Source organism: Pavona decussata, unplaced genomic scaffold (assembly GCF_977016875.1).
Source record: "Pavona decussata unplaced genomic scaffold, jaPavDecu1.1 SCAFFOLD_91, whole genome shotgun sequence".
NCBI classification, from domain to species: Eukaryota; Metazoa; Cnidaria; class Anthozoa; order Scleractinia; family Agariciidae; genus Pavona; species Pavona decussata.
The window spans coordinates 3299939-3371744 of NW_028145508.1; the positions used below are offsets into that span (position 1 = coordinate 3299939).

The following is a 71806-nucleotide window of genomic DNA, read 5'->3' on the forward strand; positions in this document are numbered from 1 at the left end:
CGGCTGCATAATTTACATGAAGAACATGATTCTATTTGGCGTGGGTATACATCGCTGTAGAGAGAATATCAATGTTTCGCTTGTGTTTTGTTCTACGCTCGAACTTCGCGTTCCTTGAACAGGAATTTCTTCAAAACCTGCCCAACAGAATCTTCGGAAACATCTAAGCAAAGGAAATCTTGAATCTGAAAAGAAAGAAAGAACGAAGGATTGATGGCTAGTGGAACTGCGCACTTTATGGCGCTATTAATAAGCCTCAAGTGACATTAAACTCAATCAATTTTGTTTAATGAGCCAGTAGGTGGAAATTCACGGGGGCTTTAGTTGGTAGTTCCCCAAAGCACCTGCGCTGTGAGGAAGCGGCAAGAAATCAAACGATTTTAACAAAAACAGACTGGAAACCTGTATTTTTTCTTGTGTGAGCAAAAAGTGCATTACCATTGTAATCCTAGAAGTTATTGCCTTTTTTAACGGTGTGCGTTTTTTAACGTGAATTTAACACCGCGTCACAGATGAAAGGAAAGAGCCTTGCGCTGATTAATGGCCGGCCGGAAGACACGCGGACCGCGCACTAGAAAGCCTCTAACGCCTACTAAAGCGTATTCAAATAATTGAATGGCCTCGTTTATGCAGGAAGTGCGTGTCAAATCTTTCGCAGAGATTTCCGACAACACAACAAGATTCATGATAAATATCAGCCAGCTTGTTCTCAGCAGCGTCCATTCCAAAGTAGACGGCAGAGGCTTCTCTCGAGAAGCGACGTAAGCAGAGGGAGCTTTATTCATTTGAAACGAAGGTAAGGTTTCTCATTGGTAGCCTTTGATGTTATTTTGACACCAAACAGTGTCAACTGAACATTTTTCTTTTCAACAAGTTTCAAGTCGCACTGTGTTTTTCTTTGTGCAATTTATTTCCAATAATAAGAAAAGTTTTCTGCGGCGTTGGGGAAAACCACTCTTCGCATATCCGCCATTTTTGTTTTTCAAAAACCGTCTTTAAGTTTAGATGAAAAGGAGATTTCAATCTCACAATATCGATAGTGAAGTTTAGTTCTATTCAGTTTTCTACCGCCTTACATTTACATGAGCAACCGTAGGTACTATGAAGGCGGTGGCTCATTTCAAACTAGCCAGAACGTTGAAAATTGAATTGAGCCTTTAAAATGACGTTGAAAGCATATAAATTCTGTTCAAGCCTATTCCTGCTAATCTAACTTACTTCAATCAGTTTAAAAAGCTGCTAATCTCGTGCTATTCCTTTTGCGAGAAAATTGTCTTCTTTTTTTCATTTCAATACTGCATTTTATTTTATCGCATTTAACCTTATTATAATTACATAGATTTTTTCCTTTTTCGGTGAATATTCAACTTGAAGGCGCATTGTCTTCTTCATTTTATTAATCATTCATTCATTCATTCATTCATTCATTCATTCATTCATTCATTCATTCATTCACTCACTCACTCACTCACTCACTCACTCACTCACTCACTCCCTCCCTCCCTCCCTCCCTCCCTCCCTCCCTCACTCACTCACTCACTCACTCACTCACTCCCTCCCTCCCTCCCTCCCTCCCTCACTCACTCACTCACTCACTCACTCCCTCACTCACTCACTCACTCACTCACTCACTCACTCCCTCCCTCCCTCCCTCACTCACTCACTCACTCACTCACTCCCTCCCTCACTCACTCACTCACTCACTCACTCACTCACTCACTCACTCACTCCCTCCCTCACTCACTCACTCACTCACTCACTCACTCACTCACTCACTCTCACTCACTCACTCACTCACTCACTCACTCACTCACTCACTCACTCACTCACTCACTCACTCACTCACTCACTCACTCACTCACTCCCTCCCTCCCTCCCTCACTCACTCACTCACTCACTCACTCACTCACTCACTCACTCACTCACTCTCACTCACTCACTCACTCACTCACTCACTCACTCACTCACTCACTCACTCACTCCCTCCCTCCCTCCCTCCCTCCCTCACTCACTCACTCACTCACTCACTCACTCACTCACTCACTCACTCACTCTCACTCACTCACTCACTCACTCACTCACTCACTCACTCACTCACTCACTCACTCACTCACTCACTCACTCACTCACTCACTCACTCACTCGCTTCCTCTTAAAGTAACTTACGTACTTACAGTATCAGGAGCTCATGGGCCCCTCACAGTAAGAGCTGATATGCCGGACAAAATCTCGATTTGCTTAATTAAATACAATGGGTGGGCAAGGGACTATCGAGGTTCAAACACGACTATCGGGAGTTATGGTAAATATCTATATGGTGATTGGATAGCGATAATGAGCTATAATGAGTGCATGAAAGAGAGTGACAAATAGACCGTTTCCGAGTTGCTTTGAACCTCGTTATAAAAGCGAAGCTAAGTGCAAAGTGTTTGTTAAGAAAATTAGTTTTCATTCATATGCAAAGTTTTGCACTTAGCCTCGCTTTCATAGTGAGGTTCACAGCAACTCGGAAATGGCCTGTCAGACCAGTTAAAAATCCACAACGCGATGAAGAGAAGCTGCAAATACAACAGACAGGCTGACAACAGAGTTTTTCACCAATAAATTAATAAAGCTTGTACAAATAGACGTTCGAATATGTAGAGTGACCAGACAATCAATTCTGCCGAACAATAATGTTTTGATGCTTCTATCTGAACGTTCTCATAGCGGGACGCTGAAAGCCACTATATAATAATAATAATAATAATAATAATAATAATAATAATAATAATAATAATAATAATAATAATAATAAAACATTTGCGTTCGACGTAGAAAAAACGCACTCCTAAGTGCGTTTGGAGTCGAGATTGTATGGGACAATCAACGAATGAATGGATCTTGGTACGAGTATCGGGCATCCCCGCAAATATTGCAGGGCGGATGACATCATCACCAACTTGGCAACAACCTCGTTCCTAGGGCTTTTCCCTTGTAAATTGGGAGGAAACCTTGGGATCTAGGTGGACTTGGCAAAAGAGAGAGAGCCTGGGATTGAGATCATCGAACGCACTCCCTGATCTTTGATTATTACTAGTAAAAATAATAATAATAATAATAATAATAATAATAATAATAATAATACCATGGCAATGTGGTTAATGGAAGGTGGTCATAGGTACCATAGGAGCTATGGAGAAGCTAAACAGTGCAATCCTGATAAGAGTATTAACTAGTTGAACCGTTCTACAATTAATTTTTCTACAGGGAAGCGCGGTGACATGATGGCGAAGCCCTGCAGTTTCAGAACCTTCATATTTCTCACCTACGCATTTCTCTGTTTCCTACACTCAGGTAAAATTACATACGACATGCAGCGACAGTATAATTATAGATATCTTTTTAGATTCTTTAGGGTGTAATATTCATTTTAATCGTACAATTACAACAGTGATTAATTAATACGTTTGTTGTGTTTCCTCGGACGAGCCTGTAGGGCGACTCCAAGCACAGACAACGAGTTTGGGGCTCCCTAAACGGCAATTATTTTGTTTGTTTGTTTGTGTGTGCCTTTTTTTTTTAATTTGTTTGTTTCGTTACTATGTGGGGTGTTTAGTGCCTGGGCTGCTTGTTCGAGAATGCATGGAAGTAAATAATGATCTCAATGCCTTTTAATAGAGCGTTTTTCAATTGTGTCGAAAGAAATTTTGCATTTGTTTTGGTTTTGGTTTACTATCCTCTTTGATTTGTTAGCAAGATTCACGCCATTTTTTCAGTCAATGAGAAGCAAAACTAAAACCAATAGTGACTTGCTCGCACGCGTTTTAATTTCCCGCGCTTTGCACCGGTCACATGTATTTGCTTCAAATTCTGATTGGTTCATTGTGTTGCTTACGTCAATTGTGATTGGTCAAAGTAATTACTTTAATTTTACGACAGTCAACTGAAAACTGCTCTATTTACGGCAATGTGCTGCGCTCTTACACCTTTAAGTGGACTTGCGGTGGTTACTCAAGAACATCATTTTAATCCTTTCAACACTACGCTAACAGTGAAATGTTTTTCTGGGGCCGGTTGTTCGAAAGCCGATTAACGCTAATCCCCGATTAAAATTTAACCGAGGTTTTAATCTCGTTGTTTAAAAGTGTGTTAATAAGCTAAGTTAAAAATAATGGTAAAGAAAAGTTCAAGTTAAAACCTAGCGACAAAAACTTTTTGAAGAATTTTCATTAATTTGTAATTAAACTGAATCAAAGTTCACGTTAACCCAGGATTAGCTTAATCAGGCTTTGAACAACTGTGCCCTGATGTTCTAACTTTTTGAGCGTTTGGAAATGTTGGAATTTATTTTCGAAGGGTATTCTAACGTTTGAATCTGTGGATAAAAACCCTCCTGTGTGAAGTGTAAACAATACCGTCCCTTAAACTGGGCATGAGGAACTTGTCCGTGCTTTTTTGTCAGTTACCCCTTCATGTAATCTTGCTTTCAGTGACTCCGAAGGAAATGGCTGATGAACAAGAAAACGATTCCGTGCCTAGTGGGGAAGAAATGCAGTTGAAGAAATGCAGTGAAGATGATTTGGAGGGATGTATGGACACAGTCCGTGTGGGCCGCCGGGATACTGCATCCGAATCAGAGAGACGAGTGATTGGCTGCAGGAAAAAGAACAAGCCTGTGATCTGCACAGTGTTTCTTGGGAGAAAAAGGAGACTCAGTAGAGGTGCTTCCTCGTTTCCAGAAACTTTATCGCGTCGAGATGGTGTTGCCAATCCATTAATCCGAGCTCTCAGAAGAAAATTCTGTTCAGGGGGCAAACCCGACATTGCCATGTGTCGCGGTCCAACAGGTGGGAAGAAAAAATACTTGAGGGAGACAGCAGTTCCTGAATTGAAGTTATACACCAAGAGCGATGACCCAAGCAAGGAGAAATGCAGCCAATTAGATTTGACTTGCGTGGGCAAACGAACGGTAGGCTGACTGCTTACTTTATGTAGTAATGAACGCACCATCCACCCTCCCCTATCTCCTAGTTAGAGGAAGCAGGGATGGTGTAGTGATGAGAGCATTCACTTCCCATCAGTGTGGCCTGCCGGTTCGATTCCCGCACACGCCGTCATATCTTGGTTAAGCTTCTTCTTCGTCCCTTGTTCCGGGTAGCCTTCTGTTTTCCCCTCTCCTCCAATTTATAGTTCGATCTGGTGAGTTTCCGGAGTTAGCAAACAGGTCATAATAAATTTGTTCTAAAAGGACCCATCTTGCCTGTCCGGGGTAGGGAGGGTTATTGAAGACACCACCTATCTCATGTACATTACCAACATGTACAAGATTTTATTGGCTTTAAAACTTTTAAAGACATAGCAACATTATATTCAGCTAGCAAGGGTTAGCATTGTTACATAAACAAGAAAAGCGAGGTTTCAATCTCATTGTCATTTTTTACTGCTGAATAGAGGATCAGCTATCGATAAAGACACCGCCTAAGTTTGAGGTTTAGGAAGGGGAGTAAAGGCAGAGACCACCATTTTTTATATGGTTTGGTTGGTCGCGTTAGAGTATAGTAGTTTTGACCACTCCCTTAGTGATCTGCGCTAAATACACTGACACTTAAATAATGTGAATAGCAGGGATGGCGCAGTGGTGAGAGCACACGTGTCCCAACAATGTGTCCCAGGGTTGATTGGTTTGTTGTTGGTTCTCGTCCCTGCTCCGGGAGTTTTTCCCCGGGTACTCCGGTTTTCCTCTCTCCACGAAAGCCAACCAACATTTCCAAATTCAATTCGACCTGGAATATTTTTACATTTTTTTTTTTTAGTGTTTGAAATAAGGGCAAGTTTATTTTACTCCTTGTTTAATACCATGCACGATCAACAGTCTAAAATCACAGTTTATTGCGAGGAACTTTGAAATGCCCGGCCAAGAAAGTAATTGCAGGGATTGAGCAATCGGAAATATTCATCAGTATCTGGAATACTAGAACAGAATAGAAGTCTGAAATCAAGTTCAAACCCTCCATAATGTGCAAATAATTTTCTATTTGACAATTTGATTTATTTTCTTACATGTGGATAGATGTCACTATGGTATATTGTTAGCTTAAATGTTTGCTTTTTACATCTGCAAATCCCAACTGGAAACATGTGTCAATTCCAAAGACAATCTTTGACTTGAATTTAGTGGTAAATTCTTCTGCGAATTTGTAATCTCACACCTGCAACACATTTGCTCTTTTACCATGTCACACCATAACGTTTTTCATTTTTTTTTTTTAAGTAATCATCTACAGTCTCACAACCCAGCACTTGTGTGTACACTGGATTGAAGAAGCGTTATCCCGCTGCAATTTGTGAATAGTAAACGATGTGACCTGGTGGAATTATGGGGTGATCTAATTAGTTGCACATATTTCTTGGCGAGAAGTATGGCAATTTTAAGACCCAAAAGCCGCTCATGCTTTTATTTTCTAAAAATATCAATGTGAATAAATTCATAGACCCAACGCGGTTCATGCCTTATACCTTTTACATGACATACATGACGTTTCTTTTTTTTTTTCAATCAGTCGGATTTTCTTATTGCTAATTTCCACCTTCAACATTTAAATTGCCTGTGTTAATATGTATAGGTTATTGATCGAGCGTGAGCTCAAGGTGACTGAGTATTGGCCAAATTGTTCTTTTTGAGTTTTTATGGACCGAGACAAAGCAAGATTGCATTGTTCGCGATACCAAGTAAACGGGCAACGGGTAATCCCGAGTGGGGAACATAGCTCCATCTTGCCTGCTCGGGTAGGCAATCACAGCGTAGGATTTGACTCATCTTGCCCAGCCAGCCATATAATGAACTGGTTTATTTTTCTGAGATTTGCTACGATTTGTTTGCAATTTTGATGTTTCGAGACAAGACTGTGTGCGTTTTCGGAGTTCACGTGTACAATACCTTTCCCTCTTAATTATCTGCGGTTCATGCAAATTTTCAGGCTTATATCCCAAAGGGAGGATTTCTAGGACAGATTACTGAATTTAGAAGGATTTGTATTGGAAGACGAAGTTTTGTCACCGAGTGAAACTCCAGTGTTTTATCTCACAAATCCTTGTAAATTTTTAAAATTTTCAAACTGCCATAAAATTTCTCCTTGCGGTTTTCTGGCCTGAAATTTGCGCTTCTTCTCATAATCTTAAGATTTAATTTCTTGCAGCTATATTGAATCCGTTTCTCTTTGATCAGATTAATTACGTAAAATTTAATTGAAGATGAGGCCTTGTCACCTCCAGGTCCACCTCGTCCCCAGGGCTTTTCTCTTATAAATTGAGTGAAAGTCCTGGAAACTAGGTTGACCTCCAGGTCTCAATTCTCAAGGATTCAAACGGTACAAAATCTCAGTGTTGCATGGCGCACCCCTGAAAATTTGTCTTCTGTTTAATTAAGACATGTCCTTTCCATTTCTGCAGTCTCTTAGCTCCAGTAGCAAGCTTATGACACTGGTTATGTGATCAGCTGTTGTAGAAGGTTCATTATTTGTCAATTAAGGTCATAAATGGCTTCATGATTCAAGTCATTTTATTTTATTGATCTCGAAATATCTGGTTACGGTTTCAATTGCCCTTCCTTCTAGAAATCACTTAATATTTTCCTCTCGAAGTTCAAGAGCAATTTTTTTAAGTGGAGCACGGGCACTTTATCAAAATAGCAGAATTGTCGTCAAGACGGCCCTTTCTGAGCCTAGCTACAAAAATCCCGATTTTTTCTGGAAAAACTAAAGGACTTTTAGAGATTTGGTTGAAGGTTTATTTGTTACAAAAAAAAATCTTGAAACTTGCAAAAATTTCGTCACAAGCGATTTTAATGCCCCCCTCACAGTATCGGTCAGCGCTTTTTACCCATAATCCAGCATTCCTTTGAGCTGTCAGTGAGTTCAAAACGGCGGGCGCAAGCAGAGCTTTGATTTGGCTGAGACTGAGGGAGCTAGCAGCATTACAGCGAGACTAAGTACTAACCATAAATGCTCCGAGTACCAGTGACCTAGTCAGAAAAAGAAAGATTTGCTTTTATTTTTGCGCAAAAAGCCTACCAAAGCCATAGAATTTTAATACCAGGTCACCCAGTTTTTTTTTTTTTTTAATATTATAGGATTTTTAGAGATTTAACGAGTGTTTATGGGATTTTAAAAGGGGAAACCGAAGATTTTTAAAACATTTTTGAAGCAATTCCGGAAAGATTTTTTAGGCCATTTTTCGGGATTTTTGTAGCTTGGCCAAGCCCTTTCGAAATTATCACTTTGGTTTGTTACCAGGTGCCTACTGCCGTCGAGTGCAGCCAGGACAAGGAAAGTTTCAACCCAGGATGTCGATGGCCAATACCAGGAAGAAAGTAATAAAGGTGGGTATCTACAAGTGAGATTTTGCCGATAGGTATCGATTGGTATTGATTGTTATCGATAGGCATCGATTGGTATTGATTGTTATAGGGCACCCAACAATAACATTATAACAAAATGGTTAAAAATGTTGTCTCCTATATTCTTGGTAAAATCTTTATTTAGACACGATGTTTCCATCAGGACTATACAATATTTAATTTAAAATCTAACTACCTAACTAAATTAATGTTGTAAATAGCTACTACAATAAGAGAAATGATAAAAACCTGCTTTACAAGGAAGCTGTGTATAAAAACAAAATAAAATTTATATAAAACTACTGTCAAAATCATAATTCTTCAGCTTAGATTTAAATTCATTAAGAGACAGCGACTGTCGAATATTCAAGGGTAGACTATTTCACAGTACAACTCCGCTGTAAGACAGACTTCTCACATCATTTATGGCCTTTTAAAAAGCGAATTTGTGTAAGCAACCACAGTTTGAGGTTCACGGATTCTTTACTTGAAAATCTAAATTGTCGAAAATTCTAGGGAAAGGAATCTTACTTCCCAAGTTACGACCTACTGTTGGCTTTTCAACTGAATGCTTGCTATAGCACTTTCAACTACGTGTGTGCCACTCCGAAAAAAAGAGGGGCTAGTTTTTTAGCGTTGCGAAGGTTGAGGTCACCTTTCGCTAAAAATAAACGCCTGTTTTTCATCACAATTTAATCCAATTGTTTTGTTATTTAAACATATTTTATTGTCGAAGTTTTCCCTAAGAGAAACTGAAAAAACTCATCGAGAGGGTTCACTTCGAAATAACATTGAATTGAAAATTTACATTAAATAATAATTAGTCAAAGTGGCAGCAAAACAAACAAAAAACAGCATTAAGCAATGCTAACAGGTGGAAATACACATCTAGGTACTTTTATAAAATCTCTATGATTCAGATATAAAAGACTGGACATGAAAAAATAGATCATTATTTTGCTTAGGAGAAAGTAACTGTGATCCAAACAGAAAAACTGATACTATTTGTGCTTTAGACATGGAAAACCATATGTCAGCAAATATGCGAGCAGCAGAGGCGTGTAATGTCTTTCCGAACAGATATTCCATGAAAACGAACTATTAGATGCCCCCCCCCCCCCCCCTCCCCTCATTCTAGTTGGCGCTTTGTCATGGGTCTCATGCAACGTACTGGATTTTCATCCGATAACGCGAAGGGCGTATGCCGCTCCTTTAAGGACGGTGCCTACTATTGTTACTGCGCATACGTTCTGTGCATCGCGAGATACTCAGGTTTCCTATGGGTGGTGCCTACTAATACAGGAATATTTTTGCGCGGTTTAAAACTATACGGAAAAAGTAGAACTTAGCAAATGCTTTTGGTATCTCAAAAGAAAATTGGGGGTAACCATGCATTTTTCAGAAAATAATTAAACTTCAATTTAGTAAAAAATCCCATAGATTGCTTTATATTTTGGCGCTTTTTAGAGATATCATTGCTTAATTATCTCTGAAAAATGCATGGTTACCCCCAATTTTCTTTTTGGATTCCAGTAAGCCTTGCTAAGATCTGTTTTTCCTGCATAGTCATAAACCGCACAAAAATACTTCGGTATTAGTAGGCACCAATGTATTCAATAATTGTTTGTCAGGAGCCTATCATCCGGAGCCTCTATCTCTCAAACTATAGGGGCCTTTGAGTTAACCCACACGTTACTACAGCTGAATATCTTAACAGAAACGTTTCTATTGGTCAGTTGCTCCAACACATTTTAAAATCTATTGTTGTCTTTGCAGGGTCAAGAAGTTTGTGGGGCTAACCATTGCCTCTTATTAACTATGGTGTTGATTGTTTTTCAGATCAAGAAGATTTGCTAATTGCCTAAGATTGACCTCTTTAGAGTTTGAAAAGAAGAAGTTAGAAGAACTGTGGATTTACCTCTATAATTAATATTTCCTAACTTTGTAACTTGTCGTCAAAGGACAATAATGAATAAAACCTGTCTTGCACAAATTTAATTGTTTCAGTTTTTTAAACACGAAGAATTTTCGTTTCTCTTTCTAAAGTTGGGTGAGGACTCCAAAAATTCAACTCTAGGCAATTTCATCTACATTTGACATTTGAAACGAGTTAAAACTGTAATCGCGGCTAAGCTTAAAAAAAACGCGAATTCATTTTAATAGTGACGTTTTCGCTGTTGTCACCGTCGTCGTTGCTAAAGCTCCCTAAACTTGAATTTATATTCAATTTCTCTGAGCTATTTCGCGTTATTAAATTACAAAGGACTGAAGAGGAAGGGTGGCTATCAAGTTGAGACTAGAGAACTTAAGCAACAACAACAGCGACGGGAAACAAAAACGTTTAATACTTGAACATATAACTTCATTATATTTGTGCTGCTTCGTTATTTTTTCAACTCATTCAACTTGTGCCAACACCGCGAACTACCCAGCAACCAAATTGGTAGGCGTGGCGTTCGATTTAAGAAAAAGAATGAAAAATTCACCGCCATGCGCTAAATTTCTCCACTAGGCCTTGAATTTGGTGATTTCACGCTGTTGTTTTCCAGAGAACGGCAAAGGTATGTACCAAAATTTAAGACGCACATGCAAAGCGATTGTTTTTCCTCATTAAACCTAAAGTTTTGGGACCCTCCCCGTCGACGTTGCTTAAGTTCCCTAACGTCATCCTGCGCTCACGTTTCTCTGCAACACCTTGAATTTAGTCATTTTGCGTTGTTGCTTTTTAGAGAATGACAAAGGTATGTACCAAAATTTAAAACTCACATGCAAAGCGATTGTTTTTCCTCATTAAGGTGGCTGAACACAGTTTGCGCGCACTTTACAGATTCTGTAAGTGATGCTATTAAGCGCGCGCTAGGGTTGTGGTACGCAAATACGGCGGTCGATAAAGTGATCCCTCAATTTCACATGAAATGAATAATAAAGTTAAGTTTTGATCCTAAATAACTTAGTTTCTCGTTTCTGGACTCTTTTTCTTTTCTCTCCGAGCAAAAAAGTCATTCACCAAGACCTTTTGCATGCTTTTCATCTTTGCCATGAAACCTAATTAAAGCCACGCATGCGCATTTGACCAAAAAATTGTGACTGGTTGTTTTCGTGGAAATGAACTGTTTTCTAAGGAACCGTTTTTTAGAATTCCCTGAAATTTGGCATGAAAATAGTTCCCTAAAAGCGTAACTCACCTACAAAGAGAAACCTAAATCTAACAGAGGGTATCTTCACTAAACATTAAAATGCAAAATCAATATTTACAGGAGATCTCTCTGTTAAAATTACATGAAAATAGTGCAACTGTGTCAGTGTTTTGTGAGTTTTTCTGGATACAAAAAATGGAAAAAATCTAATGAGTACATTTTCTAAAAATAAAGGAAACCTACTATTTATGGACGTTTAATAGTTTGCTGCGTTGCCATGGAAACGATACTTAGCTCAACAAGACGTACGAAAATACATTCTTTCTTAGTTGGTCTTACACCATACCAATTTTGGGTGTCCAGAAATACATAGTGTCCAAATAACGTCTTCTAACATCTGTACACTAAAAAACTGTATTCGGCCACCTTAAACCTAAAGTTTTGGGACCCTCCCCGTCGACGTTGCTTAAGTTCCCTAACGTCATATTGCGCTCACGTTTCTCTGCAACACACTGAATTTAGTTATTTTGCGTTGTCAACAAACTTTATGCAAACGGCGACGGTGACGGCAACAGCAACGTAAAAAAAACAACAATCTGTCTGTCCATGCGTTTTTGGGCGTCATTGTCTTTTAAAATTATATGATTGACGCTACGTTTAGCTTGTTATTGGAAATTGCAATAAGAAAATCGATCACACCAACTGTCAACAATGTACAATCACAGTCTTGTCTGTTGTAGCACTTCCCCTGCACTTTGCTCCGATCACTGACCACTGTCCAATTTCTATACCAATGAGTCGCGGCTATTTGGCTCAACGTTAAGGGAAAGGGGAGAGCAGTGTACGTGGGTGTAGAGTGTTTTCACATGACGTCACAACGGCCACTTTGGTGTCCCAAAACAAAGAAATGGCGGCCATGTTGGTGTCCCAAACTAAACCTCTGGGAATTGAACTCTATTTTATGCAAACACTTTCTTCTTTCTTTTGTTTCAGTAAACCAATATGGCCAGTAGTCACGTGAATGAAAACGCTCTATATTCTTATCTTTAGCCAGCTGAAACAGACACCAAAGAACAAGCCATTTTCTCATTTTATTCCCCTCAAACCCAATCAAAACAAAGAATGCAGGAAAGCACAACCCTTCAAAATTTTATAAATATCTGATTTGTAAACTGCTTGAGATTCGGGGACAATAATTTTAAATCACCACAAGTATTAATTACTGCATAAATTAAAAGAGAACTCACAAGTTTTTCTCTCAGGTCGCTTTTAAGGCTGCGATAATCTTGGACAGATCAGATGAAAAATGGAGACCACCTCTCCCCCCATTTCAATGATGGAAAAATGGCGCGTTTTGCTTTGCGCGCGAATTCATCATTGATTTTGGGGGAAGGGGGGGGGGGGTTAATTTCTCATTTTAATCTGTCCAAGATTGTAGCTTTGGGCTAAAAACAAAAAAGTTGCAGAAAGAAAAGTAATTTTTCTTTGTTTAAAAATGGGATTTTCCATTTTCTGAAAACAACGGTCTGTCAAAAATTGGTTGCCATGGCAATATTAAAGTTAATACACAGTAACCGATTCAGGTTCAAAGAGCAAAATTCCCTTCTCCCTCCTCCCGGTCTAGATAGGGTTTAAAAAAAGTTTACATTTAACTTCTACCTAAAAACTTGTTTCCTATATACGAATATAATATTGACAATATTTTAGTTAGCAGCCTTGTAGTTTAAATGCACCGGAACAAGAAGCAAATCATTCTGGTAATCTTGAATTGAAGCCAAACGAAAAGTAACCAGCCTACAGTATTGTACGCCGATCCAACATTGGTGATGGCATAAGTGGAGTAGCTAGTCTACAAGCGGCGTAATTATCCATGTCCCGTGAAATGCCGCAAATGTTCCTTTTCATAGACGCATTCATGTTATTCTCGACGTCACAACCCAAAGTTATTTCGCTGTCTTCTTCTTTAACCTCTTCGCAGTTTTCAACGATATTTGGGTTCTCTTGCTTCCTCGAGTCCTCTTCAAAATTTGTACTTGTCTGCACCGCAACATCAACTTTGTCCACTGCCATGGAGAATACATGCAATCGATAAATAAAATTATTTAATGAAATGCCGTTGATATATCATGACTTCAGCACCAGGTGCTAAGCGGGTCGAGGATTGACCCCCTGCCCCTAAACGAACGATTCCAAGAAAGAAATGAGCATTTATAACGGTCGCAGCAGATTTACTTGCACCTTGTAGTGATAGGTAGGGACATCTAACGCGGGAAAGCGATCAAGGCCTTGTTTTGAGCTTTTTAACAAGTGGCCAGTGAAACAAATAACGAACTCTTTAGGAGATGATATGCTGGGCCAAATGAAAATTGCCTTCTGCTTCTCCAAGTCATGTACCACCACGGGTAAGCACCACTCCATGGCCATTATTTGAACTGTTCATATACATTGCCAAGCTAAATTGAGTCTAGGAGTGAACAGGTTTCTAATGAGATAAGTTTCAGGAAAAAAATCCAGGAGTTGCTTACCCTTTCTCTTGCAAACAAAGACAGAATCAAAGAACAGAAGAATGGAAACTAACGCGACCAGCGCGGCCATCCCTGGGGCAAAGCTCTGGACGTTTCGAACAAAATCGTCACACGACGGGCACACGGTCCTGATGGAGAGGAATAAAAAATAATAACAACAAGTAAAATTAAAGTTAATAGCCGACGTTTCGGCGTCATCGTGACACCATTCTCAAAGCAAAGTGGATAAATTAAAGCGAAGATTTGATTTCTATACTCTACAGTCTCTACAAATTAGCATATTAACAATGGATCACAAGTTGTTCAAGCGAATACCTTTGCGCGAATCGAGTTTGTTTGCACGTTTAGGGATGGTTTAAGTTTTCTTACGAAAAGCATCTCCTTAATAAGGCAATCAAATTTGTTCGAACATTTAGCTAGCACGTGGAATTGTTCTGAAAGACAAGGAGATACGTTCGAGTTATGTTTGTTCTTCGCATTTATCCACTTTGCCTTGAGACATGGTGTCACGATGACGCCGAAACGTCGGCTATTAACTTTAATTTTCGCTTGCTTATGTTTCAAGAAATCATTATTGATCAAAACAAGGTGAAAATGCTACGCATGAGAGGGCGAAGCTGGTAGGATACATCCCCATAAACTGATGATGACCAGTGATTTAAAAAATTGGTTTATTATGCTGTTTTTATACTGTTTTCACATATGCTTTATATTTGTGGAAAATTAAAGTGTGATTTTTGTTAGTCACCCACTAAAAACGACAACTTCACATGATAAAGGTTCCTGAAAAAATCTTAACCTGAATGTGGATCCTTTTTCAAACTGACTGACTGGAACTCATTGACCTTTAATAATAATAATAATAATAATAATAATAATAATAATAATAATAATCTTTTTATTAGGAAGCTTCCATCACGTAACGTGGTTTTCAGAAACGTCCTATAAAGATTAAGTATACAAAAGGTTAAAAAATACAATATATCAGACAAAATTACAAACTGATAAAAACAGCAATTCAAACTGGAAGCTGAAACTACAAAGATATCATCCATGGGGTTAAAAACTTTAAATTGATAAAAAATGATCAAAGCAAAGAAGCTAAAACTACAAAAATTCCGTAACCGATAGGGTTAATTAAAAAATCTGGCAAACACGTTTCGCTTAAAAGTAGCAATATTCGGTGCATTTCTGGTCTCGATTATTTCTCGACATTTAGGCTGCCATAAAGGAATTTTTTAAATTTTTCAGTTGTCAGTACCATAAGGAGAGGAGAAAACGCTGTAAACATTATTTGCATTTGTAATTTATTTCCTTTAAGGGCGAACTGTAGTTGAGTTTGGTAATTGTCTGAATAAATTACCCTTGTCACCTTGCGGTCTTGTCGCGTAGTTCCCGGCAACGTTAATTGAAATAGCAGTATTCATACTTCTCCGGATCTATTTGGATTAACCCTTTAAGCCCTAACTAGGTCTGTAACAAATTTCACCTTGTAAAATCAGCGCTTTTTCAACCCCTGAGGTCATGAGAATTAAGGATATGATCACACAAGGTGAATTTTCTTGATATTTTAATAACTTCCCCCCGTGCTTTTATAAGAAAAGTATGGGGACAAGGGTTACAGGGTTGAAAGAATCCAGAACAGCGCGATCTTCAAGGGCTTGAGCCCTCTTTACTAGCCGCTCGACGCTTTGGCGCCTTGGCCTTCGAAGTCGCACGAATCTTGATTCTTGTATCGCACGCCATGTTTGAATGAGAGAGAAACGATAGCACGCAGTCTAAACGTACGGTGACAAATTAAGCGACAACTTACGTCATGTTAGTTCGTGGATTCATCTCTTGGATTATTGCAATGATAACACCGCTGGACAGTTTGTCCGTGAAGCTGATTGTTCCGTAAACGAAAGCGCCGGATTTCTATTCAGAAAGAAACGTTTTTACGTTGTTATAATTAAGAAATGATTGAAAATTCTGAACTAAAAAATTCTCAACTTAATCACATTTATTCCATTGCGCATATGCCACACGTTGACCTTCCAACCCTAGCAGTATGCAGGATGTTTGTCCCATGAACCTAGTTTAATGGTCTTAGCTCCCACGAGTAGCTCAGTAGTAGAGCATCTGAACTAGTAATCGGAAGGTAGGTTCGACTAGGATCACTCGGATTTCCTTTCTCCGCGTTTGCCATTGTCACTCACTGAACAATACACCATTTTCATTCATTGATATAATCACAGTAGGTCTGTATTTCAAACAAACAAATTAAAATTAGTACCAATGTTTTCGGAACGATAACAAATACCGCAATTCAAAACTCTAAACATTGATGGGTGAACTATGTACCCTTGAGCTGTCTTTCGATATGAGTGGTCGCGTGAAAAAAAGCACTGAATAGACTGATAGAGAATGTAAATTAAGGAAACCCCGTAGAGCCACTGCTTCTTAGGGGGTGATGGGTGGGGATAAATTCTCCAGGTCCACAATATAGGTATCTTCAGCCCCAAAGGATATGTTTTTCGTGCCGTTTTCAGATTTGATGATTAGAGGAAGGGTACAGCAGATGCCATTTTGTTGATTCCAAATTCAATTGATGCAAAAATCACACAAAGAGTTCAAAGGGAAAATGTTTGTTTCATTGAAGGTAAAATCACATATTTGAAAAACGTTGTCGCGTCACATGCCAGTTGGTGAGACCATTAATAGAGACAATTTCCATTAAAGTCTTGCCTAATCGATTGTTTTTGCATGTTTACTCAAGTCAGCTTACTTGAAATTGCCAGAATTGCCCTTTTCCGAATTCGAAGTTAAGTTCACAATAGGACTGGGTCCTAGTTTAAACATTGTTCAAATTATGTCATATGAAGAAATGAACCCCATCGCGATAAAAGATCACATAAAAAATAGTAAGTTTACAAATCTGGTTATGTTTCATTGCGTAGTAACCAGGCTGGAACCTGTCAAAGGTCGCCCAAATTGCTTTTAATCAGGGGGGCTTTCCATTCGACGAAATTTTCGAAAATTTCGGGTGGGAATCGAATGGAACAGGATCTTTTCCGGAAAAGATTTTCGAAAATTTAGGACGACCTTTCCAGTGTTCCCGAAAAGTGGAAATTTCGGTATTTTCGAAAATTCTCGTGTTCCATTCAAAAGTTTCCAGTCGGACTGTCTGAACACATACGATAAACGGCGTCAAAAAGCCTGAGGCAAAAACTGACCACGTGATGACCGAGTATAAGCCCGTTCCATTCGAGACCGAAATTTCCGAAAATTCAAACCGAAAGTTTTTGGTGAATGGAAAGCGCCCCAGTTCTCTAATTCTGAGATGGCGTCCCCCAAATTATTACAAAGTCTCTAATTTTTTCGATTCTTGAAAGCCTTTTACATGGTTGCAATCTAACGACAGAACCACAAACTTGGTAAACGAATTGATTTTAATGTGATATTTCTTGCAATGAACTCCAATTTCTGATTAAATGAAAATTTAAAAACTCGTCACCAAATCTCTCTTTAAACTTCTGAATGGGCAATTTGTTCGCAAACTTCAATTTATCTACTGAAGACGCCTTCAGAGCAACTACAGCGTTACCTTGTCATGTCCAATCATCTCGGCTATTAGAGATAATGACGTCACTAACATGACTGATCCTCCGATTCCCATAATTACCGCGGTCACATAAACAACGTTTTTTCCTTCGATATCCTGGACGTAAAACCAAAAGCAGGCACTCATGGCGACCATACATCCTAGAGAAAAGGTAATCTGCAAGATAAAAATCATCAAAAATTACTGCAGAACCTTGCAGTTTTTAGGATTATTTCAACCCTACAATAGACTCTTCTAAGGATTTACTTAGGTTCTCGACAAAGTTCAATTGTCAACTCTTTCAACAGCAATCTCGTCTTCTTGATTATTCCCGTGCCTCCGTGATTCTTTCCCATTAATACGGGACTGGGAGCAAGTACTCCTATAACAGTCCATTTTACACTTATGTGCTTAGTAATCTAGCCTTTGAGTGGAAGCGAGGTTGGAGTTGACATTGTTTTGATGCATTCCTCATTTAGAAATTTTGACATGTAAATAAAAACTACTAAGCATAAGAACATAGTGATTTCCATGTGGAAAGCAGTGAGGTTTGAATCGAAACAGAGTCAACACCAGCCTCGCTTCCACTCAAAGGCCAGGTTAATAAGCACAACTGCAAAATGGGCTATTTGATTAGTAAAACCAAGTTAATTATTGTTGATCAAAAGTCATTTTAGTGAACAACTTTAGCAACTTTGTTACGTGTTTTTGTAGAATGTCCGTCCCCAGCTGCGAGTAATCAGACGATTTAAAACCCTGAGACTGACTCCTGCCTGAGAATTGATCGACTATATCAACTGTCGGATTTCAACACGGCAATGGCATATACTGCGGTGAAGAAAGTGTAGTTCCTTTTTAAAAAACTTAGGGATGATTTCATTACCGTGGTTAAATAAATAAACTGTCCAGCCGATTGTTTTTCTAAATCACTACAACTTTTAAACCGGTTTTTGAGCAATAGGTCATTTTATAGTTGTGTGCTTAGTGATCTGGCCTTGGATTGGAAGCGAGGCTGGAGGTGACCTTGTTTTGAAGCAAACCTCACTGCTTTTCATATGAATATCATGCTGTTCTTATGCTAACTAGCTGGGATTTACATATGAAAAGTACTGAGGTTTGTGTCAAAACAAGGTCACCCCCAGCCTCGCTTCCAATCCAAGCCAGGTCACTAAGCACACAACTGTAAAATGGCCTATATATCAAGACAGATAGATATGTTTACGTCATCCATCCGCCACAGGGTGTGGACAACGCAAAAGATTTTCCAACACTTCTAAAATTTAATAACAGTAAAATATCTTCACCTTGCTGCCGAATCTTTTGTTCAATGGTTTGACTACTCCACTTGCAAAAACTCCGCTGATAAGGACTACAAGGGGAAAATACGCAATAGCTTCCTGGAAAAGGAATGCATATTCATTATTAACAAACTGAAAGTTAATCAGTGGCAATGGCAAAAGGCCATTTTCGAGTTGCCGGTGAACCCATTAAGGGCGGATTTAACCTAAATTTGAATGAAATTTAAAGAGGTTTTAAGAAGGGATAGAAGAGAGAAAATGATTTTTGGAACACCAACAGACAGTTGATACCAACGCAAGAGCACCCCAGGTTGCTAGTGGACTAACTTGGTGTCCGTCTATTAATTATTAACTACAAATTCTAATTTTAAAACTTCACTAAATCTTCAATCCTTCTCCTCCCAAATATACCCAAAAATCACCCAAAAATTCACAAAACACCCCACAACACAGATTCACGGGATGAACGTAGAGTTTTTGGATTCCTTGAAACGTGAACGAGATATTTCCATTAAAGCCATGTTAAGTGGCGGTAAATGGAGTTTAGGTTAAATCCCCCCTTAAGAAAGTGGGGCTAAGCATGAATGAAAACTAATTTTCACAATAAAACTTTGCACTTAGCCTCGCTTTCATAATGAGGTTCAACGCAACTCGGAAATGGTCTATTCAATAAAATACCGGTGGAGTAGGACTGGAAAAAAAGTTACGCAGGGACACATCAGAACGGATTACATAGACAGGGATAGCTGATCAAGTTGTTAGATCTCGGCCCTATCCAGAAATGTAGTTGCTTGGCTTCCCCGAAAGTACATCTAATGTGATATGATCTGGTCCGCAATTCAACAAACTTTCTCACTCCTAAAGCAGCCGCTATTTTTATTTTTAAATCTGCACTGCTGCCGGTTGTTGCTGGATGATTTAACGAGAGTGCTAGTAAACTGGACATTCAATCTCGAGGGGTGCCACTAGACTTGCCTACGAGTTGCTCTCAAGATAAATTTGTCTCGTGGGGGGAAAAACCCATCCGCATGACGAAATGAAGAGCGAAACGTAAGTTTGAGAAAGACTAGGGTGCCACTAGTTCGGCTGCTTATTAGCTCATTCACTGACATTTGGCAGTTTTCCCGTTAGTACTGAGTGGACTGTTTTGGTGCTAAGAATTCGCCCCAAATTCGTGAACAGGTGAAGTAAGAGGCGGGGAGGGAGGAAGGAAAGAAAAAAAAAGCGCGGAGCACGCCTGAAACGTGCTGGTGTCTTTGAGAATGGAATGCGTCCAGTGGATCATGATAATTTTCTCTTGGATGCGCTTTATGGAACTGTCTTGCGTCAATAGTGACAAGCCTCTAATTTCTCCATGCAAATTCACAACTTGATCAAACGTGCAAGTTATGAGAATATAGGAAATGATCAACAAAGATAAAAGATCGTACTGGCCATGGTTTAAACAAATACTCATGCACGTCTATTTGTGTTGATATTAGGATATTACTTTCTAACAAAGTATACTTATATAGATGCAGTTCAAATACATGAATTCGATAAATTTTTACTGTTTTCCATCTCTTTCCCTCTAGGAGGGTATATCACGAATTCACAAAATGACCAGCTCCCAGTTGGCCTGATAGCTCTGTTGGTAGAGGACTGCACCGGCTTCACAGAGGTCATGGCTTCGAATCCCGTTCAAGCCTGAATTTTTTTCAGGCTTTCTTTTCGCAACTGCTTAGGTTGCGTACTAACGTAACTGCGGGGATCTTTCTTCTATTCTATCTTTCATCCGCAGTTAAAAATATATGTTTCATATATTTTCATTGATTTATTCATCCTTTACGGGTATATTACGAACTTACAATATGACCAGCTCCCAGTTGGTTTGATAGCTCAGTTGGTAGAGCACTACACTGGTATCGCAGAGTTCTTGGGTTCGAATTCCGTACAAGCCTGTATTTTTTCAGGCTGCCTATTATAAAGTTGTGTTCGTCATGATTGTGATAGCCTCTCGTTTATTCATTCTTTATCCGAAGCTCAAATATACGACCTTCATATATTTCACTCAGCACTTCATGATCAATTTATAAAGGATTAAACAGAGAGGCTCACTGACCTTTTCAAACTTTAGAGTTTCCGTGAGATAAAGAGGCAAATAGGACTGAGAAACGTTCACAACAAGACGGCTACACGTGTAAACTAACCCCGTCTGCAAATAAAAAGAAAACAGAATGATAATATCAGGGACTGCACCCATTGGTTCGTTTAGGAGAATAACTGTTTGGAACGACATTACCCGCCCCAGAAATTCAGATTATATCGTAACGTAAACACACTACGGCCATTTTTTCTTTCTCTTTCTAAACTTGGCTTCGGTCTCCAAGAATTCAACTCCAGCAAATTTCAGGGTGCGTTCGATTGACCCCATTCTGGAATAGGAACTGAATACATACAATGATGACAAGAAATCCTTCATAAGTGGTTTTTGCAGTTACATAACTGGAGTACAAAATTCGCTCTTAAATTAGCATCTGCCAGCAAACGTGTTCCCAAATATACTTAAAAACAGAAATCTAACATCTCTTCCGCTGATTCTCATTCCGGAATACAGTCAACTGAACGCAAACTTAAAGCGAGATGGAATAATCACGATGACTTTTAAAAAAAACTGAGAATTCATTTTAATAGTGACGTTTTCTCTGCCGTCCCTGTCGCCGTTGCTAAAGCCCCCTAACATCTTCCGAACAGTCAGATATTGCACAGAACTAACCTTTGGGTCTACAGGAGAAAAAAACATTACTCAATATTACACTCCAAATAATCATTGTTCAATGGTTTCACTCAGCTCGATATCTTAACTGAGTTCTTCAATTTACACTAACTTATCTCCAAACCTAAAACAAAATCGTGAGTTAATATTATATATTGAATTGTAGGGTGCTGGTCTACTGTACTGGACGTCTATTTGAGTAGATATTCAGAGAGCCATCTCGAGACGACATTTGCTGCGACCTGTTATACTGTACGTTGGAATTAAAAAAAAAGAATTAGAGCAGTTTTCAATTGAGTGTCGAAAGTAATTTCGCGTTTGCTTTGGTTCTGCATTACTTCACTCTGTGATTGGTTAACAAAATTCGCGCCACTTTCTCAATTAATGGGAATCCAAACCAAAACCAAACGTGTTCTCGCCGCACGCCTTTTCCCGCGCTTGGCGCCAGTTACATGTATTTGCTTCGAATTCTGATTGGCTCGTTGTGTTGTTTACGTCTGTTGTGATTGGCCAGAGTAATTATTTTGGTTTTGGTTTTATGACACCGAATTGAACACCGCTCTAAAAGAAACAAATTAAATATAACCTTGTAAAATGCAGGATCTTTTAACCAATCCTTCCAAGTTCTTTGACTTCCGTTTGGGGCATTTCTGTCGATTATCTTGTCTTTAAGATCCTCTTTTAGCTCCATTATCTCCGGTTTTGCGTCGATGGAGGACTGAGCGGATGAGATTAGCTCATCGCTACAAGAAGACGGCGAGCTTGTTTTCTTGCACACAGAAGTCGTGACGCACGGAGAGGAACAGCGGCGAGCTGATGACGAGGGAATACAATCCACCTTGAGGAGAGCTGGCGAGAGAAGAAAAGATTGTCGTGACAGAAGCTTAATTATAATCAGAGCGAACATTGTTTTTAGTTTATTCATAGTTAAAATTAAAGGCAATGGTTATGAAGCCTGACAAACTTGTTATATGCAGTTTGTTAGCATTTTTGGCCTTGACCGTGGACAAACTACAACAGATTTTGAAACGTGTTGGAGCAACTGACCAATAAAAACGTTCCTGTTAAGCTATTCAGCTGCGTTATGAACGACGTTAAAACAAAGGATTGTACGGGGCCCTTTCAATATAAATTGCAGCTCCGTTGCTTTCGTGGCAAGGTTTCATATTTAACCAGTCCCTCTATTAACTGTGGTATATTTCACGGAGGAAATTTCTGATAGTTTTTAACTAAAATGAACGAGCGTAGAATCGGATCCCCTTTATATAAATATATATCATGATGGAGTGGTTTTCAATCAAGTGTCTTAAAACCAAAACCAAAGCAATTACTCTGGCCAATCACAACAGGTGCAAACAGCGCAATGAACCAATCAGAATTCAAAGCAAACCCAAGCGCGGGAAAACACGTGCAAGGAGGCACGATTGGTTTTGGTTTTACATCTTATTGCTTGAGAAAGTGGCGCGAGTTTTATCAACCAATCACAGCGTGTAGTAATGCAAAACCAAGCAATAACGTGATTACTTTCGACACTCAATTGAAAACCGTTCTAACCAAATGGAAAATACTCTTCATAAACCATTCAGAAGGCGTGTCAGTATTTCCCGTTTATGTACCTTTTCTTTCAATTGCCCTCTTTCCAAGGTTTTTCATTTTCCTTTTTTCTTGCCATTTCAGTAAGGCTTCCGATGGAGGTTCCTTTGTCCCAACGTGGAAAATGACATTAAACAGGGTGCCAGTTCCAACGACAATAAAACCGAGGTACTAGAGAGTGGAATAAAATAATTATAAATACATAGAACTGAAATACATTTTTTTTTTTTAATTTTTTTACCAATGTCTTTTACTTTATCATGGTTGACCAAATTTATAAGATATGTCCAGAAATGCACGCTAATGAGATTTATGAACTGTATGATAGACATCACAAGGTGTCCCCTAACCATAATTTTCACTAAAACACACATAATTCTGTCAAACATGAAGTCATATGAAAACGACAAAAAAACCTGTTTTATATGAAGTACCCAAATTCAGGGTAAGGTGCGTTTCTCGACATAAGTGAAATTCATTGACAAGAAATCCCTCAAATGAGATTTTTGGAGTTACTGGAGTACAAAATTGCTCTTAAATTATCATGTATCTGCCAAATTCTGCAGAAATGCCTTCCCAAATTTACTTAAAAAGAGAAATTTAACAGTCATTCCGCTTTATGGCTTATTTCGGAATGCAGTCAGCGCACTGGTAGAGCTTCCGACTCCTTTTGCGATAACTCGGATTTTCTTTTTCCGAGTAAGCCTCGATCACTGACTGAAAAATGCATCTAACGAGAATCCATTGTTAGGCCGATAACCCAAGCACCATAGCTGATACACTGTCTTAAGTTTATTCGCACCAATTTGGTACCGGCTCAGTAGACCCTCGTTCCATAAAGTTAGAGGGATCGAGAAAAAACAGCTCAAAAGCTTCAAATTTATATTATTGAATTATTTTCAAGTGTGTTTTTTATTATCATGATCGCGAAGATCCAAAAAGTTGACTTGTGTGAAAATAATTGAGAATAACAATTCTTAAATTATTTGCTTTTGACGACAGAAAATACTTTCGTTAGCAAGGCTTTACGTAGTGACTGTTAGAGCAGGGACACTGTCACAGAGATTTTGCTGCATGGTGATCAAACCTGCTCAAATATTGACAAAGAACCTCTTTTCCAACTTGAAATTACTCTTGGAGCACCGGGAAGAAAATATGAAATGATTTCTCTGAAGAAGAATAACCTATATTCAGTTTTTAGCAATTTTTCTAAAATACTCCGGGAGGAGCTTGAAAAATTTGGCTAATTTTTTCGTGTTGCAATCCATTTCCATCCTAGCCATCCGCAGGCAAAGATGAAAGACACTAATTTCTGTGCACTAGCCGGGTTATTGTCAACGAAATTGAGCTACTTTTTTTACGTTTCCATCGATACAAATATGTTTTTTAGTAGATATATGCCATCTCACCATAAACTGTCTCCAAACGTTTGGTGAAAGTGTTTCTTCGCTGCTTTGACCCAGAAGAATCCACGTGACTCCATAGACGTATATCCCGCATAGAAACGTCAGAGCCGACCTATCAAGTGGAAAACAGGTCAAAACAGGTTTGGCTGAGCAAGTCATTTGACTTGCTCAGTTGAACAATAAAGATACGTAATGGACATGATCTGTATAAAAATAAATGAGCCACCCCACCCCCTTGGGTAGCTGAAAATCAGGAGCCCATTACTCCTGCTGAAAATTGAATTACCCACCCCTTACTTTTATTCTTTTATTTTCATTAGCTTACTGGCCTCGTTAGCATGGACAGAATTCAATAGATACTTTTGCTCTAAAACGAGGTTAGTAGGGCTAATTACGATATATAGAAAATAACAATAAATCGGTTAGCATGTGTACAGTGTTTACCATGGATTGAAACAGTGTTGACGTAAGTTATAAAACACGACGAGAGAGTGGGTTACTTAGCCTCTAACTTAGGCCGCGGCTTAAGACAATCAGTGGGCCTCCAAATCTGTTTACAAGTGGTTTATTTTAAGTAGATAAATAGTTTTCTAGTCTGGGATGCAAGCCTTCTTGTTACCGTCAGCAGCAGAAAATGTTTAGATATGACTGTTGGCAAGATAGATAACGGCTTAGAACGTGGTTTTGTCAAACACCGTCTAAACTATCTTTTAATAAATGACCCAAAATGTTGTTGAAATCAGATGAAACGCTGTTTCGAGTGTTTGATACAGCTTCTCAAACCATCAACAATTCTAAGGGAAATTCAAAGCAAAGCTTCACTAAATTTTATGATAATTACAATTACATTTCCAAACCCCCTTCAAGGTAATGATCCCCATTTTCTGTTCATGAATTATTGATGAGTCTGAGAACCACCGTAAAAAAACATGTGCGGGTTAACTTACACGTTGAACGTATCACAAGACCAGCATGACAATCACAAACTGCAATACCCTGCAAGCCGGAGGCCTTTCGATCTTCCTAGAGAAGTCGGGAGAAAAATCTTCCCCTTCCCGACTTATCTAGGAAGATCGACGGGCCTCTGCTCGCAGGGCAAAACTGCAAGTACTCAATGCTTAAATCAGAAAATAAAGGAAATAAATTTGACATCATGTCGTTTTTTTGGGGATTGGTTGTTTTTATCGTGCCTGGGAAATAGATGATAAGCGTACAAGCTCATGTTACGAAACTTCACAGCGCAGCTGTTTCGTTTTCCAAAGCTCTAGAGCCCTAGTTTTTGGATTTTCTCAGAGAATAAGCCTGTTCATCATGCAGTCGCTTCCTTGATTTCCAAGCAAGCACGAGAAGGGAAAGAGAAGGGGGAAAATGTTTTTTTTTTCTCGCCCCATGCCTTCGCGAGCCTCCTTCGCTCTTGGAAAGGAAATGAGTCCTACGGAGGTTATCAGAGAATAAAACTATTACATAACATGCAAAAGACCTTTCGTTAACAAAATTAAGTTAATATCACTCAAAATTAAAACTTGTGCTAAATTAAAATGGTGGTTCAACTTTGCTGGACTAAGAATCCACTATAATTGCAAAGGACCTGTAGGCTTATGACACTGCAAAAGGCTAAAACAATTAAGAAAGATATAACCATTAACAAAGTACTGACTTGACTGAATACTACACTATACTAGGGGATGCATGACCTTGGCCATACTTAAGAGTCGGTAATAGAAGAATAAGAGAGCAAATTACACCAAACATCACATCAAGGAAGTCATAAAATTAGCAAACAAACAACAAATTTAATGAATATAAATATATGAAACATATATTTTGAACTGAACGATCAAATAGAAGAAAGATCCTCGCGGTTAGTACGCAACTTAAGCAGTCGCGAAAAGAAAGCCTGAAAACATTTCGAGGCTTGAACAGGATTCGAACCCATGACCTCTACGACGCCGGTGCAAATTTAATAATGTTTGGTGGTTCATGCACCTTTGAAATAAAATGTTTAAAAAGGTGTCTATGGATCGCATGTTCTTTCCCTATGGGGTTTGAGTCGTCTTGGACTCGTCTGAGAACTCGACGGCCGGCGGGAGAGGATTTCAGGCTTTGGTAAAAAAAAAAAAAAATTTCAAACGCATAGCCACACCTCCTACTTCGCCCACAACCCCTTGGGGGAGGAGGAGAAGGAAGATTTAAGGAATGTACACTCACCTAATGGCGTTTAGTTCGACTCTTTCGCTGGCTGATTTGGAAATTTCTGGTATCATCGATAAATGGCTGACTTGCACACAGCCCCAACCAAACTGGAGAATGCATCCACAGATGGAGTAATACGCAAGCTTCACGGCTTCGCTGCTGTCATGGCACCCGATGCAACGGCTAAAGAGAAGCGGGAATGCGATCGTGCTACAAACGGTCCCTATTAAATGCCAGGTTTTGCGACGGCCATATCTGTTAACAGTACGGTCGTTTAAAAATCCACTGAATGGCGTACAAGTTGCATCTGTGATCTGACCAAGCAATATCACTAACCCTGCGTTAGCATTCGAGAGACCCGCGACCTTGGTCAGGAAAATTATCAAGTAGCTGAACCAAGCACCGGCTGTGAGATCGTTGTATATGTGTCCAACACCGTGAGAAAATTTCAGCCGAAGAGGTATGCGTTCCTTCTTTTTGGTTTGTTTTCGCGCGGAGCTCTTGTCGTGCAAACCTCCAAAGCATTCAAAGACGGCCATGGATGATTCTTCTTCTTCTTCTTTTTTTTTTTTTTTTCAAAGAATGATTCTTGTGGTTTTGCTAGTTGCTCTTGGTTCAGATTACACTGATCGCATGACAAGCTTGCCACACGGTTTAAAAGCGACAGGCATTTGAAAACTTTGAACTCAGGAAATATGACTGACATCGCATATACCTGGTGTTTTATAAGAAGGATGAAACCACAACAGGTTGTATAAAAGATGGACGCGTAGGTAAAACAAACATTAGAAAAGCTTATTAAACATTAACTCTGATTACAAGCGATCTTGCTTGAAATTAAAAATCACAAACAAGACAAAAGACTCTTTCGTCTTTTCTCAATTGCTTTGACAAGAAAAAATGGGAAAAATATATTCCTTTAGCTCGTTCAGCACGAGTACAAGGTAACATCGAAAACTGAGAAGCTTGAAAGTTAATCAAAATTCGCTTTGTCATCCCATGATCCTCATATTATTTTTAAAAAGTATTGTTACAATATAGCTCTGGCCTTTAATTTGAAACATTATTTGAATCTTTAAATACAGTCACACAGACAGTCATTTCTGACTTCAAATTATCATCATAAGCGTCCTCGACCAAATCCTTTCCATTTTTGCTCAAGAAAAAGGCTGATAATCACACTTTGTACCTTTGTGTTTACGTTTGCGGTCAGGTTATTAACTAAAGGTAAAAACAACTGGTCTTTTTCGAAGAAAAATAACTCAATTTTTTCTGGCATGGTGATAGGGGCTTCTAAACATCTAGTAACACTGTCTAGACTCTAAGCGCAAATGTTGAATGATAAGCAAAATATTTCCTCATTCGATCACAAATGTCTGAGAATCTGTTGTGAAAGCCTAAAGGTTTGGAAGAAATTCAGAAATATTTTTTAACGAAACAAACTTCGCTTCCTGAACAAATTTTACTTCTTCACACAAACAGGGAAACGGGGATAATTATTTCGGGAACTGAATTGTAAACGCTTTAAACCAGCTTCAGTCATTGCATGTTTGCCCAAGTGCCTCAACCGGCCATCGCCATGATTTCAAAGCTTTTTAGTTGGTGTTAACTTTGTGAAGCGTGCAAATTATTTATCGCCAATGATGCAGCAGATCGGAAAAATCATCAAATTACTAGACTGTTAACAGTCCCCCTATTTTTCCGTGGGATTCTCTAGACCGGTACGGTTCGATGGAGCTGCCACCATCTTGGTTTGTAAAATCGAGCGCGATCTGGGGAGAGTGTCTAAACTACCGTGGGGTTGGGAGGCGGCGGGAAAAATAGGGAGACTGTAACAGCTTCTCACTGTCTCGTGTTCGAGGGGCGTGCCGAAACTTTGTCGCCTCGACTAATTGAATCAACTAAAAAATATACTCCCCAGAGATAAACATGTCAAATTGAAGGAAATACGATAGTCCTTGTTTAATACAGTACAGTTTCTGTACCATTTCGAAACAAAGTACAGTTATGAAATAAAATAAGGCTGCGAAAGTCTTTCGAGTGAGGATAGGCATGGAAATACAGTACAGTACACAAGCTATTTGCAAAGTGAATTTCAATAGTTATACAAGCGGAACACATAGAGTGAAGCCGCGAAACCTCTTTAGATACATGCCGCATTTGTAACATATATTTTCAAATAGCAGTCGGCGATTTCGGGAAGCAAAACAAGTATATTTCCACGTAAAATTTGTTTAAGATCCCGAAAAGAGCTGGAGTTGCCAGCATTCCTTTAGCCGATCTTTTAAAAGCACATCTTGGAGTTGAAGTTGATCCACAAGATGGGCAATCCTGACGTGTTTGCAACAGCGCTTGCGACGAAAGCCACGATCAGCAACGTTTTAATCGCTTTGTGTGTGTTGTTTCGCCCCAGAGAATTGTTAAAAAAGTCGTCCCTAATTCGCCATCTACCTCAAAGCAGTCCAAAGAGATGGAAAACTGCAGTCTGCCGCCTTCCAAACGTCCGCTGGTTTTCAACCGTTTTGAACCAGTTCCGTCCACCGTATCGACCCGTACCGAGACGAATTTTACACTGAACGTTTTGTTAGAAGATGCGAGCGGCGATGAGGATGTTTGTGTACTATTAGGCCTCCAAGCCGACGAGACAAACGATAAAAATCAAAACATTCCCCACGATCTTCACAACATTACACGCCAGCCGTATCCAGTTTTAGAACTGGCGGTGAAAGATACGTCAGTCATGCTGTCAACGCTTCGGAACTACTATTGTCTAATTGACCAATGAGGTGTTGCCGTTGCTGGTGCAACGGGCCTTTGGAACGCGAGACAGTGAGAAGCTGTTACAGTCCCTCTATTTTTTCGCTTCCCCTCACTGACTATACTAACACCCACTCCCGCTCCCCTCGGTAGTTTAGACACTCTCCCCAGATCGCGCTCGCTTTTACAAACCAAGATGGCGGCTGTTCCATAGAAGCGTACCGGTCTCGAGAATCCCACGAAAAAATAGGGGGACTGTGAACAGTCTATCAAATTACTGTCTACCTGCATTCAGACGAGTATTCTATGATTACATAATCCATACATCTTATCATATCGGTCTTTATTGGACAAGCGTACAGGATTTTCTTCAAAACGGTGCAAGTCTTTTAAGTTTACTCTTGTCGGTAAAATACAATTAAAGCTGAACTCTGCATGAGGATACCATTAAAATGGTTTGACAACATTGGTCGGGCTTGAGAATTTTGTTTAAAGTTGTACCGATTATAAAATATCAAGATTGACGAGGTTAAGTTGAGAAAGGTGAGTCTTATGTCAAAAGTGTGAGACAGTGTCTATGAACATGTCGTCGCAGGAAATTCCCCACCACTTTCGAAGCCAAGTTCACCGTGGTCATACAGTTTAATTTTCCGGCCTGGAAGGTATCATCGGGTTCTTATTGCATGGTAGTTCTCCAAGAAGATTATGAATTCAGTTTAATAGGTTCGTAAACGCACCACACGGCAAATGGTATTTCACGGTGCAAATCATGCAGACGAACGTCTCGCTGGTTTTCGTTTCACCAAGGTAAATGCGATTAACCTGTGCGATTAGGATTTTTTTTTCCTGCAAAACCTGCCTTTTCATGTAATTTTGCTTACTTCTATGGTGGTCTCGAAGGGAGCATCGTGATTGGTTCTCTAGATCTTAGCTGGGTTATGCTTTTCAGCACGGTAAATATCATGGGTGTGTTGGGAGCGTTATTTTTATAATTTTTTGTCAGGATTTAATTAATGTTCGCTGCAATCCAAAGTTAAAGAACATTGTTTTGTTTTTTGAGCCGCCAGGACGAACTTTTCCAGCGGTCTTACTGTTGAATCCCATCATCCCTCGCTGGAAGGGAACATGTGCTTTTGTGAACATGGCGTCGCCATGTTTGTTTTCTGTTCGGGTATAGATCATGTTTTAGGACGGTGTCGACAAGCGGCTAGCAACAACGTACGTAACATTGCGAAGTTTAATTTCTTTTTCCACATGTTTTATTCTGTATCGTTGCGAAAACCTTTGGTAATTTTGTCACATAGGTTTTACCTTGATGCTTGGTAAAGACAAGAGTTGAAACGTGAGTCGTGTGCTGTATTGAGATCGATGCCGCCACAATGGGCACTTCTATTTCAATTTGGGTTTGGGTTTGAGTAGACGTCACAGCATAGTGGCTCCGGCAAATAGGCAACCCCCATCCCTCTCGGCTCCCTCAAGCATTCAATCAATCAATCAATAATCTTTAGCATTAGTGTAGCCACGAGAGTTAAACTTTTTTGTATGTGTAATCAGTGCAAATATTTGTCATCACGTTTTAGTTTAGCCTTTTAGAATTTAGTTTAAATATGCGTATTTTTTCTTGCAAGTTCATTTCTTGGTATCGCGTTACGTAATCATTTATTGTTTAGTTCGTAACTTATTAGGCCTATTCTTTTTCGTTTCAAAGTAGTATAAAAGTTTGTTTTCCGTCCTTGTAAAGCAGTTTCTGTTCATCCGGAGTTGCCGTACAGATCTTGTAAGTAGTTATATTTTCGCTTGTGAATTTTTCGCTTGATTTCTTGTTCGATTGTTGTGCGTTCCCTTTGGTTGAGATTTTTGTGTACGCGTTTACAAATTCTGTATTTTCTTTCGTTAACATTTGTTCTAGTGAATCGCGTTATAGTAAAAGTGCGAATTTGAAACTGCACTTGGAGTGTCCATTACAGTTAGTGTCTAGCAAAGTCCGAAGTACAGCTTTTGAAAAAGTTCCCGTCTTTAGCCCCCGCAAAAGGGCCAAGGCTTCGTCTCCCCTTCTTGTCTTCTTTTTCAATAGCCTTCCCATGGACCAAGTGCTGTATGCTGTGACATGAGATCAGCGTCAACAATTCTTTCGTTCATCAGGGTTTAGATGTATTTATTTTCCCTGGTAAATCTATTTCGGGAAAAAAAACCACACGAACTTAAAGGGAGATTGTCACTGCGTTTTCTCTGTATTTTGGTCAAAAATACTGAAATTTTGGAGAAAAACGTTAAAAAAAGAAAATGAAAATAAAACACAGGTATAAACCCGTGGTTAAATAACTGAGAAACGCTGAAATTACTTCATTTTTTTTTTATTTCAACAAAATGACGCGAGAAACATGCATCTAAACAAATCATTGCTCGAGTTTTCGTAATTATGATGCTCGAAAAAATATGTGCATAAATCCATCACGCCTGTAGCTTGTTATTCACTTGAAAATCATTATTTTCGTTGCATTATAATTATCTTGACATGAACTAAGTTCACTTACGTCCTCGCAATCTCCTTCGTCTCGATTGAGATATAAATAAGGCCTTGAGCTTGCTCCTGTTTACTCAAGACTGTACCTTTGTAGCGAATGTTTTGGAAATTTCGTTTGATAACCCGAAGACTAAAAAATCAAACTTCATATGAAACTGTAAAAATTTTAATCACAGTTCCTTCTTTCTGCGAGTTTCTTGGGTTTTTATGCTTCACCTCTTGAATTCCCCTTTCACGGTCCGCCTAACACTGAACAACACCAACAACGTCTACAATAGCAACTCCACTCGTTAGCTCCACATTGAAGATGCGTGACCAGTCCCTAACTATTCGAGTATCTCGTACTCGTATCACCTTTTTATTCCCACATAGCTAAGCAAATTCTCGAGCCGTCAACACACGTGACTCCTTGATGCCAGTTGGGCAAAGGATGAATAGGCGAATGAACCTATGGGCGAATGAACCTATCATAGGATTGTTCTTCTATCTAGAATGGGCGAAGGAAGAAACGGTGACGCCAGTCTCATAGCAACGTAGCCCTCCATTGTACTTGCTGGTCGCGGAGTCGAAAAGTTCCTTGCTTCGAACGAATGATCGTAAGCTCTTTGTTGTGATTCTCCGTTTTCCACGCTCGCCATGTTAGGTTTCTCTGTTATGGAAGCTGTACTTATCCCGCTAGAACTGGAGTCATCATCGCCTTTGTCTTCGTCTAAATCCACTTGTACTTCAACGTCTACCATGATTACTGAAAATTAAATTGATATCAAGAGTGATTATCCTCTAGAGCGAGTGCTAAAGGGAGTAACTTCTTACAAATTAAGATGGGGCAGAGGGGCAGGGGACCGCCACTCCCCCCTTCACTGGAGGGGATAGATGTAACTTGAGTATCAGGCCTTTCTAAGGGGAGGGGGGAGGTCCGTCGTCCCCCCTCACCCTCCCACTCCGAAAAGCCTGATACTCAGGCTAGGATGGGCGAGGAGGTCGTGACGTTGTATTTTTTTTTTTTTTTTTTTTGCATGTGCCATTGTTTGGAATGTGATGTTAAACAAGCGATCCGACGCCCCTTAAAATAATACCAAACACAAAACAACGCAAAATATGCCACATTAAATCTGCATCTATCGACTTTTAGCCTGCGACAGCATACGCCTTTTCTGGCAACTTTTGTAATTATTACTAATCGTGTCTCGCACTCCTAACTTTACCAGAAATCGCACAAAATGTAATCGCAATTTTAGTGCTTCAATAACAAGATTAACGGAAACATAACTATTGCTTGATTACTCCAGCAATTTTAAAGCATTCAGTGGTTAGTTGCTAAAATACAGCTTAAATCCAATCGTGGGCGCGCAAAAACACCGACAAAAAGTACAACGAATAACGTTGTTAGGTTTCATTATTATGGGCATTTATGGTTCGATTCTTGCTGATTTAACTCAACGAACCCCGTGGCCACTTGTGAATAAATCATGGACTCTAATAAAGTTCAAGTTGCGTTTTTCGCAATCGTCAATCATAGTAGCGGAAATCTCATAAACGAAGAAGATAACTGAGTTCAGAGGTCGCATTCTTGCGCTGTGATTGGTGGATTTCAATCCTATTTGTGGGTTTCCTGTTTCCTGTTTCTCAATTAAAGACCACCTTGACTTGGACTTGAAGTCCAGAGTTCGCATATTAAAAAACGCAGCAAACCGTGTTAAGCGTATCCTTTACAGAAAACATTATTTTCCTTACCTCTTCTCTTGCAAACGAAAATGGATTCAAAAAACACCATGACAGCGAGAAGTCCCAGCACTGCAGAGGCGCCTGGCACTATGCTTTGCACGTGACGTACATACTCGTCACACGTGGCACATTCGCCTCTGCAAAACAATAAAGTTATGGCCAGCTGAAATCACATTCATCCAGGAGGAAAGGACGTTAGAAACAATATTTTGCTTTGCACCGCTAAGATAAGAAGAAATGCACTTGTAGAAAAATGACACAATTTATTGGACAGTAGAATCGAGATACTAAGGGATAACACTCAACATACGTTGCAACAAGTTTCAAGTTGTTTCAGAGGGTAAGAGCTTTTAGAAATGACGGGATCAAGGAGTAGAAACCAAGAGAGAGACGATGGGAACTAGGAAAAGGGGGTGGAAACTGGAAAATAGGGGTGGGAGCGGGTGGAGGGATTAAACTGGATTAGGGGGAGTGCCGTACCGCGAGGGTGAGGGGGGGGGGGGGTGAAAATGGGAGAGAAGGGGTGAGAACCAGAAGAGAAAGAGAGGCAGGAACAAATCATGATTCGGAGGTCCCGAAGGGTTGAAAGTAAAAAATATGGAAAGAGGAATGTTATGTCCCCTCCCACCCCAGAACACACATCTTTAACAATTAGACTAATAGAACAAATACCCGAGGGGTAGCCAAGTACAAGTATAATAGCTGGTTTAGGAGGAAAACGACATGAGAAGCAATAATGACCGTGTGGACCAAATTGCGTTCTAATATTATTGGGAACTTACTTCTGCTCGTCCTGAGGATTCAAATCTTGGATGATTTTAAAAACGGCGCCACTGAACACTTTGTCAAAGAATCCAATAAAGCCGTACACAAAAGCACCAGATCTCTATAAAATAAGTTAGATACACCATACATTACTTTAAACCAAATGTCTTCATATACTTGTTTGTTAATGTGTTTAGAAGGGGAAAACAGCACAAGAAATTCGTAACGATCCGCCCATTCCTTCCACTTACTGTTCTACCACCTCACAATACATAGAATTGTTTATCAAACAAAGTTATTTTCTCCTATCGAGCGTCAATGTTTGAGGATCCTCAAACATTCTCAAAGGATAGTTTTGTAAATGTGACATCATAATGCCGATGCAGGTAGGTATATTCAACAACATGAAGAGGCCAAAGCATGTTCAAAGATGCGGAGAATGGCTTTTTCGTTGTTACCAAACTTTCCCGTAAAGCAAAATAAACTTGTTCGTTACTTTACCCGTCCTTCACCATTTCCACATATAACAATAATAGAGACGAACTGCATAGATCTAACGTCGCCACAAGTCATTTGTCTGTATTTTCTTAAGCAGAAACTTATGTCGAGCTCCTTTTCTTTAATAAGAGTTAAGCCTCGACCTCTGCATGTCGGTAAATGAAGCCCTTATTATAATATGTGTCTTGTGAATTCGAAAAACTGAGTGGAATTAATGAGACAATTCTAGCTGTTGGTCTTCCCATTGAAGTACCCCTTCTCCACTTCTATAGGAATACCTCCCTTATACATACAGAACACCACGTGTATGACTACAAATAAACGCCAGTTATTTACCTTGTCGTGTCCAATGAGCTGTGCGATCAAAGAAAGTGACGTCACTAGCATCACGGAACCTCTGCTGCCCATAAGGATAGAAGTCGCATACACAGCCTTTCGTCCGTTCACGTTTTGAACAAAGAACCAGAAGCTTGCGCTGATCGCCATTATGGCACCAATACAGAATGTGATCTGCGGATGGCGAGATAGAAGAACAAATGAGAATGGATTCTTTCTAAATAGAGCTTGTACGAGGGAAGGGGAGTACGGACCCCCCCCCCCCCCTTTCTTCTTACGTATTTAACAGTTTTGTAACCATCTTTCAATTGATATTATGCAATCAATCGTTTTAAAAATCCCCTTAAATTCTGTCTGCCGAAACCTTAAGGAATGTGAATGTGATACGAAGGCTCTTGCGCTCTCGCCTCAAATTCTTCGGACCCCGCTTTCTGTATTTTGTAGTCCGCCCCCCGTTATACAACAATACTTCTCTGGTGATTTACCACCATTTTTATCTTATTTAAATTCTATTGAGTTACAGGTCCATCTACCTTGACAAGCCATAACATCATGGAATGTGAAAAACCAAAACAGAATACTTGCCACAGGTAGCTACAGGTGATGCTTCGCCTTCATCTAGTTCTAATTTGGAAAAAATTAGTTTTTCGCGGAGGGGGAACACCAGAAAATACTAAAATAACAGCAATTAAGAATGGTGTTTCGATCATTTGAAGCTATTTGAATTCGATATTGCTTCATGGAAGTGTGTAAGGCCGAAAGAAGATACGGGATCAAACAATTAAAAAAAACTAGGGGTCGTCAGTTTCAGAAATTCGCACAAGTTACTTTAATTGGAACTAACTTGACCGTGTCTTAGAAAGATATACATATTTCAATAGAACACACTATAGGCTGTTGTTTTTGTTGCTGTAGTTGTTGTTGTTGTTGGTGGTGGTGGTGGTGGTGGTGGTAGTGGTGTTGTTATGATGATGTTGACGATGACGATGGTAATGATGATGATGATGATGATGATGATGATGATTAATTGTTATTGTCTTATTATCTAACCTTGCTTCCAAGACGTTTGTTTAATGGTTTGACAGCTGTGCTTGCCAGAACTCCCGTCACGAGTACAACTAAAGGGAAATATGCGATGGATTCCTGTACATCAGAAAAAGAGTTTGACCTGAATTAATTAAATACTGACCACATTGGCCATATAAAGATGAAACACGTACATGACATTAATTTTGGCACTTAGTATTCTTGGATAGTGCCTTGGTTCTCCGGGTAAGAAGTTTTAAACTAAGAGCGCTATCCATTTGCCGGCCAGACCGGTTAGTCAGGTAATGGAATGGTCATTTTGAAGGCATCGTTCCACCAATTTTTCAAATTTGATCATTGCGAAAAATAGTAGGCGTTATTTGAAGAATTCCAAAGGACCAACGTATAACAAGGAGTTCAAATTTGCGCATTCCCTTTGTGAACTGCCTGGTCTGGCCGGCTAGCTCTGACAAATGCAAAGCATCCTAAGTCCAACATTGATCCGAGTTAGTAAATAAGATCCTAAAGTAGTGTGAACCATTTCAAAAGAAACCTATGGAGCAGTACGACGTTGTTTACAGTGTTTTAAAAGGCGGCTCTAGATCTGTCTTCTTGTCGGTGGATCCAGTAAAATCATTCAAAGTGACAGTCAGAGTAACTGAGTAGTTCTTCCCTGTAGTCATTTTTGTTATGCTAGCCCGTTCCAGGCTCCTAGAGAGACGCGCGAAGGAGAGGGAGAGGGGACGAAAACGAGGGGGGACTGGGGAAGAGAAAAAGAGTTCCCCCTCGTTTTCGTCCCCTCACACTCTCCTTCGCGCGTCTCTCTAGGAGCCTGGAACAGGCTATTGTTATGCTGAACAAGTAGTTTCTAACTTTTACGTGTGTGGATGAAATTCTGAAGTGTTATGATTCAGCTGATACCTATTGAGTAATACTTTCCTAAAGTTAAGGTATGGATATTGTGTGTGTTAGCATTTTGGTTGTTTACTATTAAAATTTTTCTTAGCTGGTTTCAGTAGGTTCGAGGTGACAACAATATGAACGACAAGTAATTGGCACATGTTTTTCCTAAAATAAGGACAGTCACGAACGTGATTAGTGATCGAAGTCTGTCTTGATTGGTTTTTTGCTTGGAGTAACTACCGAACGCAATCATACTATGATAACATAGTTTTGGCTTAACGAAAGTCGATTCAGTTCAGGGTGTGTTTTCAGTTAGACTGCATGTGGAAAGCGAAATCTGTGGAAAAAGAAATAAAGTTGATTTAGTTGGAAAATACTAAGCAGACTACTTGTCTCGTTCCCAACAAAGGGAAACTGAAAAAAAAAGCCAGATTTCTTGAACATTCTTGACGGTCTTAATTAGGAGTAACGGGAAAAACTTTCCCTCTTACCTTTTCGAAACGCATTGTCTCTGTCAGGTACAGGGGAAGATAGGACTGTGAAACGTTCACATACATACGGGTACAGATGTAGACAACACCCATCTGCAAAATGACAAAATGCAATTTAATTGAGCTAATGTTAAAAATTGAAACTTATTCTAAGAACATTTAAGAAATTAAGGATCCTGCTAAGCTGCTGCGAAAAACGTACTTTCAACAAAAAATTACAAAAGTGTTCTCTCGAATTATCGAGCACGGTTCTCCAAACCCTGACACTATTTCAGACTACAATGTGCGTGTAATTTTCCGGTTCCCCTTTTCAGACCTGGCCTCTAATGTTCATACCCATCTTCAGACCTGGTTTCTAGACCCCATACCCGTTGTCAGACTCTTAGACCACAATGGTTAAAATCTATCTAAAATTTATATAGGGTACGCGTACGCCCCCCCCCCCCCCCCCCCCACGTCCTCTGCAACACTAAGTTTGTAAGAGAATCATGATGGGCACACCACGGTGGATTTTTCTGAACTTGAACGCCGTTGCCACTAATTACGTTCCCGGATAATTCGATCACATTGTACAAGTTGAACGGGTTGGAATAATCACAGAGAAGATCAAAGAACGTTAATATGTATTTCTAAGAGACATTTTCGTCGATGCTGCCGTCGTGGTTACTTCGGAAATGCTTTGCACAACAGTTTCTCAGGTTGATACACAGTAAAATTTAGAAATTGCGTACAACGTTGCGTGAATGTAAAATGTTGTACGGTGTGTCGGGCCCCTTGACCCACTAGAGTTTAATCCCCAATAGAGATCACCATCTATTTTCTAAGAATAGAGGCAATATGCACCTTGATATTGGAGCTAAGGGTTTAGTCAGGCGGTCAAAGAAAATTCGACACCAACCTTGTACATTCCAGGACTGCAAAGCCACTCCTTTTTGGTCTTTCCTCCTCTTGCCGTGCTTCTATCGATAATTTCCTTCGAGGTGTGATGGGTTCCACCGCTATCTTCACTGATCACAGAATCCGCCTGCGTTGCTTCGAGGTCATTACCAGCGGATGTCTTTTCTTTCTTTTCACAAACTGTCATAACAATCGTTTGTGAAGCCCCACTTCTTCTAGTGGCCGAGGGGGCCTGGTAAACAACACGCGTGCGCAGAAGAGCTACAACAAAAGCAATACGCATTTTTATTCAGCTATCTGTTTACATCCCGTTGTGCGTAGTAGCTATTAGGGAGCTTAAGCAATGACGACGGCAACGGCAACGAAAACATCACCTGAAAATATATCTTTATTTCATTTGTGCTACTTCGCGATTATTTCAACTCGCTCAACTTTTAAAAAATTGGCGAACTATACAATAACCAAATTGGTAGGAGTGGCGTATAAGTTAAGAAAGAAAATGAAAAAATCACCGTCATGCGTTCACGTTCTCCACAAAACCTTAAATGTGGTCATTTCACGTTGTTGTTTTGCAGACGACGGCAAAGAAACGTACCAAAATGTAAAACGCACGTGCAGAGCGATTGATTTTGTTCATTTAACCTATTGTTTTGCGACGTTGTCGTTGCCGTCGCCGTCGTCGTTGCTTAAGCTTCCTATTTAGTTTGTGCGCGTTTGGTTAGTCGTTGGTTAGCTACTTCACTCCTTCACAGGAATCTAATCGCCTGAATGTTGCCAACGGCATTTTTTTTGCTGGGTTTCCCTGGCCTTACTGAGAAGTGGCGAGGTAGAATTTCGCGGTCATGGACACTGAAACTCCTGTATAGTCAGTTACCAGCCGGGCCGGTTGTTGGAAAGCCGATTAACGCTAATCCACGATTAAAAGTTAATCGAGGTTTTCATCTCGCTCGCTTAAAATGGGTTTAAAGGCTAATGTCAAGCTAAAGATAAAGAAAAGTGTATGTCTATGCTGAAGGACAAAAATCTTTTGGAAGAATCTTGATTGATTAGTAATTAAACTCTAGTCAAAGTTCACGTTAATCCAGGATTAGCTTAATCCGGCTTCGAACAACTGGGCACAGATATTTATTAGCCTGTTCCAGGCTCTCCGCATACTGAGGGAGACGCGAGGAACGACAACGAGGGGGACCCTTTCTCTCTTCCCAGTCCCACCTCGATTGCGTTCCTCTCGCCCGCTTCTTCGCGTCTCTCTCAGTGTACCGAGAGCCTGCAACAGGCTATCGGATATTTAAATAGGAGAGGTCTTGATCAAAGAAATTAAAAGTAATTATAAATAAAAATTCACCTTTTCGTTCGCTTCCATTCCATCTAACCTTGCCGTTTTTGTGTTTTCCATTCTCGTGTTCCGTCAACCATCGCTGCAATGCTTCTGAAGGCGGTTCTTTGATACCAACATGGAACATGGCGTTAAACACAGCGCCCGTGCCGATTATTATTAAACCAAGATACTGGAAAATAAAAAGGAACAGACACAGAATTGATAAGGTAACGGATCCGCAGGTTTTTAAGCAATACCCATTTCCTGAAATCCAGTTAGACTAAGAGATATATGTTATTGAATTAGCGCGAGGTAAGCATTGGGAAAATATTGGTCGAGTCTGGACGAGACCAATATTTTCCCAATACGGACCGAACAAGCCAGTTCAATAAAGTTTTTATCACATAGACTTCGCCGCTTGTTGCTTTCTAGTCCGCGTGAAACTTGTTTATGTTAAAGCAGTGCGAGAAAAAGTGCAAGAAAGTAAAAACTCCGACATGGCAGTTTGAATAGTGGCTACTTAGAAGCTTAATTTAAAACATTTTTGCTTGGTTTTTTGCCAAAATTGAAACACTTTCTTTCTTTCAAACGTACGACAACGTTGTAACGCAAGCGGTCCATCTTAGCGGTCCGTATAGGAAATTCCTCCTTTTGAGCGCAGACCAGTTTAGCTACAAAATAGTAGCAGGTTATTTTTCTTTTCAGCAACATCATAGTGCACAAAAAACGCGAACGCGTCCGCTGGTAGAGATCCCGCGCGTCGAGGGAGTTTTCGCGCGCTCTCGCGTGTGTTCGCTCTCCTTTCTATTCCTGGGAAAAATAAAGAAAAAAATAAATTCCAGCGGACATTAGTGAAGAATTCGGGTGGAAAGGGGGCAGCACTTACCATGAATTGTTTCCACATGGACGAGGAAATATTCTCCTCCGAGCTTCTTCCCAATAAAATCCATGTTACACCAAACACGAAAATTCCACAGACAAATCTTAATGCGGATCTGGAAAAAAATGAAGAGTAAAAGTTAAGGACGGTGCCTACTTTTGTTACTGCGCACACGTTCTGCCCATCTCGAGATACTCGGGTTTCCTATGGGTGGTGCCTACTAATACAGGGATATTTTTGCGCGGTTTAAAACTCTGCGGAGAAAGTAGAACTTAGCAAGTTCTTTTGGTATCCAAAAAGAAAATTAGGGGTAACCGTGCATTTTTCAGAGAAAATAAATCTTCAATTTGTAAAATAAAAAAAAAAAGCCATATATTGCTTTGTATTTTACTGCTTTTTAGAATAATTGTTGCTTAATTATCTCTAAAAAAAATGCGTGGTTACTCCAATTTTCTTTTTGGATTTCAATAACCCTTGCCAAGATCTGCTTTTTCCACATAGTCATAAACCCCGAGCGCAAAAGTACTTCGCTATTAGTAGGCAAGGTCCTTAAAATACGTCCTGTTGGATGTTTAAAAATGCGCCAATTAATCGGCTACAATACGTGCATATTTAAACAGTGCCCTTTAACCTCTTTTTAGCTTAATTAAACAATTCCTAAGTGGACACACAGACACGTTTCTACCCATAAAAAACAACATTTTAACTTCAAGGTCTCCACATCCGCAAAGCTCGAATGACGCCCTGAAGGTGAAGTAAGTAGCTTAATTAAACAACGCCTAAGTGGAGACACACACAAGTTTCTACCCGCACAAATCAACATCAAAACTTTCTTAAAGTAAAATGTCTCATTTAAGGTGGCCGAATACAGTTTTTTAGCGTACAGGTTTTAGAAGACGTTATTTGGAAACTATATACTTCTGGACGCCCAAAATTGGTATGGTGTAAGACTAACCAAGAAGGAATGTATTTTCGAACGTCTTGTTGAGCTAAGTACCGTTTCCATGGCAACGCGGCGAACTATGAAACGTCCATAAATAGTAGGTTTCCTTTATTTTTAGAAAATGTACTCATTAGATTTGTTCCATTTTTTGTATCCAGAAAAACTCACAAAACACTGACACAGTTGCACTACTTTCATGTAATTTTAACAGAGAGATCTCCTGTAAATATTGATTTTGCATTTTAATGTTTTTTCAAGAAACCCTCTGTTAGATTTAGGTTTCTCTTTGTAGGCAAATTACGCTTTTAGGGAACTATTTTCATGCCAAATGTCACGAAATTCTAATGAGCGGTTCCTTAGAAAACAGTTCATTTCCACGAAAACAACCAGTCACAATTTTTTGGTCAAATGCGCATGCGTGGCTTTAATTGAGATGAAAAGGTCTTGGTGAATGACTTTATGCTCGGAAAGAAAAGAAAAAGAGTCCAGAAACGAGAAACTTAGTTATTTAGGATCAAAACTTAACTTTACTATCCATTTAATGTGAAATTGAGGGATCACTTTATCGACCGCCGTATTTGCGTACCACAACCCTAGCGCGCGCTTAACCTAAAGGTGTTCATTTTTCAGCACTCTCGCGAAGCTCGACTTTAAACTCTGAAGAAAGAGCAAGTATTTGATTAACGTGGAATTTGGTGACTGACAACGCACTTCAAAAAAAAAAAACGGTTTCACAATTCTTTCAACTTACAATAGAATGATCATAAAGATCAGTGATTTTAATTAACACATCGCGCTAACACGGAAACTAGACAATCGGCATGATTGGTAGGGTCGCTTTGCGAATTCGTTCTGCATCCTTGAGCTTATAGTAGAAACTAGGCACCTAACGGATCAGACGGATCTTGTTCGGCAGAATATATTCGGACTAAACTGAGAAGGAAATCTTAAGTATTTCTTCATTGAACGACTCTGCAACTTTATTAGCTTTCCCGACAATAAGAACCAAGAAGACTCTGGCGGATAGATCGTTTAGTTGTGCTGTCCCTAGACTCTGGAATCTGCTTCCTACCACAATAAGATCTATTTCCAGTTTAGATATTTTTAAAATTAGACTTAAAACTTTTTTATTTAATAGGGCATTTAATTAGTTACTATAGTTATTATAATTAATTTGCATTATTGATGAATTATTTTATTTATTTATGGAATTTTAGAATTGTAATTTTGAACTTCTATTTTATTTTTAATTTAATATTTATTGTAAGGCGCAGTTGAATATTTTTATAGAAACTGCGCGGTATAAATTTAAGTTTATTATTAATTTATTAATATCATTTCGAATATTGAGAACATTTCGGAGGGATAAAAATGCGGTATTAACCCAGGTACGAAAACAACTGCTTCTGGGTTCATTTACAATGCACCGGGAACAGGTGAATTGCATCCTTTAGTCAATCCACGAGATGAAAACACATCGTATTTTGTACCAGATTCTGTTTTTAACTGCAAATGAAGCGTATGAACTCCATTTAACACTAGCCCTGCTGAAATGGACATTTCCTGTTTAAATAGTATTTGTTTAAATAAAACACAATATTATGTAAAACTGATACCTCATATTTTTCCAGCCCCGTGAGAAAGCTGTAACCTAATCACTTACCAAACTTGGGATTTTGATCTTTTTTTTTTTTTTTTTTGGAAAGACTACAAAATCGCTCAGATAGCCATGAGACTTCTCACGCGCAAGATTAATTACATGTAATTAGCATACCATGGCCACAACTTTCGCGTTGACGCAATTTCTGTAGCGTAAAGTAATTAGGAGGATTAATAATCCCACTGGCTCGAATTTAATGCTGGTCCATCGCTGCCGAGGTCAAACTTTTTTTTTTTCTTTGCCTTGTGTGGTCTCTCATTTCCTTACTAGGGCTAACACTTAGAGGGAATTTTACAGATTTCCTTTTAAAGTAACACTTCACACACACACACACTGCAGATTCCATTGTCAGGCCCATCATTCCCTCCAAATCGTTCACAACAAAAGAGCTTGTTGGCACCTTGTAGCCGTAATCGATGAGTCGATGAGGAGCTGTGAAGCTCCAAAGGATTTTCGTCAGTTTCAATTTCGTTTCCACTAAAATCAACACTTGAATCAAATTTTAACGTGAGGTTGACAATACCATAATTTTTCGTAATTGATCATTTTCGTTTTTTCTTATAATCTATTAGATATTACTCTAATACTAAAGTGAGAAATTAGATTTGATCATTTGGGTAAAACCTCTGGACAGAAATTCCATTCTCCGTTTTACATGTAATATATAAAAGTTATTTGTAGAGCTCCTGGTAATGCAGCCGTATGCATAGAGCGGACGTTGTTTGGGAGGATAACAGGCGAGCAACTCAAGCAATACGAAAACAGAAAGCAAATGCAGCGCCGCAAATCCTGGCGGAAATAACCGGATGAAAAGCCTAATAATAAATAACAACGGTCCAAGTAATACGGGCAGCATTTTCTTGCAACTTGTCGCACTGCAAGTTGCGATTGTTTGTTGCGCGTATTACCACCTCCCCGCGCAACAAATTTTCATGTTGCAAGAAGACGAAACAGTGTCTACTTTCTGCAACATGAAAGTTTGTTGCGCGCGTAGGTGGTAATACGGGGAACAACAATCGCAACTTACAATGCAACATTTGTTGTGCGACACCTGATTCCAACCTTCAGCCGATGAATACAAGGCCTGCAACCTTTTAGGAGTATGAAGACTATCACAAGTCTGCTGAAGAATTATCAGATAACAAGTGCATTCCAGCTGATTCCGGCCTTCAGTGCAGTTTAATAAAACGTTGTATCCTGCATTCCCACATCATTTTATGGCTTTATAAAAGGCGCGTTTGTCTCAAACGCTAAGCTAACACAGGTTGATTTTTCGAATTCTTTAGCTGAAAATAGAAATCGCCGAAAAAATGTTAGGAAACGAAATATTGTCCCCGAATTTTATACTAGCTGCTAATTGGTTTCTGACGAAAATGTTACTTGATCTCGTTTTTAATGTCGTATTTGCCCCTCCGAAAGCAAAACTAAAAGGTATTAGGTTTTCAGCATTGCGAATGTTTGAGGTGACTGACTTTTTACAAAAGAAAATTATTTTTTCATCACAATTTAATCCGAATTTCTAAGGAGAGTAATGTCTTTCTGGACAGAACCGTTGGGTGCCCAGTAGTCTTGTCAATAAAGCTTCGTCCACACATAAACAACAATCAACATAACACCATTATGAACGTTTCCTGTCGATAATATATGATAATATTGACTCGAACTTGACTCGGGGTCGAGCTTTACCCGTGCTACGAGTAAACTCGTGATGTTGCAAGCGTAAACAAAATAGCAGAAGGCAAAAAACACTGCAGGATTATGTTAGTCCAAATTATTTCAGCCACGGTAATTTCAACTCATTGTCCCGAATCCAATACAATTTGTACACAAGACAATATTTTCAATATCAATTAAAAATTATTAACCACGCGCATCTTTATCCCTACATTTTAGGAAACTGGCCCTCAATTCTTTTGTTATCTATTCCCTCTAGCTTATTCTGTGATTTATTGTTCCTTTGTGTACCTCTACACTTCTCTGTTCTACCATTTGTTTGTATTCACTCTGACTTAGTTCTAACCCTGGTTATCAAATCGGGCTAAAACGAGGTGAATAAGTTAGTCACGAGTTGGTGCAGGAGAATAAACATGAAAAACAGAAAATAAAACAGAAATGACCGTGATTATAAATGCCCTTCAGTAAGCTTAATTAAGAAACAAAAAAGAAAACAATATTATTAAAATTATCCAGTTTCAGCTAATTAGAATACGTAAATAAATGCTGCACAATAAAAGCTTTGTTACTGAGTAATGAAAAATCACTTCTTACCGTATAGCATTCAGTTCTACTTTCTCGGATTCGCTGATGGTAATCTCCGGAATCAGCGCAAGGTGACTGATTTGTCCACATCCCCAGCCGAACTGAAACACAGCGGCCACACCAATATAGTAGGCAAGCTTTAGCGAATCACTTGCTTCATCCCCGAGCAGGCGAGTGAATAACAGTGGGAAAGCTAGAGTTACGCAAAGTGATCCGATCAGATGCCAAATCTTTCTGCGCCCATAACGACACACAGTCTTGTCGTTAAGTATTGCAATAATTGGTGTACAAACACCATCAGTGACTTGTCCGAGCATAGCAACCAGTCCGGTGTGGCTGTTTGACAGACGAGCAACTTTGGTGAGGTAGATTATCAGGTAGCTAAACCAAGCATTCGCAACGAGGTCATTCAAAATATGCCCAACTCCATAACAAAATTTCTGACTGACGGGAAGCTTGTTTGTTTTATTCGCTGAAGATTTTTTCCCACGAGGAAAGCAGTTCCTTAGTCGATCCATTGAGTAAAGCCGCAGTCAGCTACAAACAGGGAAAACTATTGCACCGTAAAAAATTTGTTTCTCGTTGAAATCACCCGCCCGCTAAATCTGGGTCACTGGGTGTCTATCTCTATATTGCGTCATGCAAACGGATGTGACGAGCAGCCGTCAGAGCAGAGTGGCGTGATCACCTATCAGCAGAGCTCTTGAACTTGACTGCAAAACAATAGACGGTCAAAGTCCCTGTTATTTGAAATAACTATAAATATACACACTGGGCGGTCTTTGCAAAAAGGGTTTCCGGAGAGGTTTTCCCCTAAGGAAATGTATCAGTTTTGCCCTTTTCTTGAATACTTCAGATTTCAGTAGCAGTAGCGTTGATTCATCTGAAGTGTCAGATAAGTGTTCGATCAGCTAAATTTTCCATTTTTCTTTTTTTTTTTTTTTCTTTCTTTTTTTTCTGTAGCCTTGAATTTTTTTCGACATAAAATGCAAAGACGATCAAATTTGATTTTGTGGGGCGCGCGTCGGAAGTGAGGGAATACTTTTTCAGTGACCAGTACCGCCAAGTATTCCGTGAAAAAGGCTAAGGACATGCAAAATCAGTTAATTTTGGTCTAAAATGGGTTCAGGGTTTAAGAATGCTCCCGGGGAATCAGCCGACGCACTATTCAGTTGAAGCAACCCACTTCTGGTGGATTCTTTGTCAAAGTCAATTGAACCGTGTATTAGTTTGAAAAAGAAATTGAATCGAAAAGCTAGTTATTCTTTCGCCAATTTCAATCGAATACGATTTTTTAATAGGCTTTGGTCTCCAGTTTCCAGTAAACAATCAGCAATCTGCCAGCCATCTGACAGGCGTAAATATACAACTGGTTTCTCATGAATTCCTTTGAAACTTTGTCATCCTTCCGGCTTGCTAAGAACAAGCCTACGACATTATACTATTTCGACACGAAATGTCTCGTGATCAACATACATGTATGATGAATGCCGAAAAGACGCCAAAGAAGGCTTTTATAGACTGCAAAAGAATCTTTTCTGGCTCTTGAAATTCACGGAGCGAAGAAGTGAATCACGCGACGCAGGCGGCGTAACTAGCGAGTTTGCCAGCTCCTCTCCCCAGTCCCACTTTTTCCTCGCTCGCTCGATTCAGACTTTCAGATCGCGCGTTGATCTGACAGTTTTAAAATCGTAGCTGGCGCCAAAAAAAATACGTGCTGTTTTGCATGCAGTCTAAATTCAGAGAAACAGACAATCAAACTGGACAAGATCAAGAGTGATCACGGTAGAGCGAGTTAGGTCTTGCAGAGGCACACGATTGACACGATATGGCATGAGACCTGCACACACTGAATCACTGGTCAGGAATATCAAGGAATTATTCTCTCTTGTGAGAACCAGTTGATCGATCAGTATAATTAGGAAATTCACATGGTTTTGTGCAAGGAAACCTTTAACGGTCAAACGTTTTGCGAGACGTGGGTTAACACGTGAGCCCTTGCCACTGGGACAGCTTGCAGTGACTGCTTACTGACTTCTGCTGAAAAAGTCGGCCCGTTTCAGTTTGTTCAGTGGCAAGACAACGTTACTGGTATCCGTTATAGATCGTTATAATCTCTGCTCTGTGATTCTTTCTGTTTGTTTTGGTTCGTTTGTTTGAATGTATTGTTCGTTTTTTTGTTTTGTTTTTTTTTTTTTTTTTCATTTGTTATGGTACCAGTGACACAAAATACTGATGTCAACAGATACATTAAAGAGCAACTGATACCGAAATGGCCCAGTACCCTCAATAAATAATTACTTTTCCCTAACTTCAAGATGGCCGGAGCTAAAACGGTTCGACTCGAATATGCGAGGTTCAAGTTGAGTCAACACTGGGGTCGGTCGCCATCTCGGAGTAAATAATCCGGCTGAGTAGCCGAAAAAACACGCAGTCTCCCCTGAACAGTGCATGATATCCTTTCATGTCACACCGTTATTTACTTGTATTAAGGTGTCACTCGGGACTTAACTGGAGTTATTACTGACCGTTAGTGAAGGTTCCGTAACACTGAGTCCCGTAGCGGTATTTGTTTTAAGAATATTTAGCGATTGGTTTAGTATATTCTTCACAGATGATTCCGAAAAAAAAAGCACTTGTGAAACTTTAATATTCCATATGAAACAATACTGCATAGATGTTGTTGTGGTTGTTGTTGTTATCGTTCGAGGTCCGAACTAAAGCCAGCCCAAGCGTTGTGTGTGAATATAATAACTCAGAAAAGATTCGCCTATGACTGCCGGAGCCAGCAACACTAACCAGCATGCAGTTGTCAATATAGTTGCAACAGATGCTATCTTACTTACAAGCGTTCAAATGCACCCCTAAAATTGTCAGCGAGCCCTAAAAATTCGTTTAAACCAAAATGAATATTAAATCGGCCTTAATTGATATTGCTATGAGTTGTAATTATTTTGCCAAGGAGATACTGACCTTTTTCAGTGTTCTCTTCAGAGTATTGCCTCTGTCAGCTGGATATGCCGCTCTAAAGATGTGCGTTTAATGAAGCAGTTACTTTATTTGTCATCGTCTGCCTGATCAACAAACTGATGGACAGACCAGATCAATTGACAGACGATCAGGGAATAATTGCTTAGGTCCAAAGTCCACTCACTATATTGTTCATGGAATTATAACATGTATAGCCTAGTTTACACAAACAACAAAACATAGTCACACAAACGTAACAACAGTCTATGTCGATGCTCAGTACAAAGCGCGTAAATATATAAAGCAACAAAATGAGGTGAACATGGATATAACGAACGTAAGAAATGTCGTTAAATTCGCCGTTATGTCGCAAGTGCTAGCCAAGCGGCAGCAAGACTCGGTAAAAGAGTCGTAAAAGTATTGAGAAAGAACTTTGAATAGTTTCTTTGTTTTCAAAATTACACGGTAATCGTTTAATCGTTCTATGTAAATATTTTGGATTAAATATTGTGATCAACCGAAGCTACCTAAGAAGAGTGCAAAACTCCGAGAGCTTGATGTGACAGGCCGAATGATCACACTGTGATCAGCAAGCCAGCAATTTGCACGAACAAGTACCCGGCATGCGAAGGCCGGTACGTTGTGGTCATGATCCGGGGCTAAACTTATTATCGTAACTGACAAAGAACAAATTTTCAACCTTTTCAGACTGCCTAGGCTACGCGGAAACGTCAGGTCAATTTTCAGCAGATGCCCGGTCCATCTTTGCCAGAATTTCGCCGTGTAAAAATACGTCCAACCCGGGTTAGTAATTCAAAAGTGAAGGGCGCTTGAAAACTCAGTGATACGAAATCTTTACAACAGTTTTCAGTTAATCATGGCTTACCTTCTTACTTTCTTTCAGTAAAAACCAGCAACTGTGTTTGTAAGGACCACCGTGATAAAATAAAAGTACCGGATTCTGTAGTAAAGGATCTAATCAGCAGCAGATTGTAGAAAAAATCATAAATTCAAAAACGAGCACAGCTGATTTGACGGTCAGGGAATACATCAATTTTTTTTTTTTCCGTTTTAAAAGGCACAGCCTTTCTATTTCAGAACAATTTCTTTTTCGAACTTTTGTGCTTTTAATTAACTGCATTCATTGTTGTTGAAAAGAGTAAACTAGAAACCGATATAAGCTGATAGAGAGCCGGCGCTGAAAAAATAAATTATCGTATTGAGATTAGTTCAGGCATTAGCTGTCAATCATGATCTAACCTGCGATCAGGCGTTCTCGTTTTTCGGTAAAAAAAAAAGAACGCCTGATCGCAAGTTAACCATGATCGTCTTATGCACTGAAACCCATGAGAGTTCAGGTGTATACTGTACTTCTTGTTTAACAAGCGCGTGAAAATTCAACTTCTGAAGTTCTCAAGTGCCACACTGAGCTCGAAGCAAGACCTAAGAAATATGGCTAGGCTCACAACTCAGTCACTCTAACTTCAGTGCAAGCAAAGGTCAATTCAACAACAATAGTCGTGTTCTACCGGATAATTGCAACGCTTCAGTTAATAGTGTAATGGGAATGTTTCAATGTTCCCAAACAGTACAAGGCCAGTCCAGAGTGAGCGGCAAGTTGGAGAATCATAAGAACAGTGAATCGAATGGTCAACGGAGAACAGTGCGGCTGCTAGCCCGCGGAACAGGGCAGGCTGATGCAGCTTGTTTTCTTGTTCCAAGGAATTAGGTCACCTTTCTTCGTAACTCGAGATTCAAGATGTTTAGTTCACTATAATTAACTGAATCATCTGCTTCTGATAAACATTAAAAACAAAAACAATAGAGTCATTTTGAACGACCGAAAAGCTTTTGTTCGATCAACCTTTAGCGTCTAACCAAGGGGAATCAGCTCAGTTTTGCCAACGAGTTGTTGAATTCACTTAACGCACACAATTATTGTTGTTCAAATGGCTACGTTGTATTTTAAAAGTTCACTCTACAGCTCAGCTACAACATTCTCTGTTGAAGAACTTCTCGCGTTGCTTTTATGTTGGCCGGAGTATGATTGACAACCTACTGTCAAACACTCGTCAACTACTAATGTAGGCTAACGTAAGCGTTCTTATGATTGGTTGGTATCGGAATTTGTGATAGGTACCTTGATTTCCCTTCATTTGATGAGGAAAATGTACCATTCTTTCAAGGTTTTTGTTATGTTCTTCGAAACGTCCGACCAAAAAAAAAGCAACGGAAACAATATAAAAATTACAATGAACATTTGTATCGGTAAAAATTACACATTGACAATCATAAGTTTGTTATTGTAATATACTAAGTTAAAGTTTCAAGCAAACGTTGCTGTTGCAAAAAACCAACTTTCCAAGAAGAAAGGCGGTACTACAAGTCCACGCCTATTTCCATAAATTACAGAGAACATGTTTACAACTTTCAGTTACCTTATTAAAAATATAGTACGTGTTACAGAACAAAAAGTATTGACATTGATAGTCACCTATCAAGATTTAAAGATTATTATTATTCAAATAAGTACAGTGAAAACTAACTTTAATGACAAAATACCGGCTGGTATAAATTCGGTAAGAAACACTGAATATCTTCACTTAAAACGATAAAAACAAGAAGGGTGACCATTTCCAGGCAAATGCCAGCGAGAGGTTGACTTAAGGTCAGATACGACTGAATAACGGCTTGACCTTATGTAAACAATGTATTGTTATTGAGGAAAAACCAATTTCAAACATTCTTGACGGGAAGGATAAATTTCCTGAGAAACAGTCCAAAACAGAACCAGATTTATACTAGGAGAAAACAACGTTTGATCAGAGCTAGATCAGCATTACACTAAAACATAAATAGAAAGATTAGACTGTTCACGGTCCCCCTATTTTTCCGTGGGATTCTCGAGACCGGTACGCTTCGATGGAACCGCCGCCATCTTGGTTTGTAAAGGCGAGCGCGATCTGGTGAGAGTGTCTAAACTACCAAGCCCGGAGAGCGGGAGTGGGTGTTAGTATAGTGAGGGAGGGGAAGCGCCGCCTCCCAACTCCGCTCCCCTCCCGTTTGTAGTTTAGATCGCGCTCGCTTTTACAAACCAAGATGGCGGCGGTTCCATCGAAGCGTACCGGTCTCGAAAATCCCACGGAAAAATAGGGGGACTGTGAACAGTCTATAGAAAGATAAACCATTGAACTTTCTAATATTTTTATCCCTTTGATTCGAATATTCCCGTGAATAAAGCATATATTGTATAACTTTCCAACACCGAACAATAAATAATCCGAAGAAAACCAATGATAAAGTAATACAAGTGTGAGTTTCTACATTACTCGTGTTTTTATTGTTTAACACTTTGCACGTTCAACTTTCGAGCTTTATTTTGCTACTCAGTTCAACCTTCAATTTTTAGCATTAGCTGAGTATGTACCACTGATTGGCTAGTTCAGAGGTGATAATTAAAAAAAAAATAAGCCAAGTACTATCCACCTCCAGTTCGGTGAATAACTACTCCGGACAGGCCCTTAGGGCCAGGACGGAGTTAGAAAATGGGCTTTGTCTTCGGCGGAAACAAATCTGCACTGATTTCGCAATCAAGTGACGTAGTCCCAGTGGAATTAAATAGCCAGGTTTTTCACGATGTGCTCCGGCGAGCTCATAGAAGTAGCCGCCGCCATTACGGATCGATAGCAAGATAAGCTTGAGTCTTTTGAGTCTTTAGTTTTGGGGGGAGGGAGGATCAGCAGCGGGTCTGTTGTCTTCATTCGCGCTGCTGTAGCAACATATAAAAAGGTTTCTTCACCCATTGCTTGAATCTCTGCACACGACTTCTTACTGATACAGGATCATCCTAATACAGGCCCGTAGCGAGGGGAGGGGCAGGGGGGGCTTGAGCCCCCCCTCCCCCCCCCCCAGAATTTTTGGAAGTGAAAAAGCAATGTGCCCAAAAATATATAATTAAAACAAATTAATGTTGAATTCTGACGCTGCAAGTACCTTTTCACTACCTGTCAGTTTCCTTCGCTAACAGGCACTCCTATCTTGTGAATCGGAAATAAGAATCAAAATGGATTGAAATCAACCAATCTGAAGCCGTGAAAACTGTCGAAATAAAGTACTTGTTTACTAAGACATCCGCTCATTTTAAGCAATACAAATGTCCTTAGTTTATAACAATTTAGTGTTCCCGTGTTGTCACACAAAAAAGCCACACAAATATGTCCTCAAGACCAGAGAAAAAAAAAATTCTCCGGCAGTCGGATTCTTACTGCCCGATTCCAAATTTAAAAAGAGAAAGAAAAATTTGTCGTCGTTTGTCTACGTCCTCCTTCAAGCGTGAAATTAGGAGACTTCACGTAGTAGTCCACGTTAAAGAAAAGGCAAAAACATGTACCTAAGAGTGTGATGCAGGTCCAAAGTTATTGTTTTTACTTACTAAATCTACCGGGTTTTTTCATTTTCTCGTTGCATCTTAAACTCCCAAATCAGTCTGTTTTTGAGTGACGGGGGGGGGGGGGGGGGTAGTTTTGTTTCACCATTTTGCTAAGCCCCCTCAGTTGTTTTAGCCTTGTTACGGGCCTATAATAATATACCACACTGTAGCAGAGAGAGTGCTCGCATCATACTATTAGAGAACTAAGCACCTTTGAGCTCAATTTCGCTGAAATTGGTTCGTCGTCAGATTGATGAACAAAGTATACTTACTGGAATTCACCTCACGATATAAGGTATAGCCACTGTTTACTCAAAATTATTAATAGTCAAGTCGAATTTGTGTCGAAAATAGGTCGCTCATCTTCAAAACATTGTACCATTGTTCAGCTAAAGACAAAAATGTTAAAGAGATTAATATTTAACTTGAAGGCCTTAAATGTGATGAGTAGCGTATGCCAAAGTTTTTGTAAAGTGGAGACCTTGGAAACGCATCCAAAAGAGCTCTAGCCATCCGTGCCTGATTTTCTTTGATACTAAGGTGTGGAACGGGGTCCCCATATGTGCCACTTGACAATGATACATGCACATAAACAAACACAGCGATGGCCGAGAAGGAATATTATCCTACTCGTATCTTTTGTTCAACTTACCTTGCTTGTTGATTTTCTGGGCAGCGATTCACTAATGGGCAGAAGGGCACTTCCTCGCATGAAGCTTGGTTCCCTGATGCACATGGCGCATTGATCTCTGGTACGTATGGCGTTTGATTATCAGCCGCGCATAGATTTTTATCCTTTGAAACGCATGTAGCTTCAATCTCTGGCAGGCATTGTGCTTTAATTTCTGTCAAGCAAGGGGTCTGAGTATCAGCCACGCATGGAGTGTTGTCCGCCGACATACATGGAGCTTCAATCAGCTAACACACGTGGAGCTTGAAGTGGTGAGATTTATGGAACCTTGTCATTGGCGTTAGCTCCAACAAACGCGTCCCAAGGGCAATGAATCCGGATAGTTGGCATGTTGGGGGAGATGGCTAAACAGACTTTCGGAGGGAGGGTCACACCAGCCACTCCTGCAGAACAATCAGTTCTATTTCAAATGGAACTGATTCTTCTGCAGGGTTGGCTGGTGTGGGATTTCCTTCCTCTTGACCTTGACAAATTCCAACCACTCTGAATCCAGTACGCAAACTTGAGAAGTAACATGTACTTATAGTACAAAACACAATATTCTTCATTCATGCCTCTCCCGAGGTTGAATGCCCATTCACGAGTTTCTGTTATCTTTTTGTTTTCTTCCTTTAAAGAAGAATACAATTCTTCAAGATTGCTGTAGTTTTCTCTTCCTGTTTTTAATTCACCCACTGCTTTTGTTAGTCCCTCCTTCCATTGTTCGTCTCGACTTCTTAAATGCTCCAATTCCATTTTTAAGGCCTTTAACATATTCTTGCCATTCCAAGACTCAGTTGCATATTAGCATTCTGCTACGTGGCTTCTTTGTATGTTGCCGGACTCAACATACAAAGAAGCCAAGCAGCAGAATGTTATGATCTTTTTGCAGCCAACTTCTTTCATTCGCCAAGCTTCGAATTTCAGCACAGCTGAACCGGCTGATCAACGTAATAGAGCAACAGCATGCGACATGCTGTTGCGCTATTACGTTGATCAGCTGTTCTTGAGTATATGAAAACAAATCATTGGAAGCCATGATCCTAGGAGAAAATCCATAGTTTTTAATGTCTCTCTCGCGAAAAAATTAAGAATAATTACGAAAAAAATCATTTCTCCGCTGCACGTCGACACCCTGGTGGCATAAGAAACTTAAACTGAAATAAGACGATGTAAAAACAATTTTATGATAGAGGATAGTAACAATATTTCTTGACATTTGAAGGAAAAAAGAAGAACAAATATTTCAAGTCGCACCGACGGTTCAAATTACGTGTACCTGTCATGCACCACAAATAAGTTCTTATTCAAATCAATTTTCAAATCAATACTTTCTGCGAGATTTTTCAAGTTGCACGAGAAAACTGTTTTCCTTTCTAATTGTTAATTAAACGTTTGACAATACGTTTATAGGACAGAGTCGTTGTTATGCGTCGTCTTGCAACATCAGCCATGTTTTTTTAAGACAAATTGTATGGCCTTGTAATGGGTGATATAAGTCCGTGCAACTTGCAGGGATTTTATCGTAGGTGTGTATTTTCTTCAGGATCGTTTCCGAGTTTTTAAAAGGGACATATCTGGACGGTAACACAGTTTTTTCCTTTCCTCTCTTGATGAAATTTTTCGTTTTATCGCTAATTATAACAAAAGGAATTAAATTCCTATGCCACTTATGTGTTAAGATGGATAATTCAATTTGCCATAGCAATTTTATAATTTTAAATGTCAGATTAAATACTAATCCTGTCTAATACTAATTTGTCACCCACGATAAGTGGCAAAGCATTAAAGCAAACGCCAGTTTTCTCCCTTGAATGCAAATCGATTTCTAAGGCGATTTATGCCGTTTGCATGGGCCGTAAAGATCCCGGGGGGGGGGGGGGCGTAATCCCGCAAATTTTCGATAGGGGTGTGCCGCAAAGGTTCTCCAACCCCGACCGTATTTAAGGGTGAAGGAAAGGAAAACGGATACCCTTTTTAAGGACCGACCCTGAAAAATGACACCCCATTCAAAGGACCCAAACAACGGCTAATGTGCACGGATAAACACAAATCTCTATGAAAATCGCTTTTCTAATACTTCAGCGGACACTTCAGTTTTAAAAAGCCATTTCTTTTTCGTACCCTATCTAAGGACTAATCCAGGAACGTGTTGCCAAATGAGGAAAAAATAAATTATACCCTTTTTAAAGGACTGAGAACCTCAAAAACCATCCCTATCTCGCGGCACGCACCTATATCAATGTAGCCCTTATATGGGAGTACCCTCCCCGGGGTAAAGATATATTCCAGCAGAAATGAACCGATGGATGCCTCTGATTATAATTTTTGTGACGGAGCCTTACGGAAAGTGAAAATAGTCTGCAATTCTTCGCAATCTACATTTCGTTTTAGAAAAAAATCAATACGCATCTTACCTTGTGTTGACAGATGGTTTTTCTTAACGAAAAGATCAAAACTTCACTGAATGAACAGACTTTTTCAAGCTTTATAACGGAATAAAACTTTCCGCAAATCGAGAAAAGTTTCAGTTGTTATAGTGATGATTTGTTACGTCATAATAGACATATGTTATTATGTAATTTGCACTGCGCGCGCTATTAGTAGTAGAAAACGATTCGAACTACTTTTCGTTGTAGAAAAACCGATACACAGCTTACCTTGTGTTGACAACTAGCTTTTCGTAACGAAAAGATCAAATCTTCGCTAATTAAACAGAATTTTCCAAGCTTTACAGCGAAATAAGACTTTCCTAAAAACGAGAAAACTTCAGTTGCTGGTGATGATTTCTTACGTCACAATAGACAAATCAGCAACTGCGCGCGCCATTCAATCTCGTACTCAGAGTCCTCAAGCTCTTTGGCCAGCGGTTGGTAGCCAGGGGAGATTGTTTGACCACAGAAATCCTGGAGCAATAAAATTCCAGTACCCCAAAGTCTCTCCTGGCGACCAACCGCCGGCCAAAGAGCCTGAGGACGCTGGGTACGAGATTGCGCGCCATTAGAACTAGAAAACGACTCGAAATTTTAATTATTTGCAGTTAGAAGAGTTGCGTGATGTTCATCTCTTTTAGCTTTTTTATAGATGGGCTCCTGAGTAGAATGATGTCACGCAAAGCAAAGCTTTCTGTGAATGATCAACAAAAGCAATGTAGTGTACAGCGGTTGCACACGATACATACGGGATACTTGATTGAAGCAATTAATCGTACCGAGGCCCTCTTACAGTGGGAAAGAAATAAGTATAGATAGTTTGTGTAGGAACCATGTCATCAGGTGTCACCAGTGAATGAGCCTTGACATTGCTGCTAGTAACTTATGCCATACAGTTTTGCTGGTTTTACAATGTGAGAAAATCTTTTTCACACTCGTTTTCACTGGAGTCATATTATCGTCCTCTCCACTGGAGGGTAATACTTTTCCCTATACATTGCGTGGGAGCCTATTTTTTCTTGTGAAAATATTGCGATATTTGACAAGCCGCACTCAAAACCGAGCTCGAGAAAAGTCCAAGGCTTATTTTAGTCGAAAAACAATAAATAAGAGAGTGAGTGAGTGAATCAGAATGAATAAATGAATGAATGAACGAACGAACGAACGAACGAATGAACGAATGAACGAATGAACGTCAACGAATGAACGAATGAACGAATGAAGTAATAAATGAATGAATGAACGAACGAACGAAGGACTGACTGAATTGTGAATGAATGAATGAATGAATGAATGAATGAATGAATGAATGAATGAATGAATGAATGAATGAATGAATGAACGAATGAATGAACGAATGAACGAATGAACGAATGAAGTAATGAATGAATGAATGAACGAACGAACGCATGACTGACTGAATGATGAATGAATGAATGAATGAATGAATGAATGAATGAATGAATGATTGAATGAATGAATGAATGAATGAATGAATGAATGAATGAATGAATGAATGAATGAATGAATGAATGAATGAATGAATGAATGAATGAATGAATGAATGAATGAATGAAAGAATGGTTGAATGCCCATTCAAGAGTTTCTTTTATCTTTTTGTTTTCCTCTTTTAAAGAAGAATGCAATTTTTTAAGATTGCTGTAGTTTTCTCTTGCTGTTTTTAATTCACCCACTGCTTGTGTTAGTCCCTCCTTCCATTGTTCGTCTCGATTTCTTAAATGCTCCAATTCCATTTTTAAGGCCTTTACCATATTCTTGCCATTCCAAGACTCAGTTGCATATATAACATTCTGCTACGTGGCTTCTTTGTATGTTGCCAGAACATACAAAGAAGCCAGGCAGCAGAGTGTTATGATATTTTTGCAGCCAACTTCTTTCATTCACCAAACTTTGAATTTCAGCACAGCTGAACCGGCTGATCAACGTAATAGAGCAACAGCATGCGACATGTTGTTGTGCCATTACGTTGATTAGCTGTTCTTGAGTATATGAAAACAAATCATTGGAAGCCATGATCCTAGGAGAAAATCCATAGTTTGTAATGTCTCTCCCGCGAAAAAATTAAGAATACTTACGAAAAAAAATAATTTCTCCGCTGCACCCTTGTGGTATGAGAAACTTAAACTGAAATAATACGATGCTAAAACAATTTTATGATAGAGGCTACTAACAATATTTCTTGACATTTGAACGAAAAAAGAAGAACAAATATTTCAAGTTGCACCGACGGTTCAAATTACGTGTACCTTTCATGCACCGCAAATAAATTCTTATTTGAATCAATTTTTCCTTTCTGCGACATTTTTCAAGTTGCATGAGAAAACTGTTTTCCTTTCTAATTTGTTAATTAAACGTTTGACAATACGTTTATAGAGCAGAGTCTAATCAGCAGGAGATTGTAGAACAAATAATAAATTCATGTAAAAACAAGCACATCTGATTTGACGGTCAGGGAGTACATCAATTTTTTTCCGTTTTGAAAGGCACAGCCTTTCTATTTCAGAACACTTTCTTTCGAACTTTTGTGTTTTTAACTGCATTCATTGTGTTGAAAAGAGTCACAATAGAAGCCGATATAAGCTGATAGAGAGCGTATACACGAAGAAATAAATTATCATATTGAAATGAGTTCAGGCATTTAAGCCGCCAACCATGACTGTCGAACCTGCGATCAGGCGTTCTTTTTTCTGGAAAAAAAGAACGCATGATCGCAGGTTAATCATGATCGTCTTATGCACTGAAACCCATGAGATCGTTAGGTGTATACTGTAGTTCTTGTTTAACAAGCGCGTGAAAATTCAGTTTTCTCAAGTGCCACACTGAGCTCAAGAAATATGGCTCTGCTCACAACGAAGAGTAAAAAAAGGAACACGAGAGGTACATTTGTTCACAGCTGGTGATTTTTTAAACCTTGACAACTTTATGAAAAAGCGTGAGTGCTGACAAAGAAGACAGTACCACTAGCTTGCATGTACATAATATTTGTGAAATTATATCCAATATGGACTGAATGGTAAGTGGTAAGAATTTTATTTGGGAAACGTAATAAAAACATGAATATGCATTTATAGCACCAACAGAAGAGTTATTTCTGTTAGCTGTCCCTTAGCAGTTGAAATGCTAAACATCTGTTTGTTTGTTTTTTTGTTTGTTTGTTTGTTTGTTTGTTTGTTCGTTTGTTTCAAGTAATTAGCCAACAGAGAGAATAAAAACAATGCGTGGAGGACTTGTAGCCTGGAGGCCCCGAGTCTAAGTCCCTTCTCTGACCCAGGCATGAACTCGATTTGTTTCATGGTGGTCCGATCCCTTGTTTAGAATTCTCAGTCACCCTTCACTCTTCGAACATCAGTGTGTGTAAAACTAACCTGATCCTATCTGGATGTGAAGTAATCCCGGCTGTCTTTCTGTTCTTCATATCACAGGCCAATTTTAGGAACCTTGTGGCTGGTAGCTCTCCCAGCTCCTGTACCATCCCAGGCAGTACCTGCTCAGTGAGTTCCCCTCAATCTCCATCTTTACTTGTGAAAGAGCCTTTTGAACCTCTAGAGCACTGTTCATGAGAAAATCGTTGAGTTGTAATTAGGGTACGTCATTTGTGAGGCATAACTTCAGGACAATCGTTCTCCAACTGATCATTATTAGCTGCAAGAGCTATGTCATTAAATTGACTTAGTTTGTTACGTCCTCCAATGATCATAAACTTCCACTTGGTAACGTTAAGTGTCATCTTATTGTTATGTAACCAAGATGTAATCGCTGCCAAGTCTGGATTGAGCTTTGATTGAAAATTGGTTGGCGAATTCTCATGACAATAAAATGCCATAGCAATAGTACCTTACCTTTTTACAAGACAGCAATCTGCGGACCATTCTCAAATTGCCCTGCTTCGGTTAATGTTAAGAAAAAGTTCTCCTTGAATGGTAGGCTCAAACTCCAAATTTAATCTCAATAAATAAACGGAAAATGGCAAACAACAAATGTGTAAAGAAAACTACAAACTCTTGCAAAAAACTTAAAATCTTGTTTGCGTCAACAAATCGTACGCGCTATAAAAATTTGAAATATCGCGCGCGTGTCACGTGATCACGCGCGCGCAAAGTTCTCCGCAAGGGGGTAGTCTCAATGTCTCAAAGAATTCAAAGTAGGCTCCTGATTCAAACAGTTAATGAGCGTCAGATCCGTTGCGATAAGAATTCTGTTTGTCTGTGCATGTAGGGTAAGTGTTTTTTATTTCTTTTCATCAATTTTTTTTGTTTTTTTTTTCTTTTTTAGTTTTGGGGGGAAGTAGGATCAGCAGCAGGTCTGTTGTCTTCATCTGCGCTGCTGTAGCAACACAAGATACGTTTCTTCACCCACTGCTTGAATCTCTGCATTAGACTTCTTGGCTGAAAACAAAAAAAGAGAGCTGACTGATACAGGATCATCCTAATATAATAATATGCCACACTGTAGCAGAGAGAGTGCTCGCATCATACTATTAGAGAACTAGGCAACTTTGAGCTCAATTTCGACGAGGCTGTGGTTCGTCGTCAAATCAATAAACAAAGTATTCTTACTGGAATTCACCTCACCATATAAGGTATAGCCACTGCTTACTCAAAATTATTAATATTCAAGTCGAATTTGTGTCGAAAATAGGTCGCTTATCTTCAAAACATTCCACTGTTACTAAAGACAAAAATGTTAAAGAGATTAATATTTGAATTGAAGGCCTTAAATGTGGTGAGTAGCGTATCCCAAAGTTTTTGTAAAGTGGAGACCTTGGGAAGGAAGCGAAAACTTTTTAACGAGATCCAAAAGAGCTTCTAGCCATCCATGCCTGATTTTCTTTGATAATAAGGTGTGGAACGGGGTCCCCCATATGTGCCACTTGACAACTATACATGCACATAAACAAGCACGGCGATGGCCAAAGAAGGAATATTATCCTACTCGTATCTTTTGTTCAACTTACCTTGCTTGTTGATTTTCTGGGAAGGGTTTCACTAATGGGCAGATGGGCACTTCCTGGCATGAATGAAGCTTGGTTCCCTGAAACACATGGCGGATTGATCTCTGGAACGTATGGCGTTTGATTATCAGCCGCGCATAGACTTTTATCCGAAACGCACGTAGCTTCAATCTCTGGCAGGCATTGGGGTCTGAGTATCAGCCCCGCATAGAGTGTTATCCGCCGACATACATGGAGCTTCAATAGCTAACACACGTGGATCTTGAAGTGGTGAGATGTATGGAACCTTGTCATTGGCGTTAGCTCCAACAAACGCGTCCCAAGGGCAAGGGATGCGGATGGTTGGTATGTTGGGGGAGATGGCTAAACAGACTTTGGCAGGGAGGGTCACACCAGCCACCCCTACAGAAGAATCATTTCTATTTAAAATGGAACTGATTCTACTGCAGGGGTGGCTGGTGTGGTATTTCCTTCCTCTTGACCTTGACAAATTGCAAGTGGTTCATTCCAGCCGCTCTGAATCCAGTACGCAAAATTGAGAAGTAACATGCAAGTGGAGACCTTGGGAAGGAAGCGAAAACTTTTTAACGAGATCCAAAAGAGCTTCTAGCCATCCATGCCTGATTTTCTTTGATAATAAGGTGTGGAACGGGGTCCCCCATATGTGCCACTTGACAACTATACATGCACATAAACAAGCACGGCGATGGCCGAGAAGGAATATTATCCTACTCGTATCTTTTGTTTAACTTACCTTGCTTGTTGATTTTCTGGGCAGCGATTCACTATAGGGCAGATGGGCACTTCCTGGCGTGAATGAAGCTTGGTTTCCTGATACACATGGCGCATTGATCTCTGGAACGTATGGCGTTTGATTATCAGCTGTGCATAGACTTTTATCCTTTGAAACGCATGTAGCTTCAATCTCTGACAGGCATTGTGCTTTAATTAATTTCTGTCAAGCAAGGGGTTTGAGTATCAGCCACCCATGGAGTGATATTCGCCGACATACATGGTGCTTCAATAGCCAAGACACGTGGAGCTTGAAGTGGTAATTATGTGGAACCTTGTCATTGGCGTTAGCTCCAACAAACGCGTCCCAAAGGCAATGGATCCGGAGGTTGGCGGGAGATGGCTAAACAGGCTTTGGGAGGGATGGTCACACCAGCCACTCCTGCAGAACAATCAGTTCTATTTCAAATGGAACTGATTCTTCTGCAGGGGTAGCTGGTGTGGGATTTACTTCCTCTTGACCTTGACAAATTGCAAGTGGTTCATTCCAACCGTTCTGAATCCAGTACGCAAAATTGAGAAGTAACATGCAGTTATAGTACAAAACACAATATTCTTCATACATGCTTCTCCCGAGGTTGAATGCCCATTCAAGAGTTTCTTTTATCTTTTTGTTTTCCTCCTTTAAAGAAAAATACAATTTTCAAGATTGCTGTAGTTTTCTTTTGCTGTTTTTAATTCACCCACTGCTTTTGTTAGTCCCTCCTTCCATTGTTCGTCTCGATTTCTTAAATGCTCCAATTCCATTTTTAAGGCCTTTACCATATTCTTGCCATTCCAAGACTCAGTTGCATATATAACATTCTGCTACGTGGCTTCTTTGTATGTTGCCGGACTCAACATACAAAGAAGCCACGTAGCAGAATGTTATGATCTTTTTGCAGCCAACTTCTTTCACTCGCCAAGCTTCGAATTTCAGCACAGCTGAACAGCTGATCAACGTAATAGAGCAACAGCATGCGACATGCTGTTGCGCTATTACGTTGATCAGCTGTTCTTGAGTATATGAAAACAAATCATTGGAAGCCATGATCTAGGAGAAAATCCATAGTTTGCAATGTCTCTCCCGCGAAAAAATTAAGAATGATTACGAAAAAAAATCATTTCTCCGTTGCACCCTTGTGGCATGAGAAACTTACACTGAAATAGTACGATGTCAAAGCAATTTTAATATAGAGGCTAGAAACAATATTTCTTGACATTTGATGGAAAAAAGAAGAACAAATATTCAAGTTGCACCGACGGTTCAAATTTCGTGTACCTTTCATGCACCACAAATAAATTCTTATTTGAATCAATTTTTCCTTTCTGTGACATTTTTCAAGTTGCACGAGAAAACTGTTTTCCTTTCTAATTTGTTAATTAAACGTTTGACAATACGTTTATAGAGCAGAGTCGTTGTTATGCGTCGTTTTGAAACTTCAGCCATGTTTTTCTAAGCTGACAAATTGAATGGCCTTGTAATGGGTAACACGAGTCCGTGCAACTTGCAGGGATTTTATCGTAGGCATGTATTTTCTTCAGGATCGTTTCCAATTTAACGAGAATATGTAGGTACGTTTTAAAAGGGACATATCTGGACGGTAACACAGTTTTATCTTTTCCTTTCTTGTTGAAATTTTTCGTTTTCTCGTTAATTATAACAAAAGCATTTAAATTTCCTATGCCACTTATGTGTAAATATGGGTAATCAATTTCACGCGCGTTTTGTCACAATTCTAAGAATTTCCCAAGTATATTTTTGACAAAACACAAAGTGAAATTATTTTCTAACTTCACGAGTATACCATTTGTTTACTTTTTTTAAATGTCATGGCTGACAAATTACGCTCACAATGGTGAGTCTTTGACACTTTGCCATGGCAATTTTGTAATTTCAGATGTGAAATTAAATACCAGCCCTGACTGAAATTTCGCGCAAAAATTAGGAAGTAATTTGTCACCCACGATATTAAGTGGCAAAGCATCAAAGCAAACGCCACTTTCTCGTTTGAGTGTAAATCGATTTCTAAGCCGATTTAGGCCGTCTGCATGGGCCGTAAAGATATATTCCCAGAAATGAACCGATGGATGCCTTTGATTATAATTTTCGTGATGGGGCCTTTACGGAAAGTGAAAAAAGTGTGCAATTCTTCGCAATCTACTTTTCGTTTTAGAAAAAAATCAATACGCATCTTACCTTGTGTTGACAGCTAGTTTTTCTTAACGAAAAGATCAAAACTTCACTGAATGAACAGACTCTTTCAAGCTTTAAAACGGAATAAAACTTTCCGCGAAACGAGAAAAGTTTCAGTTGTTATAGTGATGATTTCTTACGTCATAATAGACAAATGTAATTATTTAATTTGCACTGCGCGCGCTATTAGTAGTAGAAAACGATTCGAACTACTTTTCGTTGTAGAAAAAACTGATACACAGCTTACCTTGTGTTGACAACTGGCTTTTCGTAATGAAAAGATTAAATCTCCACTGATTAAACAGAATCCAAGCTTTACAGCGAAATGAGACTTTCCTCCAAACGAAAAAAAATTCAGTTGTTAGTGATGATTTCTTACGTCGCAGTAGACAAATGTAACTGCGCGCGTCTTTCAATCTCGTACCCAGAGTCCTCAAACTTTTTGGCCAGCGGTTGGTCGCCAGGAGAGATTTTTTTATCGCATAAATCCTGCAGCAATAACATTCCAGTACCCCAAGTTTCTCCTGGCGACCAACCGCTGGCCAAAGAACCTGACGACGCTGGGTACGAGATCAGTTGCGCGCCATTGTTTTAAAATATTCTTTTGAAAATATTGCGAAATTTGATAAGCCGCGCACAAAACCGAGCTCAAGAAAGTACAAGGCTTATTTTAGTCGAGAAACAAACATTGAATGAATGAATGAATGAATGAATGAATGAATGAATGAATGAATGAATGAATGAATGAATGAATGAATGAATGAATGAATGAATGAATGAATGAATGAATGAATGAATGAATGAATGAATGAATGAATGAATGAATGAATAATGTTAGTTAACGTGGGTAACTTTCAACAGTGTCACTTCCCTTCGTTTATGTTATGGCAAGCGAAATACAAATTTGCTGGTTAATTTTGAAGGAAACTAGCACGACATTAAAATGCGTACGTTTTGTAGTGCTTAATAATAATAATAATATTAATAATAATAATAATAATAATAATAATAATAATAATAAATATAATCTTTATTAACATATACCAAGCAGCTGAACTTGTTATTTACAAGTTAAAAGTTATAATAATAATAATAATAATAATAATAATAATAATAATAATAATAATGATGATGATATTAAGTCATTATTAAAAGCACTTCTCTGCGCTCGTAGGCTACTATGGTTACAAAATCCAGGATGGAGCAAAGTTAACTCCAGCCTCGCTTCCACTCAAAGGCCAGGCCACTAAGAACACGACTGTGAAGTCCGTCACGTCTTCCTGTTCGCTAAGAATTTAAAAGTTTTTTTAATTTTGTTTTCCCCGCTTTAGATAGCCGAGAAACCGGAAGTTCCGGACTGTAAGGGTGGTCCAATGACGTCACCGCGCGAATACAGGCCTAATATAACCTTTATTGTTTTCCTCAGCCCCTTTTTCTCGGCAGTACAAGTTACCAGAAGCGGAACGTTCAGATCACAACCCACCCATCCCACTCCAACTTCCATGGCCGGAGTGAACGCTTCCCCAGCGTCTTGGCGCCAAAAACGGTCCGTGATTCATGGACGTCTGTGTTTAAGCTCCCTAGTTATTTCCCAGGGTATTTTCCTGCTCAGTGAAAACCAGTAATTAACTGCGTTTGCAAGGACCACCGCGACAAAATAAAAGTACTAGAGCCTGTAGTCTAATCAGGAAAAAAATCGTAAAACAAATAATCTAAAAAAGAGCAAGGCTTCACGGCCAGGAAAGTATATCAGTTCCAATAATTCGAAAGGCGTGGCCTTTCTTCTTCAGGGTATGTTTGAGGCTGACCCTGTGGCAAGAGACATCAAAATTTAACACACGACTATACATTCGTAGGAAGTAGGAATGTTTGGTATTGTCTTTTACGAAACAAACAACTCCTGTTAACTTCTTCTTCCATCTGGTTCTAGATTCCGACGGAGCAGTGTATAACTGAGCTACTGATGTTGCTAGAGTCTGAAAATCACATTTGATTAAGTAACTGTTATGTACAATGTAAAGCTCAAGTTTTAGCAAATTAAACATGGAACCACACTACAACCTTTATGAAGCTTTAATACGTCTAGTCAACTTACCGTACACTTGCGACCAATCATACTAAATATTTTTTCATTTTCGTGCTGCTTAAGGCATGAAGACGGCTTGTTGACGCTGTCAGGTTTTGGAGCTGACATGATTTTTCTTTTTCCAAGGATTTTATCATTTACGTAAATAGAAATTACTGCATTTCTCGTTCCAGAAATATGGAGGAATCGAACGGTTCCTCAGCGCGGATGGCGTCACTGCTACGCCCAATTCGAAGGTCATAAAGAGACTGGGCCCCAGTGACCACATGCATCTCTGGCATAATCCAGGGCCCAGTTGTTCGAAAGCCGATTGATGATTAAAAGTTAACCGAGGTATTCTGCTCATTCGTTAAAATTGTTTTTAAACTCTAATGTTAAGGTATTCCTGGAGGCTAAATCGAATCTTTCGGATCATGACCTTTTTTTTACCATTACTTAAACTGGGACCTGGACGCCAAATTTCAGAGATCTGGGGTGAGTTGCATAAAATTTAAAGTCGGGCGTAACTGCTAACGCCAGACCTTCATCCTAGTCACATTAACGTCTGACGATAGCATTTACGCCCACCGTTAAGTTTTATGCAACTCGTCCCAGGACTGAAGCGTTCGCTAGTAATAAGCGAGAGAAGTTTGGTTTCTACGGGGTCTTTTGCAGAGAAAACACGGACTGCCTACCGCAAAAATCCTTGAGCCATCTTCGTGTACATTTCCCCAAAATTAAGATCTGTCAATAGTGCTCTCTTTTACGTGAAAGACGAGACCGTTCTGGATCTCTGGATCTGCTTGTAGTGGTAAAGAAAAGTCAACGTCAAAACTTAGGGTAAAAAATGGTTTTGAAAAACCTTTATTGTTGTACAATTAAATTTAAATTAAAGTTCTTGCTAATCCAGGATTAGCTAAACCGGGCTTTGAACAACTGGGCCCAGACAATTGTGTAGTAACCAGGCTGTGACCCGTCAAAGGTCGCCCAAATTCCATAACTGAAGGCCTCTAATTCTGACATGGCTTACCCAAAATCCATACAAAGCCTCTATTTCTTCCGATTTCCGAAAGACTTCCACATGGTTGTAATCTAACGACAGAACCTCAAACTTGGTGACGACTGCCGCAAAAAAAAAAAAATTAAGAAAAGAAGAAGACCCAACCACCACCTGCTGCGGAGAATGCGCACTCTTAGCCGCCGGAGGCTGGGCACGAGAATGAGGCAGACAGCACTCAAGCAGACACGCAAGAACCTGACTGGTACAAAGACTATGAGTTCAATTATTAGTTTATTGTAAAATTTTTTCTTTTCTTCTTTTTTTCCGAATCTTTGACATTCATAAGAACTCACTACTCATTACAAGGAACAGATGCTTAAGGAAAGAACTGAACTCGTTGACTTAGATTATTATTATTATTTTCTACTCCTTTTATTTTCCTTAAGAAAGAAAGATGTTGACATAATCGGTATCATCATAAGCCCGCGAGATACCAGTAACCCGCGAGGGGCGACGCATGCGCGTTTGTCGATGTTGTAAGCCCCACCATCTTGTCTTCCATTCTATAATTATAAATACATGCACCGTTTTGAGTGCTCTCTACTGCCTCAAAGCAGGGCTTGTCAACAAATGAAAAACGGAAGTAAAATAAATCACAAGGTTGGCTCTTAGTTTATGTTAAAAGACAAAAAAATACAGCAACAGAGTCACTCAGGTTAAGAGAATTATTTAAAGTCAGTTCCATAAAGTGACTTAGTCTTACATGAAGAAATGAGTTAAAGCTGTTAGTTGCATGTAACACGCCCTCTTACTTCCCCTCTCTTCACTAACTACGACGAGATATAAGAGGGGGCAGAGCCAGTCACACTTGAAGGCCAACGCAGTGTCAGAATAGTTATATACCTGTGATTTGACTTGTAGCCAACGTAGAGAATCGTTATGTTGACATCTGGTCCGGAAAAAGTCCATAGGAATCACGCAAAACCAACGGTATTTTTTAATAAGGTTTTATTGCTTTGCTCATAACTAAAGAACGCTAACTAATCAAAAGCGAATCAGCAAGGACAATTCATAACGAGCTTAACTATTGCTTGAGAGTCATTTCAAAGCTGCGGACTGTATATAGCTAAGTTAACAGCTTTAACAGACCAGTATTAATTATTATTAGTAGAAGTCAAATGAAATACACCTTTAAACTGTAGTTAAAGACAGCATCTCCTGTTGCCACTGCGCATGCGTTCTACACATCTGAAGATCGTCCTCCCAATCATTCTCGTTCCCAGAGCCCTTGTTTCCGCTGAACAAGGGTAACGAGGGCTCTGGGAACGAGATTGCCTCCTAATTCAAAGATCTTTTTTTCACGGTTTATGCCGATTATGCGAAAAAAAAAACGCTTCAATTAAGCTTCAATTTGGGACAAAAATGCCATACATTGTTTTGTATTTTAAGGCTTTTTAGCATTATTGTTCCTTACGTATCTTTGAAAATGCTTGGTTACTTCCAATTTTCTCTTTCTATTTCAACAGCCCTTCCTAAGATCTGCTTTTACCGCACAGACATAAACCGCGCAAAAATACGTCTCTATTAGGAAACACGTGCAACGGCCTTACAGGGCTATCTACTAGCGACCAATTTTCCAACACTTTTTATAGACAAATCACTAAATGCAAGTACTGCTGATTTTCTTATTGTAGCAAGGATGCAAGCAGGCTAGTAAACAATTTAGCTTTAAAAACAAGGTGAACAGAATAACCCATGTAATTTTCGTCTAAGCCTTAAAAAGCAGAGAGCAAAAAAGTAAGATCGAAAAGAAATATAATAAACTTAAATAGAGACAAGAAAATAGGTTCAGTGATTATAAAACTCGCAACCTAAAATATAATATTCTGAGAAAAAAAAACTACTCACACGAGCTTAATAAACTACTGTTTACAGATGCACTAATCTAACTCAGTTAAGTCAATTTTAGGCTAACACATCTTTTTGTTGTCCTGGGTTTGGCTATAACTGTCATAACTTGTTTTGAAATGTAAATCTAAAACTATTGCAGAATAATTAAAAATACACGCGATACAGTGAAATAGAACTGAAAATAGAAATACGTACATTGATTATAAAAATCTGTACCTAAGGTATAAACTGCTAACAGCTATTTAAAAAAACATTTCCAAAACTCATTAATAATTCATAAGCCCATTGACCTATCAAAATGGTGGATAAAACATCATGTCAGTGGTTTTAAAACCCGATAAAACCTCCTCCTTGCTAATTTCCAACGTTCACAAAAGCATCATTGTTAAGAACTCTCTTGACAAACGCTTTTCCAGGAATGTTTTTGAAGCCGTTTAAAAAACTCGCCGCACGTATTTTATCGGGTCTAAAACCACTCGACTGCGCCTCGTGGTTTTAAATCCCGAGAAAACACTGCTGCTCGTGTTTTAAACGTTGCATTACTCGTAAAAATTATTTACACGTGCTACAAAAACTTGTAAAAGCTATGAAATATGCTATTCTACATACATACCTACATACATACATGAACTTTATGCATGCATGTTGCCTTCAAATGTCCTAAATCTATATCAGATAAAAAATTATCGATATCATTAACTGACTGAAAATAATTCATAGACTATCAAAATTGCTACCTAAAAAATACTGTATCTGTATGAGTTACATCTATAAACTTCTGAAAATTATTAAATGGTTTCTATTAACTACTCGCAAAACTTTGGAAACAATGGTTGCGCATGCGCAATTCACGAGTTAAAAACTACTGGAAACTACTTCAAAATAATTGATAGACTATAAAAATTGCTACCTAAAAACTACTGTAATTACATGAGTAACAAATATAAACTACTGAAAATTGTCATTAAAACATTCGCTTTAATTAACTATTCGTGAAAAAATTGGAAACAATGATTAAAGACAGGACTCGCATGCCATTGGATATGTTATTATAACGTTTACTGCTACAGTTCTTGAATAATCGCTTCCATATTTGGTCTCTGCGTAGGGTCTGTCTTTAGGCACCTCCGCACCAGGCTTCTAAACACACGGTTCGTCATAAGAAGTACTTGTTCTTTGTGCTTGTCAGGATCTGGCTGTTCCCGGATACACATTTCGCAGAGAAGGACACCGAAGCTGTAAACATCAACCTAGAAAAACAGAGAAAAAACACTTACTTATGAGTATCGCACTACCAATACTCTTGCCGTCAATTTCTAAGATAACTGAACTTTTATCAGACGCTCGCAACGTCGGCTCTGCATGGAATCTCTTTACGGTGGCCAATTCATCTTATTGATCAATCAACTTTGTTCATAAAACCAAACATGTTTTCTTCCCCCTTGAAGGTCTTGAAAAAATTTGCTGACCTGTGCTACTTATCGCCATATTCACCAGTGACGTTACCGCCATTGTTACCCTGGGTGCCAGAGGTTATTCTTTTTTAGTGAGAGAGATAATCGCGGCGAAGCGAGGCAACTTACAACTACCCATGCGGTTATTTGCTCATTTTTTTAGACAACGGACCCCTGGAGCCAGGGTGCGCCATCTTAAATACAAAAGACACTTGTGACAAATGATCATGGTCTCACGGCTGAGGTTTACTGGAAATCTGGGACAAATTTTTTCCTATGTTGTACTCGTATAAATTCTTGTGTTACTGTAGAGTTTTAGTCACGATGGTAAAACAGATTCCATTTTGCCGTGGTTCCCATCAGTTGTAGTTCACAGCGGACGCCAAAATGTTGTAAGAACATTCAGTCTGTCAGTGACTCACTCTCTTACCACCGTCCGGTTTGTGTGCCCATTTTTGTTCTGATCACATTTTGACGCCACGTGTGATCTAGATCTGAACAGACGCACGGCAACTCGCAATGCCTTCGAAAGCATAAAAACCAGTTGTTCAAAGCCTGATTAATCTAATCCTGGGTTAACGCAATCTCTAACTCGAGTTTAATCACTAATCAACAGTGATTTTTCCAAAAGATTTTTGTCCCTCAGTTTTGAATTAGACTTTCCTTTAACATTAACTTAAAATAAGCTTTAGAAGCGTGTTTAACGAGCGACCCGAAAACCTCGGTTAAATTTTTTTCCTGGATTAGCATTAACCGGGCCCAGGGCCCAGTTGTTCGAAAGTAATTTCGTGTACCAAGGTAAAACATGTATTTAAAATTTGATGGGCCGACACAGGAATGTAATATAGGTATGATACAAAGAACACAAACTTTTTAAACGGGCATTCTAAGTTAATAATAATGTATCACTCATTTCCAGCAAAGCCCATTCCCACGGCTGCTCCAGGTTTTTTTTAACACCGCCAAATGTCCCACGGTGAGGACAAAAGAGTTGTTCAAATGTCCAGGATACAGCTAAAAAATAAAATGATTTCTTAGTTCCTAGGCATACCTTCATTCTTAACAAAACTAATCAAGGCAAAAGTA

General features: G+C 39.3%; 4 protein-coding genes across 6 annotated transcripts in view; 1 reads left to right on the plus strand and 3 right to left on the minus strand.

Moving 5' to 3' along the window:
• The first annotated feature begins 665 nt into the window (after positions 1-665).
• Positions 666-10370, plus strand: LOC146474253 (uncharacterized). The gene is made up of 5 exons (XM_085117543.1): positions 666-796; positions 3250-3336; positions 4473-4951; positions 8274-8359; positions 10217-10370. The coding sequence occupies exons 2-4, from the start codon at positions 3264-3266 to the stop codon at positions 8352-8354; spliced, it is 633 nt and encodes a 210-aa protein (XP_084973669.1). The 5' UTR covers positions 666-796; positions 3250-3263; the 3' UTR covers positions 8355-8359; positions 10217-10370.
• Positions 10371-12586: 2216 nt separating this feature from the next.
• LOC146474254 (major facilitator superfamily domain-containing protein 12-like) lies at positions 12587-27610 on the minus strand. Its single transcript, XM_085117544.1, has 10 exons — positions 26883-27610; positions 24678-24786; positions 23292-23439; positions 22262-22524; positions 21022-21114; positions 18927-19019; positions 17626-17799; positions 15853-15956; positions 14040-14167; positions 12587-13577 (listed from the first exon to the last, which is right to left on the minus strand). Exons 1-10 carry the CDS (start codon positions 27404-27406, stop codon positions 13309-13311), a joined length of 1905 nt encoding a protein of 634 aa, XP_084973670.1. The 5' UTR covers positions 27407-27610; the 3' UTR covers positions 12587-13308.
• A 4352-nt stretch (positions 27611-31962) lies between these two features.
• On the minus strand, positions 31963-60589 carry LOC146474255 (major facilitator superfamily domain-containing protein 12-like). 3 transcript variants are annotated; one of them, XM_085117550.1, is made up of 12 exons: positions 60211-60589; positions 59737-59921; positions 45859-46562; positions 40994-41102; positions 40135-40297; positions 38791-39050; positions 37893-37985; positions 36523-36615; positions 35473-35646; positions 34656-34759; positions 33883-34010; positions 31963-32893 (listed from the first exon to the last, which is right to left on the minus strand). In XM_085117550.1, exons 3-12 carry the CDS (start codon positions 46365-46367, stop codon positions 32616-32618), a joined length of 1911 nt encoding a protein of 636 aa, XP_084973676.1. In that variant the 5' UTR covers positions 46368-46562; positions 59737-59921; positions 60211-60589; the 3' UTR covers positions 31963-32615. The 3 variants fall into 3 exon arrangements, with proteins under 3 accessions (XP_084973676.1, XP_084973678.1, XP_084973677.1); XM_085117552.1 differs by lacking the exon at positions 60211-60589 and having other exon boundaries at positions 59737-59957; XM_085117551.1 differs by lacking the exons at positions 59737-59921; positions 60211-60589 and adding an exon at positions 48823-49004.
• Positions 60590-68745: 8156 nt separating this feature from the next.
• The window catches only part of LOC146474256 (uncharacterized), an 8336-nt gene continuing 5275 nt past the window's right edge, over positions 68746-71806 (minus strand). The window contains exon 2 of the mRNA XM_085117545.1: positions 68746-70516. Within this exon, the coding sequence (XP_084973671.1) occupies positions 70331-70516 (186 nt within the window). The 3' untranslated portion in view covers positions 68746-70330. The remainder of the gene's footprint in view (positions 70517-71806) is intronic.

Coding starts and splice junctions, on each gene's coding strand:
- LOC146474254 (XM_085117544.1), bottom strand. CDS start 27,406: ATGGCCGTCTTTGAATGCTTTGGAGGTTTGCACGACAAGAGCTCCGCG. Junction 19,020..21,021: donor AAACTCTAAAGTTTGAAAAG/GTCAGTGAGCCT, acceptor TTCCTTTTCCAG/GAAGCTATTGCGTATTTTCC. Junction 13,578..14,039: donor CTTTGTTTGCAAGAGAAAGG/GTAAGCAACTCC, acceptor TCTCCATGGCAG/TGGACAAAGTTGATGTTGCG.
- LOC146474255 (XM_085117550.1), bottom strand. CDS start 46,367: ATGGATCGACTAAGGAACTGCTTTCCTCGTGGGAAAAAATCTTCAGCG. Junction 39,051..40,134: donor GAATGGAAGCGAACGAAAAG/GTGAATTTTTAT, acceptor CTTTTGTTGTAG/CTCTTCTGCGCACGCGTGTT. Junction 35,647..36,522: donor ACAAACGTCTTGGAAGCAAG/GTTAGATAATAA, acceptor CGCCATCCGCAG/ATCACATTCTGTATTGGTGC.
- LOC146474253 (XM_085117543.1), top strand. CDS start 3,264: ATGATGGCGAAGCCCTGCAGTTTCAGAACCTTCATATTTCTCACCTAC. Junction 3,337..4,472: donor TCTCTGTTTCCTACACTCAG/GTAAAATTACAT, acceptor TCTTGCTTTCAG/TGACTCCGAAGGAAATGGCT. Junction 4,952..8,273: donor CTTGCGTGGGCAAACGAACG/GTAGGCTGACTG, acceptor GTTTGTTACCAG/GTGCCTACTGCCGTCGAGTG.